Below are 72,089 nucleotides of genomic sequence, written 5' to 3'. Positions count from 1 at the left end.
AGAGATTTGAATATTGCAGATTGAGTATTGAGTAATGAAAACTGTGAATTAACGATATTCTATTGAGGATTGAGGATTGACAACTGATTGTAGAGGACTGAGGGCTGAAGATTGAGGATTCAGTATCTGGTATTCAGGATTGAGGTTTGAGGACTGAGGATTGAGGATTGAGGATTGAGGATTGAGGATTGAGAATTGAGGATTGAGGATTGAAGATTGAGCATTGAAGATTGAGGATTGAAGAATGAGGATTGAGGATTGAGGATTGAGGATTGAGGATTGAGGATTGAGGATTGAGGATGAGGGCTGAGGTTTGAGGATTGAGGATTGAGGTCTGAGGACTGAGAATTGAGGGCCGAGAATTGAGGATTGAGGATTGAGGATTTAAGATTGAGGATTGGGTATTGAGGATTGAAGAATGAGGATTGAGGATTGAGGATTGGGGATTGAGGATTGAGGATTGAAGATTGAGTATACAGGATTGGAGATTGGCGATTGAGGGTTGAGGATTGAGGATTGAGGATTGTGGATTGAGGATTGAGGATTGAAGATTGAGGATTCGGTATTGAGGATTGAAGAATGAGGATTGAGGAGTGAGGACTGAGGATTGAGGATTGCAGTTTGAGTATTGAGGATTGAAGACTGAGGATTGAGGATTGAGGATTGAGGATTGAGGATTGAGGATTGATTATTGAAGATTGAGTATTGAGGATTGAAGATTGAAGATTGAGTATTCAGGGTTGGAGATTGGCGATTGAGGGTTGAGGATTGAGGATAGAGGATTGAAGATTGAGGATTGGGGACTGAGTGTTGAGGGTTGAGTGATGAGAATTGATGATTGTGGATAGAGATTTGAAGATTTCAGGTTGAGTATTGAGTATTGAAACCTGTGAATTGAGGATATTCTATTGAGGATTGAGGACTGACAACTGATTGTTGAGGACTGAGGTCTGAAGACTGAGGATTCAGGTTTGAGGATTCAGGATTGAGGTTTGAGGACTGAGGATTGAGGATTGAGGATTGAGGATTGAGGATTGAGGATTGCGGATTGAAGATTGAGGTTTGGGTATTGAGGATTGAACATTGAGGACTGTGGATTGAGTATTGAGGATCGAGAATTGAGGACTGAGGATTGAGGACTGAAGATTGAGAATTGGGTGTTGAGGATTGAGGATTGAGGATTGAGGATTGAGGGTTGAGGATTGAAGATTGAGGATTGGGTATTGCGGATTGAACATTGAGGGTTGAAGATTGAGGGTTGGGTGTTGAGGATTGAAGAATGAGGATTGAGGATTGAGGATTGAGGAATAAGGATTGAAGATTCAGTATTGAGGATTGAAGATTGAGTATTACGGATTGAGGATTGAGGATTGAAGATTGAGTATTGAGGATTGAAGATTGAGGATTGAGGACGGGGTATTGAGGATTGAGGATTGAGTATTGAGTATTGAGGATGGAAGACTGAGGATTGGGTATTGAGGATTGAACGTTGAGGATTGAGGGTTGAGGATTGAGGATTGAGGATTGAAGATTGAAGATTGAATATTAATGATTGAAGATTGAGGATTGAGGATTGAGGGTTGTGGATTGAGGACGAGGACTGAGGGTTGAGTATTGGTGTTTGAAGTCTGAGGATTGAGGATTGAGGATTGAGGATTGAAGATTGAGGATTCGGTATTGAGGATTGAAGAATGAGGATTGAGGAGTGAGGACTGAGGATTGAGGATAGAGGATTGAGGATTGAGGTTTGAGGATTGAGGATTGAAGATTGAGTATTGAGGATTGAAGATTGAGGATTGAGGATTGAGGATTGAGGATTGAGGACTGAGTGTTGAGGGTTGCGTGATGAGAATTGATGTTTGTGGATTGAGATTTGAAGATTGAAGAATGGGGATTGAGTATTGAAAACTGTGAATTGAGGATATTCTATTGAGGATTGAGGATTGACAATTGATTGCTGAGGACTTATGGCTGAAGATTGAGGATTCAGGATTGAGGATTCGGGGTGGAGGTTTGAGGTCTGAGGATTGATGGTTGAGGATGAAGGATTGAGGATTGAGGATTGACGCTTGAGGATTGAGGATTGATGATGGAGGATTGAAGAGAGAGGACTGAGTGTTGATGATTGAGTGTTGAGAATTAATGTTTGAGGATTGAGATTTGATTATTGAATATTTTGGATTGAGTATTGAACCATGAGAATTCAGGATATTCTATTGAGTATTGAGAATTGAGGATTGACGGTTGAGTATTGAGGATTGATGGTTGAGGGTTGTGCGTTGAATATTGAGGATTGAGGATTGAGGATTGAGGATTGGGGATTGAGGATTGAAGGTTGAGTATTGATGATTGAAGATTGAGGATTGAGGATTGAGGGTTGAGGTTTGAGGACGAGGACTGACGGTTGAAGATTGAGGTTTGAGGATTGAGGATTGAGGACTGAGGACTGAGGATTGAGGATTGAGCATTGAGCATTGAGGATTGAAGATTGAGGACAGAGGATTGAGGATTGAAGATTGAGTATTGAGGATTGAAGGTTGAGGATTGAGGATTGAGGATTGAGGATTCAGGATGAGGGCTGAGGGTTGAGGATTGAGGTTTGAGGACTGAGGACTGAGGATTGAGGATTGAGAATTGAGGATTGAGGATTGAGGATTGAATATTGAGGATTGAGGATTAAGGATTGAAGGTTCAGTAATGAGGATTGAAGATAGAGAATTGAGGATTGAGGATTGAACATTGAGGACTGAGTGTTGCTGGTTGAGTGATGAGAATTGATGTTTGTGGATAGTGGTTTGAAGATTGCAGATCGAGTATTGAGTGTTGAAAGCTGTGAATTGAGGATATTCTACTGAGGATTGAGGATATACAATTGATTGTTGAGGACTGAGGGCTGAAGATTGAGGATTCAGGACTGAGGATTCGGGATTGAGGTTTGAGGACGAGGACCGACGGTTGAGGATTGAGGTTTGAGGATTGAGGATTGAGGACTGACGACTGAGAATTGAGGATTGAGGATTGAGCATTGAGGATTGAAGATTGAGGTTTGAGGATTGAGGATTGAGAATTGAGGATGAGGACTGAGGGTTGAGGATTGAGGTTTGAGGAACGAGAATTGAGGATTGAGAATTGAGGACTGAGGATTGACGATTGAGTATTGACGATTGAGTATTCAGGATTGAGGATTGATGACTGAGGATTGAGTATTGAGGATTGAGGATTGAGGATTGAGGATGATTGCTGAGGGCTGAGGATTGAGGTTTGCGGACTGAGGACTGAGGATTGAGGATTGTGAATTGAGGATTGAGGATTGAGGATTGAGGGTTGAAGATTGAGGATTGGTTACTGAGGATTGAAGAATGAGGATTGAGGGTTGAGTGTTGAGGACTGAGGATTGCAGATTGGGTATTGAAGATTGATGGTTGAAGATTGAGGATTAAGGATTGAGGATTGGGGATTGAGGATTGAGGATTGAAGGTTGAGTATTGAGGATTGAAGATTGACGTTTGAGGATTGAGGATTGAGGATTGAGAATTGAGGATTGAGGGTTGAGGATTGAGGACGAGGTCTGACGGTTGAGGATTGTGGTTTGAGGTTTGACGATTGAGGATTGAGGACTGAGGTTTGAGGATTGAGGGTTGAGGATGGATGATGAGGGCTGAGGGCTGAGGATTGAGGTCTGAGTATTGAATACTGAGATTTCCGGATATTCTATTGAGTATTGAGAATTGAGGATTTATGGATGAGTATTGAGGATTGAGGATTGAGTATTGAGGATTGAAGATTGAGGTTTGAGGATTGAGAATTGAGAATTGAGGATGGAGGATAGAGGATTGAGGATTGAGGATTGGGTATTGAGGATTGAAGAATGAGGATTGACGATTGAGGATTGGGAATTGGGGACTGAAGATTGAGTGTTGAGGATTGAAGGTTGATGATTGAGTATTGAGGATTGTGGATTGAGGATTGAGGGATGAGGATTGAAGGTTGAGTATTGAGGATTGAACATTGAGTATCGATGATTGAGGATTGAGGACTAAGGATTGAAGGTTGAGGATTGAAGGTTGAGGATTGGGGATTGAGGATTGGCGATTGAGGATTGAGGACTGAGCATTGAGAATAGAGGATTGAGGATTGAAGATTGAGTATTGAGGATTAAAGATTGAGGATTGAGGATTGAGGACTGAAGATTGAGGACTGAGTGCTGAGTGTTGAGTGATGCGAATTGATGTTTGTAGACTGAGATTTGAAGATTGAAGATTGGGGATTGAGTACTCAAAACTGTGAATTGAGGATATTCTAATGAGGACTGAGGATATACAATTGATTGTTGAGGACTGAGGGCTGAAGATTGAGGATTCAGGACTGAGGATTCGGGATTGAGGTTTGAGGACGAGGACCGACGGTTGAGGATTGAGGTTTGAGGATTGAGGATTGAGGACTGACGACTGAGGATTGAGGATTGAGGTTTGAGCATTGAGGATTGAAGATTGAGGACTGGGGATTAAGGATTGAAGATTGAGTATTAAGGATTGGGGATTGGGGATTGAGGATCTAGGATTGGAGATTGACTATTGAGGATTGAAGATTGACGATTGAGGATTGAGGATTGAGAATTGAGAATTGAGGATTGAGGTTTGAGGATTGAGGACGAGGACTGACGGTTGAGGATTGAGGTTTGAGGTTTGATGATTGAGGATTGAGGACTGAGGATTGAGGATTGAGGATTGAGGATTGAGAATTGAGGATTGAAGGTTGAGGACTGGGGATTGAGGATTGAATATTGAGGATTAAGGATTGAGGATTGGGGATTGAGGATCTAGGATTGGAGATTGATTATTCAGGATTGAAGATTGAGGATTGATGCTTGAGGATTGATAATTGTGAATTGAGGATGAGGACTGAGGCTTGAGGATTGAGGTTTGAGGAATGAGGATTGAGGATTGAGGATTGAAGATTAAGGATTGAGGATTGAGTTATGAAGATTGAGTATTCATGACTGATGATTGAGGATTGAGGATTGAGGATTGAGGATTGAGGATTGAGGATTGAGTATTGATGATTGAGGATTGAGTATTGAGGATTGAGGATTGAAGATTGAGGTTTGAGGATTGAGGACTGAGAATTGAGGATGAGGTCTGAGGGTTGAGGGTTGAGGTTTGAGGAACGAGGATTGAAGATTGAGAATTGAGGACTGAGGATTGACGATTGAGTATTGAGGATTGAGGATTGATGACTGAGGATTGACGATTGAGGATTGAGGATTGAGGACTGAAGATTGAGGATTGAGGACTGTGGACTGAGGGTTGAGGATTGAGGTTTGAGAAATGAGGATTGAGTATTGCGGATTGAGGATTAAGAATTGAGAATTGAGGGTCGAGGGTTGAAGATAGAAGATTGAGGTTTGAGGATTGTAGATTGAAGATTGAGGACAGAGTGTTGAGGGTAGAGTATTGCGAACTGATATTTTGGACGTGAGATTTGAAGATTGAAGGTTGAGGATTGTGTATAGAATACTGAGAACTGAGGATTTTCTATTGAGGGCTGAGAATTGAGGATTGAGGATTGAGGATTGAGGATTGGGGATTGAGCATTGAGGATTGAAGGTTGAGGATTAAGGATTGAAGATTGAGGACTCAGGATTGATCATTGAGTATTGTGTACTGATAGTTGAGGGTTGAGTGTTGTGAGTTGAGGATTGAGCATTGAATATTGAGAATTGAAGTTTGAGGAATGAGGATTGAGGATTGAGGATTGAGGATTGAGGACTGCGGGTTGAGGATTGAGGTTTGAGAATTGAGGATAGACAATTGAATATTGAGGATTGAGGCTCGAGGACTGAAGATTGAGGCTTGAGGATTGAGGATTGAGGATTGAGGATAGATGGTTGAGGATTGCGGAATGAGGATTGAGGATTGAGTATTGAGGGCCGAGGATTGAAGATTGAAGATTAAGGACTGAGTATTGAGGATAGAGTGTTGCGAATTGATGTTTGGGAACTGAGATTTGAAGATTGTAGATTGAGGATTGAGTATTGAAAACTGAGAATTGAGGATTTTCTATTGAGGGCTGAGAATTGAGGATTGAGGATTGAGGATTGAGGATTGATGGTTGAGGATTTCGGATTGACGATTGAGGTTTGGAGATTGAGGATTGAGGACTGACGATTGAAGATTGAGGACTGAGTACAGAAAACTGAGAATTGAGGATATTATATTGAGGATTGAAAATTGAGGACTGAGGATTGAGGATTGAGGATCAAGGGTTGAGGATTGAAGATTGATGTTTGAGGATTGGCGATTGAGGATTGAGGATTGGGGATTGAGGATTGTGGATTGATGGTTGAGGATTGAGGATTGACGATTGAGGATTGAGGATTGAGGATTGAGGATTGAGGATCGATTATTGAATATTGAGGATTGAGACTTGAGGACTGAGGATTGAGGATTGAGTATTGAGGGCCGAGGATTGAAGATTGAAGATTAAGGACTGAGTATTGAGGATAGAGTGTTGCGAATTGATGTTTGGGAACTGAGATTTGAAGATTGTAGATTGAGGATTGAGTATTGAAAACTGAGAATTGAGGATTTTCTATTGAGGGCAGAGAATTGAGGATTGGGGATTGAGGAGTGTGGATTGATGGTTGAGGATTGAGGATTGACGATTGAGGATTGAGGATTGAGGATTGAGGATTGAGGATTGAGGATCGATTATTGAATATTGAGGATTGGGACTTGAGGACTGCGGATTGAGGATTGAGGATTGAGGATTGACGGTTGTTGATTTAAGATTGAAGATTGAGGATTGAGCATTGAGGGTTAAATATTCAGGACTGTGGGTTCAGGTTCGGGTGTTAAGAATTGATGTTTGAGGTTTGAGATTTGAAGATTGAAGATTGTGGATTGAGTAATCGTAACTGAGAATTGAGGATATTCTACTGAGGACTGAGGTTTGAGGATTGAGGATTGAGGATTGGTGGTTGAGACTGTGGGTTGAGGATTGAGCGTTGACGATTGAGGATTGAATGTTGAGGATTGAGGTTTGAAGATTGAGGATTGAGGATTGATGTTGAAGATTGAGTATTGAGGATTGAGGATCGATGACTGAGGATTGAGGATTGAGGATTGAAGATTGAGTATTCAGGATTGAGGATTGAGGCTTGAGGAATGAGGATTGAGGATTGAAGATTGAGGATTGGGGATTGAGGATTGAGGATTGAGGATTGAGTATTGAGGATTGAGGATTGAGGATTGTGGATTGTGGATTGAGTGTTGAGGATTGAAGATTGAGTATTGAGGATTGAAGGTTGAGTATTCAGGATTGAAGATTGACGATTGAGCATTGAAGATTGAGGATTGATGACTGAGGATTGAGGATTGAGGATTGAGGATTGAGGATTGAAGATTGAAGATTGAGGATTGAGGACTGAAGATTGAGGATTGAGGATTGAGGATTGAGGATGGAGGATGAGGGCTGAGGGTTGAGGATTGAGGTTTGAGTATTGAATATTGAGAATTCAGGATATTCTATTGAGTATTGAGAATTGAGGATTGATGGATGAGTATTGAGGATTGAGGATTGAGTATTGAGGATTGAAGATTGAGGTTTGAGGATTGAGAATTGAGAATTGAGGATGGAGGATAGAGGATTGAGGATTGAGGATTGGGTGTTGAGGATTGAAGAATGAGGATTGACGATTGACGATTGGGAATTGAGGACTGAAGATTGAGTATTGAGGATTGAAGGTTGATGATTGAGTATTGAGGATTGTGGACTGAGGATTGAGAGTTGAGGATTGAATGTTGAGTATTGAGGATTGAACATTGAGTATCGATGATTGAGGATTGAGGACTGAGGATTGAAGGTTGAGGATTGAAGGTTGAGGATTGGGGATTGAGGATTGGCGATTGAGGATTGAGGACTGAGGATTGAGAATAGAGGATTGATTATTGAAGATTGAGTATTGAGGATTAAAGATTGAGGATTGAGGATTGAGGACTGACTATTGAGGACGGAGTGTTGAGTGTTGAGTGATGCGAATTGATGTTTGTAGACTGAGATTTGAAGATTGAAGATTGGGGATTGAGTACTGAAAACTGTGAATTGAGGATATTCTAATGAGGACTGAGGATTTACAATTGATTGTTGGGGACTGACGGCTGAAGATTGAGGATTCAGGACTGAGGATTCGGGATTGAGGTTTGAGGACGAGGACCGACGATTGAGGATTGAGGTTTGAGGATTGAGGATTGAGGACTGATGACTGAGGATTGGGGATTGAGGATTGAGTATTGAGGATTGAAGGTTGAGTATTCAGGATTGAAGATTGACGATTGAGCATTGAAGATTGAGGATTGATGACTGAGGATTGAGGATTGAGGATTGAGGATTGAGGATTGAATATTGAAGATTGAGGATTGAGGACTGAAGATCGAGGATTGAGGATTGAGGATTGAGGATGGAGGGTGAGGGCTGAGGGTTGAGGATTGAGGTTTGAGTATTGAATATTGAGAATTCAGGATATTCTATTGAGTATTGAGAATTGAGGATTGATGGATGAGTATTGAGGATTGAGGATTGAGTATTGAGGATTGAAGATTGAGGTTTGAGGATTGAGAATTGAGAATTGAGGATGGAGGATAGAGGATTGAGGATTGAGGATTGGGTGTTGAGGATTGAAGAATGAGGATTGACGATTGACGATTGGGAATTGAGGACTGAAGATTGAGTATTGAGGATTGAAGGTTGATGATTGAGTATTGAGGATTGTGGACTGAGGATTGGGAGTTGAGGATTGAATGTTGAGTATTGAGGATTGAACATTGAGTATCGATGATTGAGGATTGAGGATTGAGGACTGAGGATTGAAGGTTGAGGATTGAAGGTTGAGGATTGGGGATTGAGGATTGGCGATTCAGGATTGAGGACTGAGGATTGATTATTGAAGATTGAGTATTGAGGATTAAAGATTGAGGATTGAGGATTGAGGACTGACTATTGAGGACGGAGTGTTGAGTGTTGAGTGATGCGAATTGATGTTTGTAGACTGAGATTTGAAGATTGAAGATTGGGGATTGAGTACTGAAAACTGTGAATTGAGGATATTCTAATGAGGACTGAGGATTTACAATTGATTGTTGGGGACTGACGGCTGAAGATTGAGGATTCAGGACTGAGGATTCGGGATTGAGGTTTGAGGACGAGGACCGACGATTGAGGATTGAGGTTTGAGGATTGAGGATTGAGGACTGATGACTGAGGATTGGGGATTGAGGATTGAGCATTGAGGATTGAAGATTGAGGACTGGGGATTAAGGATTGAAGATTGAGTATTAAGGATTGGGGATTGGGGATTGAGGATCTAGGATGGGAGATTGATTATTGAGGATTTTAGATTGACGATTGAGGATTGAGGATTGAGAATTGAGAATTGAGGATTGAGGGTTGAGGATTGAGGACGAGGACTGACGGTTGAGGATTGAGGTTTGAGGTTTGATGATTGAGGATTGAGGACTGAGGATTGAGGATTGAGGATTGAGGATTGAGCATTGAGGATTGAAGATTGAGGACTGGGGATTGAGGATTGAAGATTGAGGATTTAGGATTGAGGATTGGGGATTGAGGATCTAGGATTGGAGATTGATTATTCAGGATTGAAGATTGAGGATTGAGGATTGAGGATTGATAATTGTGAATTGTGGATGAGGACTGAGGCCTGAGGATTGAGGTGTGAGGAATGAGGATTGAGGATTGAGGATTGAGGATTGAGGATTGAGGATTGAGTTATGAAGATTGAGTATTCATGACTGATGATTGAGGATTGAGGATTGAGGATTGAGGATTGAGGATTGAGGATTGAAGATTGAGTATTGATGATTGAGGATTGAGTATTGAGGATTGAGGATTGAAGATTGAGGTTTGAGGATTGAGGATTGAGAATTGAGGATGAGGACTGAGGGTTGAGGATTGAGGTTTGAGGAACGAGGATTGAAGATCGAGAATTGAGGACTGAGGATTGACGATTGAGTATTGAGGATTGAGTATTGATGACTGAGGATTGAGGATTGAGGACTGAGGATTGAGGATTGAGGATGATTGCTGAGGGCTGAGGATTGAGGTTTGCGGACTGAGGACTGAGGATTGACGATTGAGAATTCAGGACTGAGGATTGAGGGTTGAAGATTGAGGATTGGTTATTGAGGATTGAAGAATGAGGATTGAGGGTTGAGGGTTGAGGACTGAGGATTGCAGATTATGTATTGAGGATTGCGGATTGAAGATTGAGGATTAAGGATTGAGGATTGGGGATCGAGGATTGAGGATTGAAGGTTGAGTATTGAGGATTGAACATTAACGTTTGAGGATTGAGGATTGAGAATTGAGAATTGAGGATTGAGGGTTGAGGATTGAGGACGAGGACTGACGGTTGAGGATTGAGGTTTGAGGTTTGATGATTGAGGATCGAGGACTGATTTTTGAGGATTGAGGGTTGAGGATGGAGGATGAGGTCTGAGGGTTGAGGATTGAGGTCTGAGTATTGAATACTGAGAATTCAGGATATTCTGTTGAGTATTGAGAATTGAGGATTGATGGATGAGTATTGAGGATTGAGGATTGAGTATTGAGGATTGAAGATTGAGGTTTGAGGATTGAGAATTGAGAATTGAGGATGGAGGATAGAGGATTGAGGATTGAGGATTGGGTGTTGAGGATTGAAGAATGAGGATTGACGATTGAGGATTGGGAATTGAGGACTGAAGATTGAGTATTGAGGATTGAAGGTTGATGATTGAGTATTGAGGATTGTGGACTGAGGATTGAGGGTTGAGGATTGAAGGTTGAGTATTGAGGATTGAACATTGAGTATCGATGATTGAGGATTGAGGACTGAGGATTGAAGGTTGAGGATTGAAGGTTGAGGATTGGGGATTGTGGATTGGCGATTGAGGATTGAGGACTGAGGATTGAGAATAGAGGATTGATTATTGAAGATTGAGTATTGAGGATTAAAGATTGAGGATTGAGGATTGAGGACTGAATATTGAGGACGGAGTGTTGAGTGTTGAGTGATGCGAATTGATGTTTGTAGACTGAGATTTGAAGATTGAAGATTGGGGATTGAGTACTGAAAACTGTGAATTGAGGATATTCTAATGAGGACTGAGGATTTACAATTGATTGTTGAGGACTGAGGGCTGAAGATTGAGGATTCAGGACTGAGGATTCGGGATTGAGGTTTGAGGACGAGGACCGACGGTTGAGGATTGAGGTTTGAGGATTGAGGATTGAGGACTGACGACTGAGGATTGACGATTGAGGATTGAGCATTGAGGATTGAAGATTGAGGACTGGGGATTAAGGATTGAAGATTGAGTATTAAAGATTGGGGATTGGGGATTGAGGATCTAGGATTGGACATTGACTATTGAGGATTGAAGATTGACGATTGAGGATTGACGATTGAGAATTGAGAATTGAGGATTGAGGGTTGAGGATTGAGGACGAGGACTGACGGTTGAGGATTGAGGTTTGAGGTTTGATGATTGAGGATTGAGGACTGAGGATTGAGGATTGATAATTGTGAATTGTGGATGAGGACTGAGGCCTGAGGATTGAGGTGTGAGGAATGAGGATTGAGGATTGAGGATTGAGGATTGAGGATTGAGGATTCAGTTATGAAGATTGAGTATTCATGACTGATGATTGAGGATTGAGGATTGAGGATTGAGGATTGAGGATTGAGGATTGAAGATTGAGTATTGATGATTGAGGATTGAGTATTGAGGATTGAGGATTGAAGATTGAGGTTTGAGGATTGAGGATTGAGAATTGAGGATGAGGACTGAGGGTTGAGGATTGAGGTTTGAGGAACGAGGATTGAAGATCGAGAATTGAGGACTGAGGATTGACGATTGAGTATTGAGGATTGAGTATTGATGACTGAGGATTGAGGATTGAGGACTGAGGATTGAGGATTGAGGATGATTGCTGAGGGCTGAGGATTGCGGTTTGCGGACTGAGGACTGAGGATTGACGATTGAGAATTCAGGACTGAGGATTGAGGGTTGAAGATTGAGGATTGGTTATTGAGGATTGAAGAATGAGGATTGAGGGTTGAGGGTTGAGGACTGAGGATTGCAGATTATGTATTGAGGATTGCGGATTGAAGATTGAGGATTAAGGATTGAGGATTGGGGATTGAGGATTGAGGATTGAAGGTTGAGTATTGAGGATTGAACATTAACGTTTGAGGATTGAGGATTGAGAATTGAGAATTGAGGATTGAGGGTTGAGGATTGAGGACGAGGACTGACGGTTGAGGATTGAGGTTTGAGGTTTGATGATTGAGGATCGAGGACTGATTTTTGAGGATTGAGGGTTGAGGATGGAGGATGAGGTCTGAGGGTTGAGGATTGAGGTCTGAGTATTGAATACTGAGAATTCAGGATATTCTGTTGAGTATTGAGAATTGAGGATTGATGGATGAGTATTGAGGATTGAGGATTGAGTATTGAGGATTGAAGATTGAGGTTTGAGGATTGAGAATTGAGAATTGAGGATGGAGGATAGAGGATTGAGGATTGAGGATTGGGTGTTGAGGATTGAAGAATGAGGATTGACGATTGAGGATTGGGAATTGAGGACTGAAGATTGAGTATTGAGGATTGAAGGTTGATGATTGAGTATTGAGGATTGTGGACTGAGGATTGAGGGTTGAGTATTGAAGGTTGAGTATTGAGGATTGAACATTGAGTATCGATGATTGAGGATTGAGGACTGAGGATTGAAGGTTGAGGATTGAAGGTTGAGGATTGGGGATTGTGGATTGGCGATTGAGGATTGAGGACTGAGGATTGAGAATAGAGGATTGATTATTGAAGATTGAGTATTGAGGATTAAAGATTGAGGATTGAGGATTGAGGACTGAATATTGAGGACGGAGTGTTGAGTGTTGAGTGATGCGAATTGATGTTTGTAGACTGAGATTTGAAGATTGAAGATTGGGGATTGAGTACTGAAAACTGTCAATTGAGGATATTCTAATGAGGACTGAGGATTTACAATTGATTGTTGAGGACTGAGGGCTGAAGATTGAGGATTCAGGACTGAGGATTCGGGATTGAGGTTTGAGGACGAGGACCGACGGTTGAGGATTGAGGTTTGAGGCTTGAGGATTGAGGACTGACGACTGAGGATTGACGATTGAGGATTGAGCATTGAGGATTGAAGATTGAGGACTGGGGATTAAGGATTGAAGATTGAGTATTAAGGATTGGGGATTGGGGATTGAGGATCTAGGATTGGAGATTGACTATTGAGGATTGATGATTGACGATTGAGGATTGAGGATTGAGAATTGAGAATTGAGGATTGAGGGTTGAGGATTGAGGACGAGGACTGACGGTTGAGGATTGAGGTTTGAGGTTTGATGATTGAGGATTGAGGACTGAGGATTGAGGATTGAGGATTGAGGATTGATCATTGAGGATTGAAGATAGAGGACTGGGGATTGAGGATTGAAGATTGAGGATTTAGGATTGAGGATTGGGGATTGAGGATCTAGGATTGGAGATTGATTATTCAGGATTGAAGATTGAGGATTGAGGATTGAGGATTGATAATTGTGAATTGTGGATGAGGACTGAGGCCTGAGGATTGAGGTTTGAGGAATGAGGATTGAGGATTGAGGATTGAGGATTGAGGATTGAGGATTGAGTTATGAAGATTGAGTATTCATGACTGATGATTGAGGATTGAGGATTGAAGATTGAGGACTCAGGATTGAGCATTGAGTATTGTGTACTGATAGTTGAGGGTTGAGTGTTGTGAGTTGAGGATTGAGCATAGAATATTGAGAATTGAAGTTTGAGGAATGAGGATTGAGGGTTGAGGATTGAGGATTGAGGACTGCGGGTTGAGGATTGAGGTTTGAGAGTTGAGGATAGACAATTGAAAATTGAGGATTGAGGCTTGAGGACTGAGGATTGAGGCTTGAGGATTGAGGATTGAGGATTGAGGATAGATGGTTGAGGATTGCGGAATGAGGATTGAGGATTGAGTATTGAGGGCCGAGGATTGAAGATTGAAGATTGAGGACTGTGTATTGAGGGTAGAGTGTTGCGAATTGATGTTTGGGAACTGAGATTTGAAGATTGTAGATTGAGGATTGAGTATTGAAAACTGAGAATTGAGGATTTTCTATTGAGGGCTGAGAATTGAGTATTGAGGATTGAGGATTGAGGATTGATGGTTGAGGATTCAGGATTGACGACTGAGGTTTGAAGATTGAGGATTGAGGACTGACGATTGAAGATTGAGGACTGAGTACTGAAAACTGAGAATTGAGGATATTATATTGAGGATTGAAAGGTGAGGGCTGAGGATTGAGGATTGAGGATCAAGTGTTGAGGATTGAAAGTTGATGTTTGAGGAGTGGCGATTGAGGATTGAGGATTGAGGATTGGGGATTGAGGATTGAGGTTCGAAGATTGAGGATTGAGGACTGACGATTGAAGATTGAGGACTGAGTACTGAAAACTGAGAATTGAGGATATTATATTGAGGATTGAAAATTGAGGACTGAGGATTGAGGATTGAGGATCAAGGGTTGAGGATTGAAGGTTGATGTTTGAGGATTGGCGATTGAGGAATGAGGATTGGGGATTGAGGATTGTGGATTGATGGTTGAGGATTGAGGATTGACGATTGAGGATTGAGGATTGAGGATTGAGGATTGAGGATCGATTATTGAATATTGAGGATTGAGACTTGAGGACTGAGGATTGAGGATTGAGTATTGACGGCCGAGGATTGAAGATTGAATATTAAGGACTGAGTATTGAGGATAGAGTGTTGCGAATTGATGTTTGGGAACTGAGATTTGAAGATTGTAGATTGAGGATTGAGTATTGAAAACTGAGAATTGAGGATTTTCTATTGAGGGCTGAGAATTGAGGATTGAGGATTGAGGATTGAGGATTGATGGTTGAGGATTCAGGATTGACGATTGAGGTTTGAAGATTGACGATTGAGGACTGACGATTGAAGATTGAGGACTGAGTACTGAAAACTGAGAATTGAGGATATTATATTGAGGATTGAAAATTGAGGACTGAGGATTGAGGATTGAGGATCAAAGGTTGAGGATTGAAGGTTGATGTTTGAGGATTGGCGGTTGAGGATTGAGGATTGTGGATTGATGCTTGAGGATTGAGGATTGACGATTGAGGGTTGAGGATTGAGGATTGAGGATTGAGGATTGAGGATCGATTATTGAATATTGAGGATTGAGACTTGAGGACTGAGGATTGAGGATTGAGGATTGAGGATTGACGGTTGTTGATTTAAGATTGAAGATTGTGGATTGAGCATTGAGGGTTAAATATTCAGGACTGTGGGTTCAGGTTCGAGTGTTAAGAATTGATGTTTGAGGTTTGAGATTTGAAGATTGAAGATTGTGGATTGAGTAACCATAACTGAGAATTGAGGATATTCTACTGAGGACTGAGGTTTGAGGATTGAGGATTCAGGATTGGTGGTTGAGACTGTGGGTTGAGGATTGAGCGTTGAGGATTGAGGATTGAATATTGAGGATTGAGGATTGAAGATTGAGGATTGAGGATTGATGTTGAAGATTGAGTATTGAGGATTGAGGATTGATGACTGAGGATTGAGGATTGAGGATTGAAGATTGAGTATTCAGGATTGACGATTGAGGCTTGAGGATTGAGGATTGAGGATTGAAGATTGAGGATTGGGGATTGAGGATTGAGGATTGAGGATTGAGTATTGAGGATTGAGGATTGAGCATTGTGGATTGTGGATTGAGTGTTGAGGATTGAAGATTGAGTATTGAGGATTGAAGGTTGAGTATTCAGGATTGAAGATTGACGATTGAGCATTGAAGATTGAGGATTGATGACTGAGGATTGAGGATTGAGGATTGAGGATTGAGGATTGAGGATTGAAGATTGAAGATTGAGGATTGAGGATTGAAGATTGAGGATTGAGGATTGAGGATTGAGGATGGAGGATGAGGGCTGAGGGTTGAGGATTGAGGTTTGAGTATTGAATATTGAGAATTCAGGATATTCTATTGAGTATTGAGAATTGAGGATTGATGGATGAGTATTGAGGATTGAGGATTGAGTATTGAGGATTGAAGATTGAGGTTTGAGGATTGAGAATTGAGAATTGAGGATGGAGGATAGAGGATTGAGGATTGAGGATTGGGTGTTGAGGATTGAAGAATGAGGATTGACGATTGAGGATTGGGGATTGAGGACTGAAGATTGAGTATTGAGGATTGAAGGTTGATGATTGAGTATTGAGGATTGTGGACTGAGGATTGAGAGTTGAGGATTGAATGTTGAGTATTGAGGATTGAACATTGAGTAGCGATGATTGAGGATTGAGGACTGAGGATTGAAGGTTGAGGATTGAAGGTTGAGGATTGGGGATTGAGGATTGGCGATTGAGGATTGAGGACTGAGGATTGAGAATAGAGGATTGATTATTGAAGATTGAGTATTGAGGATTAAAGATTGCGGATTGAGGATTGAGGACTGAATATTGAGGACGGAGTGTTGAGTGTTGAGTGATGCGAATTGATGTTTGTAGACTGAGATTTGAAGATTGAAGATTGGGGATTGAGTACTGAAAACTGTGAATTGAGGATATTCTAATGAGGACTGAGGATTTACAATTGATTGTTGAGGACTGACGGCCGAAGATTGAGGATTCAGGACTGAGGATTCGGGATTGAGGTTTGAGGACGAGGACCGACGGTTGAGGATTGAGGTTTGAGGATTGAGGATTGAGGACTGATGACTGAGGATTGGGGATTGAGGATTGAGCATTGAGGATTGAGGACTGATGACTGAGGATTGGGGATTGAGGATTGAGCATTGAGGATTGAAGATCGAGGACTGGGGATTAAGGATTGAAGATTGAGTATTAAGGATTGGGGATTGAGGCTTGAGGATTGAGGATTGAGGATTGAAGATTGAGGATTGGGGATTGAGGATTGAGGATTGAGGATTGAGTATTGAGGATTGAGGATTGAGGATTGTGGATTGTGGATTGAGTGTTGAGGATTGAAGGTTGAGTATTGAGGATTGAAGGTTGAGCATTCAGGATTGAAGATTGACGTCTGAGTATTGAAGATTGAGGATTGATGACTGAGGATTGAGGATTGAGGATTGAGGATTGAGGATTGAGGATTGAAGATTGAAGATTGAGGATTGAGGATTGAAGATTGAGGATTGAGGTGTGAGGATTGAGGATGGAGGATGAGGGCTGAGGGTTGAGGATTGAGGTTTGAGTATTGAATACTGAGAATTCAGGATATTCTATTGAGTATTTAGAATTGAGGATTGATGGTTGAGTATTGAGGATTGAGGATTGAGTATTGAGGATTGAAGATTGAGGTTTGAGGATTGAGGATTGAGAATTGAGGATGAGGACTGAGGGTTGAGGATTGAGGTTTGAGGAACGAGAATTGAGGATTGAGAATTGAGGACTGAGGATTGGCGATTGAGTATTGACGATTGAGTATTGAGGATTGACGATTGATGACTGAGGATTGAGTATTGAGGATTGAGGATTGAGGATTGAGGATGATTGCTGAGGGCTGAGGATTGAGGTTTGCGGACTGAGGACTGAGGATTGAGGATTGTGAATTGAGGATTGAGGATTGAGGATTGAGGGTTGAAGATTGAGGATTGGTTACTGAGGATTGAAGAATGAGGATTGAGGGTTGAGTGTTGAGGACTGAGGATTGCAGATTGGGTATTGAGGATTGATGGTTGAAGATTGAGGATTAAGGATTGAGGATTGGGGATTGACTATTGAGGATTGAAGGTTGAGTATTGAGGATTGAAGATTGACGTTTGAGGATTGAGGATTGAGAATTGAGAATTGAGGATTGAGGGTTGAGGATTGAGGACGAGGTCTGACGGTTGAGGATTGTGGTTTGAGGTTTGACGATTGAGGATTGAGGACTGAGGTTTGAGGATTGAGGGTTGATGATTGAGTATTGAGGATTGTGGATTGAGGATTGAGGGATGAGGATTGAAGGTTGAGTATTGAGGATTGAACATTGAGTATCGATGATTGAGGATTGAGGACTAAGGATTGATGGTTGAGGATTGAAGGTTGAGGATTGGGGATTGAGGATTGGCGATTGAGGATTGAGGACTGAGCATTGAGAATAGAGGATTGAGGATTGAAGATTGAGTATTGAGGATTAAAGATTGAGGATTGAGGATTGAGGACTGAAGATTGAGGACTGAGTGTTGAGTGTTGAGTGATGCGAATTGATGTTTGTAGACTGAGATTTGAAGATTGAAGATTGGGGATTGAGTACTCAAAACTGTGAATTGAGGATATTCTAATGAGGACTGAGGATATACAATTGATTGTTGAGGACTGAGGGCTGAAGATTGAGGATTCAGGACTGAGGATTCGGGATTGAGGTTTGAGGACGAGGACCGACGGTTGAGGATTGAGGTTTGAGGATTGAGGATTGAGGACTGACGACTGAGGATTGAGGATTGAGGATTGAGCATTGAGGATTGAAGATTGAGGACTGGGGATTAAGGATTGAAGATTGAGTATTAAGGATTGGGGATTGGGGATTGAGGATCTAGGATTGGAGATTGACTATTGAGGATTGAAGATTGACGATTGAGGATTGAGGATTGAGAATTGAGAATTGAGGATTGAGGTTTGAGGATTGAGGACGAGGACTGACGGTTGAGGATTGAGGTTTGAGGTTTGATGATTGAGGATTGAGGACTGAGGATTGAGGATTGAGGATTGAGAATTGAGAATTGAGGATTGAAGATTGAGGACTGGGGATTGAGGATTGAAGATTGAGGATTAAGGATTGAGGATTGGGGATTGAGGACCTAGGATTGGAGATTGATTATTCAGGATTGAAGATTGAGGATTGATGCTTGAGGATTGATAATTGTGAATTGAGGATGAGGACTGAGGCTTGAGGATTGAGGTTTGAGGAATGAGGATTGAGGATTGAGGATTGAAGATTAAGGATTGAGGATTGAGTTATGAAGATTGAGTATTCATGACTGATGATTGAGGATTGAGGGTTGAGGTTTGAGGAACGAGGATTGAAGATTGAGAATTGAGGACTGAGGATTGACGATTGAGTATTGAGGATTGAGGATTGATGACTGAGGATTGACGATTGAGGATTGAGGATTGAGGACTGAAGATTGAGGATTGAGGACTGTGGACTGAGGGTTGAGGATTGAGGTTTGAGAAATGAGGATTGAGTATTGCGGATTGAGGATTAAGAATTGAGAATTGAGGGTCGAGGGTTGAAGATAGAAGATTGAGGTTTGAGGATTGTAGATTGAAGATTGAGGACAGCGTGTTGAGGGTAGAGTATTGCGAACTGATATTTGGGACGTGAGATTTGAAGATTGAAGGTTGAGGATTGTGTATAGAATACTGAGAACTGAGGATTTTCTATTGAGGGCTGAGAATTGAGGATTGAGGATTGAGGATTGAGGATTGGGGATTGAGCATTGAGGATTGAAGGTTGAGGATTAAGGATTGAAGATTGAGGACTCAGGATTGATCATTGAGTATTGTGTACTGATAGTTGAGGGTTGAGTGTTGTGAGTTGAGGATTGAGCATTGAATATTGAGAATTGATGTTTGAGGAATGAGGATTGAGGATTGAGGATTGAGGATTGGGGACTGCGGGTTGAGGATTGAGGTTTGAGAATTGAGGATAGACAATTGAATATTGAGGATTGAGGCTCGAGGACTGAGGACTGAGGCTTGAGGATTGAGGATTGAGGATTGAGGATAGATGGTTGAGGATTGCGGAATGAGGATTGAGGATTGAGTATTGAGGGCCGAGGATTGAAGATTGAAGATTAAGGACTGAGTATTGAGGATAGAGTGTTGCGAATTGATGTTTGGGAACTGAGATTTGAACATTGTAGATTGAGGATTGAGTATTGAAAACTGAGAATTGAGGATTTTCTATTGAGGGCTGAGAATTGAGGATTGAGGATTGAGGATTGAGGATTGATGGTTGAGGATTTCGGATTGACGATTGAGGTTTGGAGATTGAGGATTGAGGACTGACGATTGAAGATTGAGGACTGAGTACAGAAAACTGAGAATTGAGGATATTATATTGAGGATTGAAAATTGAGGACTGAGGATTGAGGATTGAGGATCAAGGGTTGAGGATTGAAGATTGATGTTTGAGGATTGGCGATTGAGGATTGAGGATTGGGGATTGAGGATTGTGGATTGATGGTTGAGGATTGAGGATTGACGATTGAGGATTGAGGATTGAGGATTGAGGATTGAGGATCGATTATTGAATATTGAGGATTGAGACTTGAGGACTGAGGATTGAGGATTGAGTATTGAGGGCCGAGGATTGAAGATTGAAGATTAAGGACTGAGTATTGAGGATAGAGTGTTGCGAATTGATGTTTGGGAACTGAGATTTGAAGATTGTAGATTGAGGATTGAGTATTGAAAACTGAGAATTGAGGATTTTCTATTGAGGGCAGAGAATTGAGGATTGAGGATTGAGGATTGAGGATTGATAGTTGAGGATTCAGGATTGACGATAGAGGTTTGAAGATTGAGGATTGAGGACTGACGATTGAAGATTGAGGACTGAGTACTGAAAACTGAGAATTGAGGATATTATATTGAGGATTGAAAATTCAGGACTGAGGATTGAGGTTTGAGGATTGAGGATTGAGGATTGGTGGTTGAGACTGTGGGTTGAGGATTGAGCGTTGAGGATTGAGGATTGAATATTGAGGATTGAGGTTTGAAGATTGAGGATTGAGGATTGATGTTGAAGATTGAGTATTGAGGATTGAGGATCGATGACTGAGGATTGAGGATTGAGGATTGAAGATTGAGTATTCAGGATTGAGGATTGAGGCTTGAGGAATGAGGATTGAGGATTGAAGATTGAGGATTGGGGATTGAGGATTGAGGATTGAGGATTGAGTATTGAGGATTGAGGATTGAGGATTGTGGATTGTGGATTGAGTGTTGAGGATTGAAGATTGAGTATTGAGGATTGAAGGTTGAGTATTCAGGATTGAAGATTGACGATTGAGCATTGAAGATTGAGGATTGATGACTGAGGATTGAGGATTGAGGATTGAGGATTGAGGATGGAGGATGAGGGCTGAGGGTTGAGGATTGAGGTTTGAGTATTGAATATTGAGAATTCAGGATATTCTATTGAGTATTGAGAATTGAGGATTGATGGATGAGTATTGAGGATTGAGGATTGAGGATTGAGTATTGAGGATTGAAGATTGAGGTTTGAGGATTGAGAATTGAGAATTGAGGATGGAGGATAGAGGATTGAGGATTGAGGATTGGGTGTTGAGGATTGAAGAATGAGGATTGACGATTGAGGATTGGGAATTGAGGACTGAAGATTGAGTATTGAGGATTGAAGGTTGATGATTGAGTATTGAGGATTGTGGACTGAGGATTGAGAGTTGAGGATTGAATGTTGAGTATTGAGGATTGAACATTGAGTATCGATGATTGAGGATTGAGGACTGAGGATTGAAGGTTGAGGATTGAAGGTTGAGGATTGGGGATTGAGGATTGGCGATTGAGGATTGAGGACTGAGGATTGAGAATAGAGGATTGATTATTGAAGATTGAGTATTGAGGATTGAAGATTGAGGATTAAGGATTGAGGATTGGGGATTGAGGATTGAGGATTGAAGGTTGAGTATTGAGGATTGAACATTAACGTTTGAGGATTGAGGATTGAGAATTGAGAATTGAGGATTGAGGGTTGAGGATTGAGGACGAGGAATGACGGTTGAGGATTGAGGTTTGAGGTTTGATGATTGAGGATCGAGGACTGATTTTTGAGGATTGAGGGTTGAGGATGGAGGATGAGGTCTGAGGGTTGAGGATTGAGGTCTGAGTATTGAATACTGAGAATTCAGGATATTCTGTTGAGTATTGAGAATTGAGGATTGATGGATGAGTATTGAGGATTGAGGATTGAGTATTGAGGATTGAAGATTGAGGTTTGAGGATTGAGGATTGAGGATTGAGGATTGAGGATTGAAGATTGAGAATTGATGATTGAGGATTGAGGATTGAGGATTGAGGATGGAGGATGAAGGCTGAGGGTTGAGGATTGAGGATGGAGGATGAGGGCTGAGGGTTGAGGATTGAGGTTTGAGTATTGAATACTGAGAATTCAGGATATTCTATTGAGTATTGTGAATTGAGGATTGATGGTCGAGTATTGAGGATTGAGGATTGAGTATTGAGGATTGAATATTGAGGTTTGAGGATTGAGGATTGAGAATTGAGGATGAGGACTGAGGGTTGAGGATTGAGGTTTGAGGAACGAGGATTGAGGGTTGAGAATTGAGGATTGAAAATTGAGGATTAAGGATTGAGGATTGGGGATTGAGGATCTAGGATTGGAGATTGACCATTGAGGATTGAGGATTGAGGTTTGAGGATTGAGGAACGAGGATTGAGGATTGAGGATGATGGCTGAGTGATGAGGATTGATGTTTGAGGAACGAGGATTGAGGATTGAGGATTGAGGTCTGCGGATTGACGATTGAGTACTGAAGATTGAGGATTGATGACTGAGGATTGAGGATTGAGTATTGAGGATTGAGGATTGAGGATTGAAGATTGATGATTTAGTATTGAGGATTGAAGATTGAGGATTGAGGATTCAGGATTGAGGATGGAGGATGAGGGCTGAGGGTTGAGGATTGAGGTTTGAGTATTGAATACTGAGAATTCAGGATATTCGATTGAGTATTGAGAATTGAGGATTGATGGTTGAGTATTGAGGATTGAGGATTGAGTATTGAAGATTGAAGATTGAGGTTTGAGGATTGAGGATTGAGAATTGAGGATGAGGACTGAGGGTTGAGGATTGAGGTTTGAGGAACGAGGATTGAGGATTGAGAATTGAGGACTGAGGATTGACGATTGAGTATTGACGATTGAGTATTGACGATTGAGTATTGAGTATTGAGGATTGATGACTGAGGATTGAGGATTGAGGATTGAGGACTGAGGATTGAGGATTGAGTATTGAGGATTGAAGATTGAGGATTGAGGGCTGAGGATTGAGGATGGAGGATGAGGGCTGAGGGTTGAGGATTGAGATTTGAGTATTCAATACTGAGAATTCAGGATATTCTATTGAGTATTGAGAATTGAGGGTTGATGGTTGAGTATTGAGAATTGAGGATTGAGTATTGAGGATTGAAGATTGAGGTTTGAGGATTGATTATTGAGTATTGAGGATTGAAGATTGAGGATTGAGGATTGAGAATTGAGAATTGAGGATGAGGACTGAGGGTTGAGGATTGAGGTTTGAAGAATGAGGATTGAGGGTTGAGGATTGAGGATTGAGTTATGAAGATTGAGTATTCATGACTTATGATTGAGGATTGAGGATTGAGGATTGAAGATTGAGGATTGGGGACTGAGGATTGAGGATTGAGAATTGCGAATCGAAGATTGAGTATTGAGGATTGAAGATTGAGGTTTGAGGATTGAGGATTGAGGCTGGAGGATGAGGGCTGAGGGTTGAGGATTGAGGTTTGAGTATTGAATACTGAGAATTCAGGATATTCTATTGAGTATTGAGAATTGAGGATTGATGGTTGTGTATTGAGCTCTGAGGATTGAGTATTGAGTATTGAGGTTTGAGGTTCGATGATTGAGGATTGAGGACTGAGGATTGAGGATTGAGGATTGAGGATTGAGCATTGAGGATTGAAGATTGAGGAGTGGGGATTGAGGATTGAAGATTGAGGATTAAGGATTTAGGATTGGGGATTGAGTATCTAGGATTGGAGATTGATTATTCAGGATTGAAGATTTAGGTTTGAGGATTGAGGATTGAGAATTGAGAATTGAGGATGAGGACTGAGGGTTGAGGATTGAGGTTTGAAGAATGAGGATTGAGGATTGAGGATTGAGGATTGAGGATTGAGGATTGAGGATTGAGTTATGAAGATTGAGTATTCATGACTCATGATTGAGGATTGAGGATTCAGGATTGAGGATTGAGGATTGAGGATTGAAGGTTGAGTATTGATGATTGAGGATTGAGGATTGAGGATTGAGGATTGACGATTGAGGATTGAAGATTGAGGATTGGGGATTGAGGATTGAGGATTGAGAATTGAGATGCGAAGATTGAGTATTGAGGATTGAAGATTGAGGTTTGAGGATTGAGGATTGAGGATGGAGGATGAGGGCTGAGGTTTGAGGATTGAGGTTTGAGCATTGAATACTGAGAATTCAGGATATTCTGTTGAGTATTGAGAACTGAGGGTTGATGGTTGCGTATTGAGGATTGAGGATTGAGTATTGAGTATTGAGGGTTGAAGATTGAGGATTGAGGATTGAGAATTGAGTATCGAAGATTGAGTATTGAGGATTGAAGATTGAGGTTTGAGGATTGAGGATTGAGGATGGAGGATGAGGGCTGAGGGTTGAGGATTGAGGTTTGAGGAACGTGGATTGAGGATTGAGGATTGAGGACTGCGGATTGACGATTGAGTATTGAAGATTGAGGATTGAGGATTGAGGATTGAGGATTGAGCATTGAGGATTGAGTTATGAAGATTGAGTATTCATGACTGATGATTGAGGATTGAGGATTGAGGATTGAGGATTGAGGATTGAGGATTGAAGATTGAGTATTGATGATTGAGGATTGAGGATCGAGGATTGAGGATTGAGGATTGAGGATTGAAGATTGAGGATTGGGGATTGAGGATTGAGGATTGAGAATTGAGATGCGAAGATTGAGTATTGAGGATTGAAGATTGAGGTTTGAGGATTGAGGATTGAGGATGGAGGATGAGGGCTGAGGTTTGAGGATTGAGGTTTGAGCATTGAATACTGAGAATTCAGGATATTCTGTTGAGTATTGAGAATTGAGGATTGATGGTTGCGTATTGAGGATTGAGGATTGAGTATTGAGTATTGAGGGTTGAAGATTGAGGATTGGGGATTGAGGATTGATGATTGAGAATTGAGAATCGAAGATTGAGTATTGAGGATTGAAGATTGAGGTTTGAGGATTGAGGATTGAGGATGGAGGATGAGGGCTGAGGGTTGAGTATTGAGGTTTGAGGAACGTGGATTGAGGATTGAGGATTGAGGACTGCGGATTGACGATTGAGGGTTGAAGATTAAGGATTGGGTATTGAGGATTGAAGAATGAGGATTGAGGGTTGAGGGTTGAGGTCTGAGGATTGCAGATTGGGTAGTGAGGATTGAGGATTGAAGATTGAGGATTGAGGATTGAGGATTGAGAATTGAGAATTGAGGATGAGGACTGAGGGTTGAGGATTGAGGTTTGAAGAATGAGGATTGAGGATTGAGGATTGAGGATTGAGGATTGAGCATTGAGGATTGAGATATGAAGATTGAGTATTCATGACTGATGATTGAGGATTGAGGATTGAGGATTGAGGATTGAGGATTGAGGATTGAAGATTGAGTATTGATGATTGAGGATTGAGGATTGAGGATTGAGGATTGAGGATTGAGGATTGAAGATTGAGGATTGGGGATTGAGGATTGAGGATTGAGAATTGAGAATCGAAGATTGAGTATTGAGGATTGAAGATTGAGGTTTGAGGATTGAGGATTGAGCATGGAGGATGAGGGCTGAGGGTTGAGGATTGAGGTTTGAGTATTGAATACTGAGAATTCAGGATATTCTATTGAGTATTGAGAATTGAGGATTGTTGGTTGCGTATTGAGGACTGAGGATTGCGTATTGAGTATTGAGGTTTGAGGTTCGATGATTGAGGATTGAGGACTGAGGATTGAGGATTGAGGATTGAGGATTGAGCATTGAGGATTGAAGATTGAGGACTGGGGATTGAGGATTGAAGATTGAGGATTAAGGATTGAGGATTGGGGATTGAGTATCTAGGATTGGAGATTGATTATTCAGGATTGAAGATTGAGGATTGAGGATTGAGGATTGAGAATTGAGAATTGAGGATGAGGACTGAGGGTTGAGGATTGAGGTTTGAAGAATGAGGATTGAGGATTGAGTATTGAGGATTGAGGATTGAGGATTGAGTATTGAGGATTGAGTTATGAAGATTGAGTATCCATGACTGATGATTGAGGATGGAGGATTGAGGATTGAGGATTGAGGATTGAGGATTGAAGATTGAGTATTGATGATTGAGGATTGAGGATTAAAGATTGAGGATTGAGGATTGAGGATTGAAGATTGAGGATTGGGGATTGAGGATTCAGGATTGAGAATTGCGAATCGAAGATTGAGTTTTGAGGATTGAAGATTGAGGTTTGAGGATTGAGGATTGAGCATTGAGGATGAGGGCTGAGGGTTGAGGACTGAGGTTTGAGTATTGAATACTGAGAATTCAGGATATTCTATTGAGTATTGAGAGTTGAGGATTGATGGTTGAGTATTGAGGACTGAGGGTTGAGTATTGAGGATTGAAGAGTGAGGTTTGAGGATTGAGGATTGAGAATTGAGGATGAGGACTGAGCGTTGAGGATTGAGGTTTGAGGAACGAGGATTGAGGATTGAGAATTGAAGACTGGGGATTGACGATTGAGTATCTAGGATTGAGGAACGAGGATTGAGGATTGAGAATTGAGGACTGAGGATTGACGATTGAGTATTGAGGATTGAGGATTGATGACTGAGGATTGAGGATTGAGTATTGAGGATTGGGTATTGAGAATTGAAGATTGAGTATTGAGGATTGAAGGTTGATGATTGAGGATTGAGGATTGTGGATTGTGGATTGAGGGTTGAGGATTGAAGATTGATTATTGAGGATTGAAGATTGAGTGTTCAGGATTGAAGATTGAGGATTGAGGATTGAGACTTGAGGATTGCGGATTGAGGATTGAAGATTGAGGATTGGGGATTGAGGATTGAGGATTGAGGACTGAGTATTGAGGATTGAGAATTGAGGATTGAGGATTGAAGATTGAGGATTAAGGATTGAGGATTGGGGATTGAGGTTCTAGGATTGGAGATTGACTATTGAGGATTGAGGATTGAGTATTGAGGATTAAGGAACGAGGATTGAGGATTGAGGATGATGGCTGAGGGTTGAGGATTGATGTTTGGGGAACGAGGATTGAGGACTGAGTATTGAGGACTGCGGATTGACGATTGAGTATTGAAGATTGAGGATTGATGACTGAGGATTGAGGATCGAGGATTGAGGATTGAGGATTGAAGATTGAAGATTGAAGATTGAGTATTGAGGATTGAAGATTGAGGATTGAGGATTGAGGATTGAGGATTGAGGATTGAAGATTGAGAATTCATGATTGAGGATTTAGGATTGGGGATTGAGGATGGAGGATGAAGGCTGAGGGTTGAGGATTGAGGATGGAGGATGAGGGCTGAGGGTTGAGGATTGAGGTTTGAGTATTGAATACTGAGAATTCAGGATATTCTATTGAGTATTGTGGATTGAGGATTGATGGTCGAGTATTGAGGATTGAGGATTGAAGATTGATGATTTAGTATTGAGGATTGAAGATTGAGGATTTGAGGATTCAGGATTGAGGATGGAGGATGAGGGCTGAGGGTTGAGGATTGAGGTTTGAGTATTGAATACTGAGAATTCAGGATATTCGATTGAGTATTGAGAATTGAGGATTGATGGTTGAGTATTGAGGATTGAGGATTGAGTATTGAAGATTGAAGATTGAGGTTTGAGGATTGAGGATTGAGAGTTGAGGATGAGGACTGAGGGTTGAGGATTGAGGTTTGAGGAACGAGGATTGAGGATTGAGAATTGAGGACTGAGGATTGACGATTGAGTATTGGCGATTGAGTATTGAGTATTGAGGATTGATGACTGAGGATTGAGGATTGAGGATTGAGGACTGAGGATTGAGGATTGAGTATTGAGGATTGAAGATTGAGGATTGAGGGCTGAGGATTGAGGATGGAGGATGAGGGCTGAGGGTTGAGGATTGAGATTTGAGTATTGAATACTGGGAATTCAGGATATTCTATTGAGTATTGAGAATTGAGGATTGATGGTTGAGTATTGAGAATTGAGGATTGAGTATTGAGGATTGAAGATTGAGGTTTGAGGATTGATTATTGAGTATTGAGGATTGAGGATTGAGGATTGAGGATTGAGAATTGAGAATTGAGGATGAGGACTGAGGGTTGAGGATTGAGGTTTGAAGAATGAGGATTGAGGGTTGAGGATTGAGGATTGAGTTATGAAGATTGAGTATTCATGACTTATGATTGAGGATTGAGGATTGAGGATTGAAGATTGAGGATTGGGTCTGAGGATTGAGGATTGAGAATTGCGAATCGAAGATTGAGTATTGAGGATTGAAGATTGAGGTTTGAGGATTGAGGATTGAGGCTGGAGGGTGAGGGCTGAGGGTTGAGGATTGAGGTTTGAGTATTGAATACTGAGAATTCAGGATATTCTATTGAGTATTGAGAATTGAGGATTGATGGTTGTGTATTGAGCTCTGAGGATTGAGTATTGAGTATTGAGGTTTGAGGTTCGATGATTGAGGATTGAGGACTGAGGATTGAGGATTGAGGATTGAGGATTGAGCATCGAGGATTGAAGATTGAGGAGTGGGGATTGAGGATTGAAGATTGAGGATTAAGGATTTAGGATTGGGGATTGAGTATCTAGGATTGGAGATTGATTATTCAGGATTGAAGATTTAGGATTGAGGATTGAGGATTGAGAATTGAGAATTGAGGATGAGGACTGAGTATTGAGGATTGAGGTTTGAAGAATGAGGATTGAGGATTGAGGATTGAGGATTGAGGATTGAGGATTGAGGATTGAGTTATGAAGATTGAGTATTCATGACTCATGATTGAGGATTGAGGATTCAGGATTGAGGATTGAGGATTGAGGATTGAAGATTGAGGATTGGGGATTGAGGATTGAGGATTGAGAATTGAGATGCGAAGATTGAGTATTGAGGATTGAAGATTGAGGTTTGAGGATTGAGGATTGAGGATGGAGGGTGAGGGCTGAGGTTTGAGGATTGAGGTTTGAGCATTGAATACTGAGAATTCAGGATATTCTGTTGAGTATTGAGAATTGAGGATTGATGGTTGCGTATTGAGGATTGAGGATTGAGTATTGAGTATTGAGGGTTGAAGATTGAGGATTGGGGATTGAGGATTGAGGATTGAGAATTGAGAATCGAAGATTGAGTATTGAGGATTGAAGATTGAGGTTTGAGGATTGAGGATTGAGGATGGAGGATGAGGGCTGAGGGTTGAGGATTGAGGTTTGAGGAACGTGGATTGAGGATTGAGGATTGAGGACTGCGGATTGACGATTGAGTATTGAAGATTGAGGATTGAGGATTGAGGATTGAGGATTGAGCATTGAGGATTGAGTTATGAAGATTGAGTATTCATGACTGATGATTGAGGATTGAGGATTGAGGATTGAGGATTGAGGACTGAGGATTGAAGATTGAGTATTGATGATTGAGGATTGAGGATTGAGGATTGAGGATTGAGGATTGAGGATTGAAGATTGAGGATTGGGGATTGAGGATTGAGGATTGAGAATTGAGAATCGAAGATTGAGTATTGAGGATTGAAGATTGAGTTTTGAGGATTGAGGATTGAGCATGGAGGATGAGGGCTGAGGGTTGAGGATTGAGGCTTGAGCATTGAATACTGAGAATTCAGGATATTCTGTTGAGTATTGAGAATTGAGGATTGATGGTTGCGTATTGAGGATTGAGGATTGAGTATTGAGTATTGAGGGTTGAAGATTGAGGATTGGGGATTGAGGATTGAGGATTGAGAATTGAGAATCGAAGATTGAGTATTGAGGATTGAAGATTGAGGTTTGAGGATTGAGGATTGAGGATGGAGGATGAGGGCTGAGGGTTGAGGATTGAGGTTTGAGGAACGTGGATTGAGGATTGAGGATTGAGGGCTGCGGATTGACGATTGAGTATTGAAGATTGAGGATTGAGGATTGAGGATTGAGGATTGAGCATTGAGGATTGAGTTATGAAGATTGAGTATTCATGACTGATGATTGAGGATTGAGGATTGAGGATTGAGGATTGAGGATTGATGATTGAAGATTGAGTATTGATGATTGAGGATTGAGGATTGAGGATTGAGGATTGAGGATTGAGGATTGAAGATTGAGGATTGGGGATTGAGGATTGAGGATTGAGAATTGAGAATCGAAGATTGAGTATTGAGGATTGAAGATTGAGTTTTGAGGATTGAGGATTGAGCATGGAGGATGAGGGCTGAGGGTTGAGGATTGAGGTTTGAGTATTGAATACTGAGAATTCAGGATATTCTATTGAGTATTGAGAATTGAGTATTGTTGGTTGCGTATTGAGGACTGAGGATTGAGTATTGAGTATTGAGGTTTGAGGTTCGATGATTGAGGATTGAGTACTGAGTATTGAGGATTGAGGATTGAGGATTGAACATTGAGGATTGAAGATCGAGGACTGGGGATTGAGGATTGAAGATTGAGGATTAAGGACTGAGGATTGGGGATTGAGTATCTAGGATTGGAGATTGATTATTCACGATTGAAGATTGAGGAATGGGGATTGAGGATTGAGGATTGAGAATTGAGAATCGAAGATTGAGTATTCAGGATTGAAGAATGAGGTTTGAGGATTGAGGATTGAGGATGGAAGATGAGGGCTGAGGGTTGAGGATTGAGGTTTGAGTATTGAATACTGAGAATTCAGGATATTCTATTGAGTATTGAGAATTGAGGATTGATGGCTGCGTATTGAGGATTGAGGCATGAGTATTGAGTATTGAGGGTTGAAGATTGAGGTTTGAGGATTGAGGATTGAGAATTGAGGATGAGGACTGAGGGTTGAGGATTGAGGTTTGAGGAACGAGGATTAAGGATTGAGAATTGAGGACTGACAATTGAGAATCGAAGATTGAGTATTGAGGATTGAAGATTGAGGTTTGAGGATTCAGGATTGAGGATGGAGGATGAGGGCTGAGGGTTGAGGATTGATGTTTGAGTATTGAATACTGAGAATTCAGGATATTCTATTGAGTATTGAGAACTGAGGATTGATGGTTGCGTATTGAGGACTGAGGATTGAGTATTCAGTATTGAGGTTTGAGGTTCGATGATTGAGGATTGAGGACTGAGGATTGAGGGATGAGTATTGAGGATTGAGCATTGAGGATTGAAGATTGAGGACTGGGGATTGAGGATTGAAGATTGAGGATTAAGGATTGAGGATTGGGGATTGAGTATCTAGGATTGGAGATTGATTATTCAGGATTGAAGATTGAGGATTGAGGATTGAGGATTGAGAATTGAGAATTGAGGATGAGGACTAAGGGTTGAGGATTGAGGTTTGAAGAATGAGGATTGAGGATTGAGGATTGAGGATTGAGGATTGAGTATTGAGGATTGAGTTATGAAGATTGAGTATTCATGACTGATGATTGAGGATTGAGGATTGAGGATTGACGATTGAGGATTGAAGATTGAGAATTGATGATTGAGGATTGAGGATTCAGGATTGAGGATTGAGGATTGAGGATTGAGGATTGATGATTGAGGATTGGGGATTGAGGATTGAGCATTGAGAATTGAGAATCGAAGATTGAGTATTGAGGATTGAAGATAGAGGTTTGAGGATTGAGGATTGAGGATGGAGGATGAGGGCTGAGGGTTGAGGATTGAGGTTTGAGTATTGAATACTGAGAATTCAGGATATTCTATTGAGTATTGAGAATTGAGGATTGATGGTTGCGTATTAAGGATTGAGGATTGAGTATTGAGTATTGAGAGTTGAAGATTGAGGATTGGGGATTGAGGATTGAGGATTGAGAATTGAGAATCGAAGTTTGAGTATTGGGGATTGAAGATTGAGGTTTGAGGATTGAGGATTGAGGATGGAGGATGAGGGCTGAGGGTCGAGGATTGAGGTTTGAGTATTGAATACTGAGAATTCAGGATATTCTATTGAGTATTGAGAATTGAGTATTGATGGTTGCGTTTTGAGGATTGAGGATTGAGTATTGAGTATTGAGGATTGAAGATTGAGGTTTGAGGATTGAGGATTGAGAATTGAGGATGAGGACTGAGGGTTGAGGATTGAGGTTTGAGGAACGAGGATTGAGGATTGAGAATCGAGGACTGAGGATTGAGGATTGAGGATTGAGGATTGAGGATTGAGGATGATGGCTGAGTGTTGAGGAATGAGGTTTGAGGACTGAGGATTGAGGATTGAGAATTGAGTATTGAGGAATGAAGATTGACGATTGAGTATTGAGTATTGAGGATTGAGGGCTGTGTATTGAGGTTTGAAGATTGAGGATTAAGGATTGAGGATTGGGGATTGAGGATCTAGGATTGGAGATTGATTATTCACGATTGAAGATTGAGGATTGAGGATTGAGGATTGAGAATTGAGAATTGAGGATGAGGACAGAGGGTTGAGGATTGAGGTTTGAAGAATGAGGATTGAGGATTGAGGGTTGAGGATTGAGGATTGAGGATTGAGGATTGAAGATTGAGTTATGAAGATTGAGTATTCATGACTGATGATTGAGGATTGAGGATTGAGGATTGAGGATTGAGGATTGAGGATTGAAGATTGAGTATTGATGATTGAGGATTGAGGATTGAGGATTGAGGATTGAGGATTGAGGATTGAAGATTGAGGATTGGGGATTGAGGATTGAGGATTGAGAATTGAGAATCGAAGATTGAGAATTGAGGATTGAAGATTGAGGTTTGAGGATTGAGGATTGAGGATTGAGAATTGAGGACCGGGGATTGACGATTGAGTATCTAGGATTGAGGAACGAGGATTGAGGATTGAGAATCGAGGACTGAGGATTGAGGATTGAGGATGGAGGATTGAGAATTGAGGATGAGGACTGAGCGTTGAGGATTGAGGTTTGAGGAACGAGGATTGAGGATTGAGAATTGAGGACCGGGGATTGACGATTGAGTATCTAGGATTGAGGAACGAGGATTGAGGATTGAGAATTGAGGACTGAGGATTGACGATTGAGTATTGAGCATTGAGGATTGAAGATTGAGGACTGGGGATTGAGGTTTGAAGATTGAGGATTAAGGATTGAGGATTGGGGATTGAGGATCTAGGATTGGAGATTGATTATTCAGGATTGAAGATTGAGGATTGAGGATTGAGTATTGAGAATTGAGAATTGAGGATGAGGACTGAGGGTTGAGGATTGAGGTTTGAAGAATGAGGATTGAGGATTGAAGATTGAGAATTGATGATTGAGGATTGAGGATTGAGGATTGAGGATGGAGGATGAAGGCTGAGGGTTGAGGATTGAGGATGGAGGATGAGGGCTGAGGGTTGAGGATTGAGGTTTGAGTATTGAATACTGAGAATTCAGGATATTCTTTTGAGTATTGTGAATTGAGGGTTGATGGTCGAGTATTGAGGATTGAGGATTGAGTATTGAGGATTGAAGATTGAGGATTGAGGATTGAGGATTGAGAATTGAGGATGACGACTGAGGGTTGAGGATTGAGGTTTGAGGAACGAGGATTGAGGATTGAGAATTGAGGACTGAGGATTGACGATTGAGTATTGAGTATTGAGGATTGATGACTGAGGATAGAGGATTGAGGATTGAGGATTGGGTATTGTGGATTGAAGAATGAGGATTGACGATTCAGGATTGAGGATTGAGGAATGAAGATTGAGGCTTGAGGATTGAGGATTGAGGATTGAAGATTGAGGATTGAGGATTGAGGATTGAGAATTGAGAATTGAGGATGAGGACTGAGTATTGAGGATTGAGGTTTGAAGAATGAGGATTGAGGATTGAGGATTGAGGATTGAGGATTGAGGATTGAGGATTGAGTTATGAAGATTGAGTATTCATGACTCATGATTGAGGATTGAGGATTCAGGATTGAGGATTGAGGATTGAGGATTGAAGGTTGAGTATTGATGATTGAGGATTGAGGATTGAGGATTGAGGATTGACGATTGAGGATTGAAGATTGAGGATTGGGGATTGAGGATTGAGGATTGAGAATTGAGATGCGAAGATTGAGTATTGAGGATTGAAGATTGAGGTTTGAGGCTTGAGGATTGAGGATGGAGGGTGAGGGGTGAGGTTTGAGGATTGAGGTTTGAGCATTGAATACTGAGAATTCAGGATATTCTGTTGAGTATTGAGAATTGAGGATTGATGGTTGCGTATTGAGGATTGAGGATTGAGTATTGAGTATTGAGGGTTGAAGATTGAGGATTGGGGATTGAGGATTGAGGATTGAGAATTGAGAATCGAAGATTGAGTATTGAGGATTGAAGATTGAGGTTTGAGGATTGAGGATTGAGGATGGAGGATGAGGGCTGAGGGTTGAGGATTGAGGTTTGAGGAACGTGGATTGAGGATTGAGGATTGAGGACTGCGGATTGACGATTGAGTATTGAAGATTGAGGATTGAGGATTGAGGATTGAGGATTGAGCATTGAGGATTGAGTTATGAAGATTGAGTATTCATGACTGATGATTGAGGATTGAGGATTGAGGATTGAGGATTGAGGACTGAGGATTGAAGATTGAGTATTGATGATTGAGGATTGAGGATTGAGGATTGAGGATTGAGGATTGAGGATTGAAGATTGAGGATTGGGGATTGAGGATTGAGGATTGAGAATTGAGAATCGAAGATTGAGTATTGAGGATTGAAGATTGAGTTTTGAGGATTGAGGATTGAGCATGGAGGATGAGGGCTGAGGGTTGAGGATTGAGGCTTGAGCATTGAATACTGAGAATTCAGGATATTCTGTTGAGTATTGAGAATTGAGGATTGATGGTTGCGTATTGAGGATTGAGGATTGAGTATTGAGTATTGAGGGTTGAAGATTGAGGATTGGGGATTGAGGATTGAGGATTGAGAATTGAGAATCGAAGATTGAGTATTGAGGATTGAAGATTGAGGTTTGAGGATTGAGGATTGAGGATGGAGGATGAGGGCTGAGGGTTGAGGATTGAGGTTTGAGGAACGTGGATTGAGGATTGAGGATTGAGGGCTGCGGATTGACGATTGAGTATTGAAGATTGAGGATTGAGGATTGAGGATTGAGGATTGAGCATTGAGGATTGAGTTATGAAGATTGAGTATTCATGACTGATGATTGAGGATTGAGGATTGAGGATTGAGGATTGAGGATTGATGATTGAAGATTGAGTATTGATGATTGAGGATTGAGGATTGAGGATTGAGGATTGAGGATTGAGGATTGAAGATTGAGGATTGGGGATTGAGGATTGAGGATTGAGAATTGAGAATCGAAGATTGAGTATTGAGGATTGAAGATTGAGTTTTGAGGATTGAGGATTGAGCATGGAGGATGAGGGCTGAGGGTTGAGGATTGAGGTTTGAGTATTGAATACTGAGAATTCAGGATATTCTATTGAGTATTGAGAATTGAGTATTGTTGGTTGCGTATTGAGGACTGAGGATTGAGTATTGAGTATTGAGGTTTGAGGTTCGATGATTGAGGATTGAGTACTGAGTATTGAGGATTGAGGATTGAGGATTGAGCATTGAGGATTGAAGATTGAGGACTGGGGATTGAGGATTGAAGATTGAGGATTAAGGACTGAGGATTGGGGATTGAGTATCTAGGATTGGAGATTGATTATTCACGATTGAAGATTGAGGAATGGGGATTGAGGATTGAGGATTGAGAATTGAGAATCGAAGATTGAGTATTCAGGATTGAAGATTGAGGTTTGAGGATTGAGGATTGAGGATGGAGGATGAGGGCTGAGGGTTGAGGATTGAGGTTTGAGTATTGAATACTGAGAATTCAGGATATTCTATTGAGTATTGAGAATTGAGGATTGATGGCTGCGTATTGAGGATTGAGGCATGAGTATTGAGTATTGAGGGTTGAAGATTGAGGTTTGAGGATTGAGGATTGAGAATTGAGGATGAGGACTGAGGGTTGAGGATTGAGGTTTGAGGAACGAGGATTAAGGATTGAGAATTGAGGACTGACAATTGAGAATCGAAGATTGAGTATTGAGGATTGAAGATTGAGGTTTGAGGATTCAGGATTGAGGATGGAGGATGAGGGCTGAGGGTTGAGGATTGATGTTTGAGTATTGAATACTGAGAATTCAGGATATTCTATTGAGTATTGAGAACTGAGGATTGATGGTTGCGTATTGAGGACTGAGGATTGAGTATTCAGTATTGAGGTTTGAGGTTCGATGATTGAGGATTGAGGACTGAGGATTGAGGGATGAGTATTGAGGATTGAGCATTGAGGATTGAAGATTGAGGACTGGGGATTGAGGATTGAAGATTGAGGATTAAGGATTGAGGATTGGGGATTGAGTATCTAGGATTGGAGATTGATTATTCAGGATTGAAGATTGAGGATTGAGGATTGAGGATTGAGAATTGAGAATTAGGGATGAGGACTAAGGGTTGAGGATTGAGGTTTGAAGAATGAGGATTGAGGATTGAGGATTGAGGATTGAGGATTGAGTATTGAGGATTGAGTTATGAAGATTGAGTATTCATGACTGATGATTGAGGATTGAGGATTGAGGATTGACGATTGAGGATTGAAGATTGAGAATTGATGATTGAGGATTGAGGATTGAGGATTGAGGATTGAGGATTGAGGATTGAGGATTGATGATTGAGGATTGGGGATTGAGGATTGAGCATTGAGAATTGAGAATCGAAGATTGAGTATTGAGGATTGAAGATAGAGGTTTGAGGATTGAGGATTGAGGATGGAGGATGAGGGCTGAGGGTTGAGGATTGAGGTTTGAGTATTGAATACTGAGAATTCAGGATATTCTATTGAGTATTGAGAATTGAGGATTGATGGTTGCGTATTAAGGATTGAGGATTGAGTATTGAGTATTGAGAGTTGAAGATTGAGGATTGGGGATTGAGGATTGAGGATTGAGAATTGAGAATCGAAGTTTGAGTATTGGGGATTGAAGATTGAGGTTTGAGGATTGAGGATTGAGGATGGAGGATGAGGGCTGAGGGTCGAGGATTGAGGTTTGAGTATTGAATACTGAGAATTCAGAATATTCTATTGAGTATTGAGAATTGAGTATTGATGGTTGCGTTTTGAGGATTGAGGATTGAGTATTGAGTATTGAGGATTGAAGATTGAGGTTTGAGGATTGAGGATTGAGAATTGAGGATGAGGACTGAGGGTTGAGGATTGAGGTTTGAGGAACGAGGATTGAGGATTGAGAATCGAGGACTGAGGATTGAGGATTGAGGATTGAGGATTGAGGATTGAGGATGATGGCTGAGTGTTGAGGAATGAGGTTTGAGGACTGAGGATTGAGGATTGAGAATTGAGTATTGAGGATTGAAGATTGACGATTGAGTATTGAGTATTGAGGATTGAGGGCTGTGTATTGAGGTTTGAAGATTGAGGATTAAGGATTGAGGATTGGGGATTGAGGATCTAGGATTGGAGATTGATTATTCACGATTGAAGATTGAGGATTGAGGATTGAGGATTGAGAATTGAGAATTGAGGATGAGGACAGAGGGTTGAGGATTGAGGTTTGAAGAATGAGGATTGAGGATTGAGGGTTGAGGATTGAGGATTGAGGATTGAGGATTGAAGATTGAGTTATGAAGATTGAGTATTCATGACTGATGATTGAGGATTGAGGATTGAGGATTGAGGATTGAGGATTGAGGATTGAGGATTGAGAATTGAGAATTGAGGATGAGGACAGAGGGTTGAGGATTGAGGTTTGAAGAATGAGGATTGAGGATTGAGGATTGGGGATTGAGGATTGAGGATTGAGAATTGAGAATCGAAGATTGAGTATTGAGGATTGAAGATTGAGGTTTGAGGATTGAGGATTGAGCATGGAGGATGAGGGCTGAGGGTTGAGGACTGAGGTTTGAGTATTGAATACTGAGAATTCAGGATATTCTATTGAGTATTGAGAGTTGAGGATTGATGGTTGCGTATTGAGGACTGAGGGTTGAGTATTGAGGATTGAAGAGTGAGGTTTGAGGATGGAGGATTGAGAAATGAGGATGAGGACTGAGCGTTGAGGATTGAGGTTTGAGGAACGAGGATTGAGGATTGAGAATTGAGGACCGGGGATTGACGATTGAGTATCTAGGATTGAGGAACGAGGATTGAGGATTGAGAATTGAGGACTGAGGATTGACGATTGAGTATTGAGGATTGAGGATTGATGACTGAGGATTGAGGATTGAGTATTGAGGATTGGGTATTGAGGATTGAAGATTGAGTATTGAGGATTGAAGGTTGATGATTGAGGATTGAGGATTGTGGATTGTGGATTGAGGGTTGAGGATTGAAGATTGAGTATTGGGGATTGAAGATTGAGTATTCAGGATTGAAGATTGAGGATTGAGGATTGAGACTTGAGGATTGAGGATTGAGGATTGAAGATTGAGGATTGGGGATTGAGGATTGAAGAGTGAGGTTTGAGGATTGAGGATTGAGATTTGAGGTTGAGGACTGAGGATTGAGGGTTGAGGATTGAGGACGAGGACTGACGGTTGAGGATTGAGGTTTGAGGTTTGATGATTGAGGATTGAGGACTGAGGATTGAGGATTGTCGATTGAGGATTGAGCATTGAGGATTGAAGATTGAGGACTGGGGATTGAGGTTTGAAGATTGAGGATTAAGGATTGAGGATTGGGGATTGAGGATCTAGGATTGGAGATTGATTATTCAGGATTGAAGATTGAGGATTGAGGATTGAGTATTGAGAATTGAGAATTGAGGATGAGGACTGAGGGTTGAGGATTGAGGTTTGAAGAATGAGGATTGAGGGTTGAGGATTGAGGATTGAGTATTGAGGATTGAGGATTGAGGATTGAGGTATGAAGGTTGAGTATTCATGACTGATGATTGAGGATTGAGGATTGAGGATTGAGGATTGAGGATTGAAGATTGAGAATTGATGATTGAGGATTGAGGATTGAGGATTGAGGATGGAGGATGAAGGCTGAGGGTTGAGGATTGAGGATGGAGGATGAGGGCTGAGGGTTGAGGATTGAGGTTTGAGTATTGAATACTGAGAATTCAGGATATTCTTTTGAGTATTGTGAATTGAGGGTTGATGGTCGAGTATTGAGGATTGAGGATTGAGTATTGAGGATTGAAGATTGAGGATTGAGGATTGAGGATTGAGAATTGAGGATGACGACTGAGGGTTGAGGATTGAGGTTTGAGGAACGAGGATTGAGGATTGAGAATTGAGGACTGAGGATTGACGATTGAGTATTGAGTATTGAGGATTGATGACTGAGGATAGAGGATTGAGAATTGAGGATTGGGTATTGTGGATTGAAGAATGAGGATTGACGATTCAGGATTGAGGATTGAGGAATGAAGATTGAGGCTTGAGGATTGAGGATTGAGGATTGAAGATTGAGGATTGAGGATTGAGAATTGAGGATTGAGGATTGAAAATTGAGGATTAAGGATTGAGGATTGGCGATTGAGGATCTAGGATTGGAGATTGACCATTGAGGATTGAGGATTGAGGTTTGAGGATTGAGGAACGAGGATTGAGGATTGAGGATGATGTCTGAGGGATGAGGATTGATGTTTGAGGAACGAGGATTGAGGATTGAGGATTGAGGACTGCGGATTGACGATTGAGTACTGAAGATTGAGGGTTGATGACTGACGATTGAGGATTGAGTATTGAGGATTCAGGATTGAGGATTGAAGATTGATGATTGAGTATTGAGGATTGAAGATTGAGGATTGAGGAATCAGGATTGAGGATGTAGGATGAGGGCTGAGGGTTGAGGATTGAGGTTTGAGTATTGAATAGTGAGAATTCAGGATATTCGATTGAGTATTGAGAATTGAGGATTGATGGTTGAGTATTGAGGATTGAGGATTGAGTATTGAAGATTGAAGATTGAGGTTTGAGGATTGAGGATTGAGAATTGAGGATGAGGACTGAGGGTTGAGGATTGAGGTTAGAGGAACGAGGATTGAGGATTGAGAATTGAGGACTGAGGATTGACGATTGAGTATTGACGACTGAGTATTGAGTATTGAAGATTGATGACTGAGGATTGAGGATTGAGGATTGAGGATTGAGGATTGAGGATGATGGCTGTGTGTTGAGGATTGAGGTTTGAGGACTGAGGACTGAGGATTGAGGATTGAGAATTGAGGATTGAGGATTGAGGGTTGAAGATTGAGGATTGGGTATTGAGGATTGAAGAATGAGGATTGAGGGTTGAGGGTTGAGGACTGAGGATTGCAGATTGGGTAGTGAGGATTGAGGATTGAAGATTGATGATTGAGGCTTGAGGATTGAGAATTGAGAATTGAGGATGAGGACTGAGGGTTGAGGATTGAGGTTTGAAGAATGAGGATTGAGGGTTGAGTATTGAGGATTGAGAATTGAGGATTGAGGATTGAAGATTGAGGATGAAGGATTGAGGATTGGGGATTGAGGATCTAGGATTGGAGATTGACTATTGATGATTGAGGATTGAGTATTGAGGATTGAGGAACGAGTATTGAGGATTGAGGATGATGGCTGAGGGTTGAGGATTGATGTTTGAGGAACGAGGATTCAGGATTGAGGATTGAGGACTGCGGATTGACGATTGAGTGTTGAAGATTGAGGATTGATGACTGAGGATTGAGGATTGGGGATTGAGGATTGAGGATTGAGAATTGAGAATCGAAGATTGAGTATTGAGGATTGAGAATTGAGGATTGAGGATTGAAGATTGAGGATTAAGGATTGAGGATTGGTGATTGAGGATCTAGGATTGGAGATTGACTATTGAGGATTGAGGATTGTGTATTGAGGATTGAGGAACGAGGATTGAGGATGGAGGATGAGGGCTGAGGGTTGAGGATTGAGGTTTGAGTATTGAATACTGAGAATTCAGGATATTCTATTGAGTATTGAGAATTGAGGATTGTTGGTTGCGTATTGAGGACTGAGGATTGAGTATTGAGTATTGAGGTTTGAGGTTCGATGATTGAGGATTAGGGGACTGAGGATTGAGGATTGAGGATTGAGGATTGAGCATTGAGGATTGAAGATTGAGGACTGGGGATTGAGGATTGAAGATTGAGGATTAAGGACTGAGAATTGGGGATTGAGTATCTAGGATTGGAGATTGATTATTCAGGATTGAAGATTGAGGATTGAGGATTGAGGAATGAGAATTGAGAATTGAGGATAAGGACTGAGGGTTGAGGATTGAGGTTTGAAGAATGAGGATTGAGGATTGAATATTGAGGATTGAGGATTGAGGATTGAGTATTGAGGATTGAGTTATGAAGATTGAGTATCCGTGACTAATGATTGAGGATTGAGGATTGAGGATTGAGGATTGAGGATTGAGGATTGAAGAATGAGAATTGATGATTGAGGGTTGAGGATTGAGGATTGAGGATTGGGATTGAGGATTGAGGATTGAGGATTGAAGATTGAGGATTGGGGATTGAGGATTGAGTATTGAGGATTGAGAATCGAAGATTGAGTATTGAGGATTGAAGATTGAGGTTTGAGGATTGAGGACTGAGGATGGAGGATGAGGGCTGAGGGTTGAGGATTGAGGTTTGAGCATTGAATACTGAGAATTCAGGATATTCTATTGAGTATTGAGAATTGAGGATTGATGGTAGAGTATTGAGGATTGAGGATTGAGTATTGAGGATTGAGGATTGAGGTTTGAGGATTGAGGATTGAGGTTTGAGGACTGAGGACTGAGGATTGAGGATTGAGAATTGAGGATTGAGGATTGAGGGTTGAAGATTGAGGATTGGGTATTGAGGATTGAAGAATGAGGATTGAGGGTTGAGGGTTGAGGTCTGAGGATTGCAGATTGGGTAGTGAGGATTGAGGATTGAAGATTGAGGATTGAGGATTGAGGATTGAGAATTGAGAATTGAGGATGAGGACTGAGGGTTGAGGATTGAGGTTTGAAGAATGAGGATTGAGGATTGAGGATTGAGGATTGAGGATTGAGCATTGACGATTGAGTATTGATGATTGAGGATTGAGGATTGAGGATTGAGGATTGAGGAATGAGGATTGAAGACTGAGGATTGGGGATTGAGGATTGAGGATTGAGAATTGAGAATCGAAGATTGAGTATTGAGGATTGAAGATTGAGGTTTGAGGATTGAGGATTGAGCATGGAGGATGAGGGCTGAGGGTTGAGGATTGAGGTTTGAGTATTGAATACTGAGAATTCAGGATATTCTATTGAGTATTGAGAATTGAGGATTGTTGGTTGCGTATTGAGGACTGAGGATTGCGTATTGAGTATTGAGGTTTGAGGTTCGATGATTGAGGATTGAGGACTGAGGATTGAGGATTGAGGATTGAGGATTGAGCATTGAGGATTGAAGATTGAGGACTGGGGATTGAGGATTGAAGATTGAGGATTAAGTATTAGGGATTGGGGATTGAGTATCTAGGATTGGAGATTGATTATTCAGGATTGAAGATTGAGGATTGAGGATTGAGGATTGAGAATTGAGAATTGAGGATGAGGACTGAGGGTTGAGGATTGAGGTTTGAAGAATGAGGATTGAGGATTGAGTATTGAGGATTGAGTATTGAGGATTGAGTATTGAGGATTGAGTTATGAGGATTGAGTATCCATGACTGATGATTGAGGATTGAGGATTGAGGATTGAGGATTGAGGATTGAAGAATGAGAATTGATGATTGAGGATTGAGTATTGAGTATTGAGGATTGAGGACTGTGTATTGAGGTTTGAAGATTGAGGATGAAGGATTGAGGATTGGGGATTGAGGATCTAGGATTGGAGGTTGATTATTCACGATTGAAGATTGAGGATTGAGGATTGAGGATTGAGAATTGAGAATTGAGGATGAGGACAGAGGGTTGAGGATTGAGGTTTGAAGAATGAGGATTGAGGATTGAGGATTGAGGATTGAGGATTGAGGATTGAGGATTGAAGATTGAGTTATGAAGATTGAGTATTCATGACTGATGATTGAGGATTGAGGATTGAGGATTGAGGATTCAGGATTGAGGATTGAAGATTGAGTATTGATGATTGAGGATTGAGGATTGAGGATTGAGGATTGAGGATTGAGGATTGAAGATTGAGGATTGGGGATTGAGGATTCAGGATTGAGAATTGAGAATCGAAGATTGAGTATTGAGGATTGAAGATTGAGGTTTGAGGATTGAGGATTGAGCATTGAGGATGAGGGCTGAGGGTTGAGGACTGAGGTTTGAGTATTGAATACTGAGAATTCAGGATATTCTATTGAGTATTGAGAGTTGAGGATTGATGGTTGAGTATTGAGGACTGAGGGTTGAGTATTGAGGATTGAAGAGTGAGGTTTGAGGATTGAGGATTGAGAATTGAGGATGAGGACTGAGCGTTGAGGATTGAGGTTTGAGGAACGAGGATTGAGGATTGAGAATTGAGGACTGGGGATTGACGATTGAGTATCTAGGATTGAGGAACGAGGATTGAGGATTGAGAATTGAGGACTGAGGATTGACGATTGAGTATTGAGGATTGAGGATTGATGACTGAGGATTGAGGATTGAGTATTGAGGATTGTGTATTGAGGATTGAAGATTGAGTATTGAGGATTGAAGGTTGATGATTGAGGATTGAGGGTTGTGGATTGTGGATTGAGTGTTGAGGATTGAAGATTGAGTATTGAGGATTGAAGATTGAGTATTCAGGATTGAAGATTGAGGATTGAGGATTGAGACTTGAGGATTGCGGATTGAGGATTGAAGATTGAGGATTGGGGATTGAGGATTGAGGATTGAGGATTGAGTATTGAGGATTGAGAATTAAAGATTGAGGATTGAAGATTGAGGATTAAGGATTGAGGATTGGGGATTGAGGATCTAGGATTGGAGATTGACCATTGAGGAACGAGGATTGAGGATTGAGGATGATGGCTGAGGGATGAGGATTGATGTTTGAGGAACGAGGATTGAGGATTGAGGATTGAGGACTGCGGATTGACGATTGAGTACTGAAGATTGAGGATTGATGACTGAGGATTGAGGATTGAGTATTGAGGATTGAGGATTGAGGATTGAAGATTGATGATTGAGTATTGAGGATTGAAGATTGAGGATTGAGAATTCAGGATTGAGGATGGAGGATGAGGGCTGAGGGTTGAGGATTGAGGTTTGAGTATTGAATACTGAGAATTCAGGATATTCGATTGAGTATTGAGAATTGAGGATTGATGGTTGAGTATTGAGGATTGAGGATTGAGTATTGAAGATTGAAGATTGAGGTTTGAGGATTGAGGATTGAGAATTGAGGATGAGGACTGAGGGTTGAGGATTGAGGTTTGAGGAACGAGGATTGAGGATTGAGAATTGAGGACTGAGGATTGACGATTGAGTATTGACGATTGAGTATTGAGTATTGAGGATTGATGACTGAGGATTGAGGATTGAGGATTGAGGACTGAGGATTGAGGATTGAGTATTGAGGATTGAAGATTGAGGATTGAGGACTGAGGATTGAGGATGGAGGATGAGGGCTGAGGGTTGAGGATTGAGATTTGAGTATTGAATACTGAGAATTCAGGATATTCTATTGAGTATTGAGAATTGAGGATTGATGGTTGAGTATTGAGAATTGAGGATTGAGTATTGAGGATTGAAGATTGAGGTTTGAGGATTGATTATTGAGTATTGAGGATTGAAGATTGAGGATTGAGGATTGAGGATTGAGAATTGAGGATGAGGACTGAGGGTTGAGGATTGAGGTTTGAAGAATGAGGATTGATGGTTGAGGATTGAGGATTGAGTTATGAAGATTGAGTATTCATGACTTATGATTGAGGATTGAGGATTGAGGATTGAGGACTGATGATTGAAGATTGAGTATTGATGATTGTGGATTGAGGATTGAGGATTGAGTATTGAGGATTGAGGATTGAAGATTGAGGATTGGGGACTGAGGATTGAGGATTGAGAATTGCGAATCGAAGATTGAGTATTGAGGATTGAAGATTGAGGTTTGAGGATTGAGGATTGAGGCTGGAGGATGAGGGCTGAGGGTTGAGGATTGAGGTTTGAGTATTGAATACTGAGAATTCAGGATATTCTATTGAGTATTGAGAATTGAGGATTGATGGTTGTGTATTGAGCTCTGAGGATTGAGTATTGAGTATTGCGGTTTGAGGTTCGATGATTGAGGATTGAGGACTGAGGATTGAGGATTGAGGATTGAGGATTGAGCATTGAGGATTGAAGATTGAGGAGTGGGGATTGAGGATTGAAGATTGAGGATTAAGGATTTAGGATTGGGGATTGAGTATCTAGGATTGGAGATTGATTATTCAGGATTGAAGATTTAGGATTGAGGATTGAGGATTGAGAATTGAGAATTGAGGATGAGGACTGAGGGTTGAGGATTGGGGTTTGAAGAATGAGGATTGAGGATTGAGGATTGAGGACTGAGGATTGAGGATTGAGGATTGAGTTATGAAGATTGAGTATTCATGACTCATGATTGAGGATTGAGGATTGAGGATTGAGAATTGAGGATTGAGGATTGAAGATTGAGTATTGATGATTGAGGATTGAGTATTGAGGATTGAGGATTGACGATTGAGGATTGAAGATTGAGGATTGGGGATTGAGTATTGAGGATTGAGAATTGAGAATCGAAGATTGAGTATTGAGGATTTAAGATTGAGGTTTGAGGATTGAGCATTGAGCATGGAGGATGAGGGCTGAGTGTTGAGGATTGAGGTTTGAGTATTGAATACTGTGAATTCAGGATATTCTATTGAGTATTGAGAGTTGAGGATTGATGGTTGAGTATTGAGGATTGAGGGTTGAGTATTGGGGATTGAAGAGTGAGGTTTGAGGATTGTGGATTGAGAATTGAGGATGAGGACTGAGGGTTGAGGATTGAGGTTAGAGGAACGAGGATTGAGGATTGAGAATTGAGGACTGGGGATTGACGATTGAGTATCGAGGATTGAGGAACGAGGATTGAGGATTGAGAATTGAGGACTGAGGATTGACGATTGAGTATTGAGGATTGAGGATTGATGACTGAGGATTGAGGATTGAGTATTGAAGATTGGGTATTGAGGATTGAAGAATGAGGATTGACGATTCAGGATTGAGGATTGAGGATTGAAGATTGAGTATTGAGGATTGAAGGTTGATGATTGAGGATTGAGGATTGTGGATTGTGGATTGAGGGTTGAGGATTGAAGATTGAGTATTGAGGATTGAAGATTGAGTATTCAGGGTTGAAGATTGAGGATTGAGGATTGAGGCTTGAGGATTGAGGATTGAGGATTAAAGGTTGAGGATTGGGGATTGAGGATTGAGGATTGAGGATTGAGTATTGAGGATTGAGAATTGAGGATTGAGGATTGAAGATTGAGGATTAAGGATTGAGGATTGGGGATTGAGGATCTAGGATTGGAGATTGACTATTGAGGATTGAGGATTGAGTATTGAGGATTAAGGAACGAGGATTGAGGATTGAGGATGATGGCTGAGGGTTAAGGATTGATGTTTGAGGAACGAGGATTGAGGATTGAGGATTGAGGACTGCGGATTGACGATTGAGTATTGAAGATTGAGGATTGATGACTGAGGATTGAGGATTGAGGATTGAGGATTGAGGATTGAAGATTGAAGATTGAAGATTGAGTATTGAGGATTGAAGATTGAGGATTGAGGATTGAGGATTGAGGATGGAGGATGAGGGCTGAGGGTTTATGATTGAGGTTTGAGTATTGAATACTGAGAATTCAGGATATTCTATTGAGTATTGAGAATTGAGGATTGATGGTTGAGTATTGAGGATTGAGGATTGAGTATTGAGGATTGAGGATTGAGGTTTGAGGATTGAGGATTGAGAATTGACGATGAGGACTGAGGGTTGAGGATTGAGGTTTGAGGAACGAGGATTGAGGATTGAGAATTGAGGACTGAGGATTGACGATTGAGTATTGACGATTGAGTATTGAGTATTGAAGATTGATGACTGAGGATTGAGGATTGAGGATTGAGGATTGAGGATTGAGGATGATGGCTGAGTGTTGAGGATTGAGGTTTGAGGACTGAGGACTGAGGATTGAGGATTGAGAATTGAGGATTGAGGATTGAGAGTTGAAGATTGAGGATTGGGTACTGAGGATTGAAGAATGAGGATTGAGGGTTGAGGGTTGAGGACTGAGGATTGCAGATTGGGCAGTGAGGATTGAGGATTGAAGATTGAGGATTGAGGAGTGAGGATTGAGAATTGAGAATTGAGGATGAGGACTGAGGGTTGAGGATTGAGGTTTGAGGAACGAGGATTGAGGATTGAGAATTGAGGACTGAGGATTGACGATTGAGTATTGACGATTGAGTATTGAGTATTGAGGATTGATGACTGAGCATTGAGGATTGAGGATTGAGTATTGAGGATTGAAGATTGAGGATTGAGGATTGAGAATTGAGAATTGAGGATGAGGACCGAGGGTTGAGGATTGAGGTTTGAAGAATGAGGATTGAGGGTTGAGGATTGAGGATTGAGTTATGAAGATTGAGTATTCATGACTTATGATTGAGGATTGAGGATTGAGGATTGAGGACTGATGATTGAAGATTGAGTATTGATGATTGTGGATTGAGGATTGAGGATTGAGGATTGAGGATTGAGGATTGAAGATTGAGGATTGGGGACTGAGGATTGAGGATTGAGAATTGAGATGCGAAGATTGAGTATTGAGGATTGAAGATTGAGGATTGAGGATTGAGGATTGAGGATGGAGTATGAGGGCTGAGGGTTTATGATTGAGGTTTGAGTATTGAATACTGAGAATTCAGGATATTCTATTGAGTATTGAGAATTGAGGATTGATGGTTGAGTATTGAGGATTGAGGATTGAGTATTGAGGATTGAGGATTGAGGTTTGAGGATTGAGGATTGAGAATTGAGGATGAGGACTGAGGGTTGAGGATTGAGGTTTGAGGAACGAGGATTGAGGATTGAGAATTGAGGACTGAGGATTGACGATTGAGTATTGACGATTGAGTATTGAGTATTGAAGATTGATGACTGAGGATTGAGGATTGAGGATTGAGGATTGAGGATTGAGGATGATGGCTGTGTGTTGAGGATTGAGGTTTGAGGACTGAGGACTGAGGATTGAGGATTGAGAATTGAGGATTGAGGATTGAGGGTTGAAGATTGAGGATTGGGTATTGAGGATTGAAGAATGAGGATTGAGGGTTCAGGGTTGAGGACTGAGGATTGCAGATTGGGTATTGAGGATTGAGGATTGAAGATTGAGGATTGAGGATTGAGGATTGAGGATTGAGGATTGAGAATTGACGATTGAGGATTGAAGATTGAGGATTGGGGATTGAGTATTGAGGATTGAGAATTGAGAATCGAAGATTGAGTATTGAGGATTGAAGATTGAGGTTTGAGGATTGAGCATTGAGCATGGAGGATGAGGGCTGAGTGTTGAGGATTGAGGTTTGAGTATTGAATACTGAGAATTCAGGATATTCTATTGAGTATTGAGAGTTGAGGATTGATGGTTGAGTATTGAGGATTGAGGGTTGAGTATTGGGGATTGAAGAGTGAGGTTTGAGGATTGTGGATTGAGAATTGAGGATGAGGACTGAGGGTTGAGGATTGAGGTTAGAGGAACGAGGATTGAGGATTGAGAATTGAGGACTGGGGATTGACGATTGAGTATCGAGGATTGAGGAACGAGGATTGAGGATTGAGAATTGAGGACTGAGGATTGACGATTGAGTATTGAGGATTGAGGATTGATGACTGAGGATTGAGGATTGAGCATTGAAGATTGGGTATTGAGGATTGAAGAATGAGGATTGACGATTCAGGATTGAGGATTGAGGATTGAAGATTGAGTATTGAGGATTGAAGGTTGATGATTGAGGATTGAGGATTGTGGATTGTGGATTGAGGGTTGAGGATTGAAGATTGAGTATTGAGGATTGAAGATTGAGTATTCAGGATTGAAGATTGAGGATTGAGGATTGAGGCTTGAGGATTGAGGATTGAGGATTGAGGATTGAAGGTTGAGGATTGGGGATTGAGGATTGAGGATTGAGGATTGAGTATTGAGGATTGAGAATTGAGGATTGAGGATTGAAGATTGAGGATTAAGGATTGAGGATTGGGGATTGAGGATCTAGGATTGGAGATTGACTATTGAGGATTGAGGATTGAGTATTGAGGATTAAGGAACGAGGATTGAGGATTGAGGATGATGGCTGAGGGTTAAGGATTGATGTTTGAGGAACGAGGATTGAGGATTGAGGATTGAGGACTGCGGATTGACGATTGAGTATTGAAGATTGAGGATTGATGACTGAGGATTGAGGATTGAGGATTGAGGATTGAGGATTGAATATTGAAGATTGAAGATTGAGTATTGAGGATTGAAGATTGAGGATTGAGGATTGAGGATTGAGGATGGAGGATGAGGGCTGAGGGTTTATGATTGAGGTTTGAGTATTGAATACTGAGAATTCAGGATATTCTATTGAGTATTGAGAATTGAGGATTGATGGTTGAGTATTGAGGATTGAGGATTGAGTATTGAGGATTGAGGATTGAGGTTTGAGCGTTGAGGATTGAGAATTGAGGATGAGGACTGAGGGTTGAGGTTTGAGGTTTGAGGAACGAGGATTGAGGATTGAGAATTGAGGACTGAGGATTGACGATTGAGTATTGACGATTGAGTATTGAGTATTGAAGATTGATGACTGAGGATTGAGGATTGAGGATTGAGGATTGAGGATTGAGGATGATGGCTGAGTGTTGAGGATTGAGCTTTGAGGACTGAGGACTGAGGATTGATGATTGAGAATTGAGGATTGAGGATTGAGAGTTGAAGATTGAGGATTGGGTACTGAGGATTGAAGAATGAGGATTGAGGGTTGAGGGTTGAGGACTGAGGATTGCAGATTGGGCAGTGAGGATTGAGGATTGAAGATTGAGGATTGAGGAGTGAGGATTGAGAATTGAGAATTGAGGATGAGGACTGAGGGTTGAGGATTGAGGTTTGAGGAACGAGGATTGAGGATTGAGAATTGAGGACTGAGGATTGACGATTGAGTATTGACGATTGAGTATTGAGTATTGAGGATTGATGACTGAGCATTGAGGATTGAGGATTGAGTATTGAGGATTGAAGATTGAGGATTGAGGATTGAGAATTGAGAATTGAGGATGAGGACCGAGGGTTGAGGATTGAGGTTTGAAGAATGAGGATTGAGGGTTGAGGATTGAGGATTGAGTTATGAAGATTGAGTATTCATGACTTATGATTGAGGATTGAGGATTGAGGATTGAGGACTGATGATTGAAGATTGAGTATTGATGATTGTGGATTGAGGATTGAGGATTGAGGATTGAGGATTGAGGATTGAAGATTGAGGATTGGGGACTGAGGATTGAGGATTGAGAATTGAGATGCGAAGATTGAGTATTGAGGATTGAGGATTGAGGTTTGAGGATTGAGGATTGAGAATTGAGGATGAGGACTGAGGGTTGAGGATTGAGGTTTGAGGAACGAGGATTGAGGATTGAGAATTGAGGACTGAGGATTGACGATTGAGTCTTGACGATTGAGTATTGAGTATTGAAGATTGATGACTGAGGATTGAGGATTGAGGATTGAGGATTGAGTATTGAGGATGATGGCTGAGTGTTGAGGATTGAGGTTTGAGGACTGAGGACTGAGGATTGAGGATTGAGAATTGAGGATTGAGTACTGAGGGTTGAAGATTGAGGATTGGGTATTGAGGATTGAAGAATGAGGATTGAGCGTTGAGGGTTGAGGACTGAGGATTGCAGATTGGGTAGTGAGGATTGAGGATTGAAGATTGAGGATTGAGGATTGAGGATTGAGAATTGAGAATTGAGGATGAGGACTGAGGGTTGAGGATTGAGGTTTGAAGAATGAGGATTGAGGATTGAGGATTGAGGATTGAGGACTGAGCATTGAGGATTGAGTTATGAAGATTGAGTATTCATGACTGATGATTGAGGATTGAGGATTGAGGATTGAGGATTGAGGATTGAGGATTGAAGATTGAGTATTGATGATTGAGGATTGAGGATTGAGGATTGAGGATTGAGGATTGAGGATTGAAGATTGAGGATTGGGGATTGAGGATTGAGGATTGAGAATTGAGAATCGAAGATTGAGTATTGAGGATTGAAGATTGAGGTTTGAGGATTGAGGATTGAGCATGGAGGATGAGGGCTGAGGGTTGAGGATTGAGGTTTGAGTATTGAATACTGAGAATTCAGGATATTCTATTGAGTATTGAGAATTGAGGATTGTTGGTTGCGTATTGAGGACTGAGGATTGAGTATTGAGTATTGAGGTTTGTTGTTCGATGATTGAGGATTGAGGACTGAGGATTGAGGATTGAGGATTGAGGATTGAGCATTGAGGATTGAAGATTGAGGACTGGGGATTGAGGATTGAAGATTGAGGATTAAGGATTGAGGATTGGGGATTGAGTATCTAGGATTGGAGATTGATTATTCAGGATTGAAGATTGAGGATTGAGGATTGAGGATTGAGAATTGAGAATTGAGGATGAGGACTGAGGGTTGAGGATTGAGGTTTGAAGAATGAGGATTGAGGATTGAGGATTGAGGATTGAGGATGATGGCTGTGTGTTGAGGATTGAGGTTTGAGGTCTGAGGACTGAGGATTGAGGATTGAGAATTGAGGATTGAGGATTGAGTGTTGAAGATTGAGGATTGGGTATTGAGGATTGAAGAATGAGGATTGAGGGTTGAGGGTTGAGGACTGAGGATTGCAGATTGGGTAGTGAGGATTGAGGATTGAAGATTGATGATTGAGGATTGAGGATTGAGAATTGAGAATTGAGGATGAGGACTGAGGGTTGAGGATTGAGGTTTGAAGAATGAGGATTGAGGTTTGAGGATTGAGGATTGAGGATTGAGCATTGAGGATTGAGTTATGAAGATTGAGTATTCATGACTGATGATTGAGGATTGAGGATTGAGGATTGAGGATTGAGGATTGAGGATTGAAGATTGAGGTTTGAGGATTGAGGATTGAGCATGGAGGATGAGGGCTGAGTGTTGAGGATTGAGGTTTGAGTATAGAATACTGAGAATTCAGGATATTCTATTGAGTATTGAGAGTTGCGGATTGATGGTTGAGTATTGAGGATTGAGGGTTGAGTATTGAGGATTGAGAATTGAGGATTGAGGATTGAAGATTGAGGATGAAGTATTGAGGATTGGGGATTGAGGATCTAGGATTGGAGATTGACTATTGAGGATTGAGGATTGAGTATTGAGGATTGAGGAACGAGTATTGAGGATTGAGGATGATGGCTGAGGGTTGAGGATTGATGTTTGAGGAACGAGGATTCAGGATTGAGGATTGAGGACTGCGGATTGACGATTGAGTATTGAAGATTGAGGATTGATGACTGAGGATTGAGGATTGGGGATTGAGGATTGAGGATTGAGAATTGAGAATCGAAGATTGAGTATTGAAGATTGAGAATTGAGGATTGAGGATTGAAGATTGAGGATTAAGGATTGAGGATTGGTGATTGAGGATCTAGGATTGGAGATTGACTATTGAGGATTGAGGATTGTGTATTGAGGATTGAGGAACGAGGATTGAGGATGGAGGATGAGGGCTGAGGGTTGAGGATTGAGGTTTGAGTATTGAATACTGAGAATTCAGGATATTCTATTGAGTATTGAGAATTGAGGATTGTTGGTTGCGTATTGAGGACTGAGGATTGAGTATTGAGTATTGAGGTTTGAGGTTCGATGATTGAGGATTGAGGACTGAGGATTGAGGATTGAGGATTGAGGATTGAGCATTGAGGATTGAAGATTGAGGACTGGGGATTGAGGATTGAAGATTGAGGATTAAGGATTGAGAATTGGGGATTGAGTATCTAGGATTGGAGATTGATTATTCAGGATTGAAGATTGAGGATTGAGGATTGAGGAATGAGAATTGAGAATTGAGGATAAGGACTGAGGGTTGAGGATTGAGGTTTGAAGAATGAGGATTGAGGATTGTGTATTGAGGATTGAGGATTAAGGATTGAGGATTGAGTATTGAGGATTGAGTTATGAAGATTGAGTACCCGTGACTAATGATTGAGGATTGAGGATTGAGGATTGAGGATTGAGGATTGAGGATTGAAGAATGAGAATTGATGATTGAGGGTTGAGGATTGAGGATTGAGGATTGAGGATTGAGGATTGAGGATTGAGGATTGAAGATTGAGGATTGGGGATTGAGGATTGAGTATTGAGGATTGAGAATCGAAGATTGAGTATTGAGGATTGAAGATTGAGGTTTGAGGATTGAGGACTGAGGATGGAGGATGAGGGCTGAGGATTGAGAATTGAGGATTGAGGATTGAGTGTTGAAGATTGAGGATTGGGTATTGAGGATTGAAGAATGAGGATTGAGGGTTGAGGGTTGAGGACTGAGGATTGCAGATTGGGTAGTGAGGATTGAGGATTGAAGATTGATGATTGAGGATTGAGGATTGAGAATTGAGAATTGAGGATGAGGACTGAGGGTTGAGGATTGAGGTTTGAAGAATGAGGATTGAGGTTTGAGGATTGAGGATTGAGGATTGAGCATTGAGGATTGAGTTATGAAGATTGAGTATTCATGACTGATGATTGAGGATTGAGGATTGAGGATTGAGGATTGAGGATTGAGGATTGAAGATTGAGGTTTGAGGATTGAGGATTGAGCATGGAGGATGAGGGCTGAGTGTTGAGGATTGAGGTTTGAGTATAGAATACTGAGAATTCAGGATATTCTATTGAGTATTGAGAGATGCGGATTGATGGTTGAGTATTGAGGATTGAGGGTTGAGTATTGAGGATTGAGAATTGAGGATTGAGGAATGAAGATTGAGGATGAAGGATTGAGGATTGGGGATTGAGGATCTAGGATTGGAGATTGACTATTGAGGATTGAGGATTGAGTATTGAGGATTGAGGAACGAGTATTGAGGATTGAGGATGATGGCTGAGGGTTGAGGATTGATGTTTGAGGAACGAGGATTCAGGATTGAGGATTGAGGACTGCGGATTGACGATTGAGTATTGAAGATTGAGGATTGATGACTGAGGATTGAGGATTGGGGATTGAGGATTGAGGATTGAGAATTGAGAATCGAAGATTGAGTATTGAGGATTGAGAATTGAGGATTGAGGATTGAAGATTGAGGATTAAGGATTGAGGATTGGTGATTGAGGATCTAGGATTGAAGATTGACTATTGAGGATTGAGGATTGTGTATTGAGGATTGAGGAACGAGGATTGAGGATGGAGGATGAGGGCTGAGGGTTGAGGATTGAGGTTTGAGTATTGAATACTGAGAATTCAGGATATTCTATTGAGTATTGAGAATTGAGGATTGATGGTTGCGTATTGAGGACTGAGGATTGAGTATTGAGTATTGAGGTTTGAGGTTCGATGATTGAGGATTGAGGACTGAGGATTGAGGATTGAGGATTGAGGATTGAGCATTGAGGATTGAAGATTGAGGACTGGGGATTGAGGATTGAAGATTGAGGATTAAGGATTGAGAATTGGGGATTGAGTATCTAGGATTGGAGATTGATTATTCAGGATTGAAGATTGAGGATTCAGGATTGAGGAATGAGAATTGAGAATTGAGGATAAGGACTGAGGGTTGAGGATTGAGGTTTGAAGAATGAGGATTGAGGATTGAGTATTGAGGATTGAGGATTGAGGATTGAGTATTGAGGATTGAGTTATGAAGATTGAGTACCCGTGACTAATGATTGAGGATTGAGGATTGAGGATTGAGGATTGAGGATTGAGGATTGAAGAATGAGAATTGATGATTGAGGGTTGAGGATTGAGGATTGAGGATTGAGGATTGAGGATTGAGGATTGAGGATTGAAGATTGAGGATTGGGGATTGAGGATTGAGTATTGAGGATTGAGAATCGAAGATTGAGTATTGAGGATTGAAGATTGAGGTTTGAGGATTGAGGACTGAGGATGGAGGATGAGGGCTGAGGGTTGAGGATTGAGGTTTGAGCATTGAATACTGAGAATTCAGGATATTCTATTGAGTATTGAGAATTGAGGATTGATGGTAGAGTATTGAGGATTCAGGATTGAGTATTGAGGATTGAGGATTGAGGTTTGAGGATTGAGGATTGAGGTTTGAGGACTGAGGACTGAGGATTGAGGATTGAGAATTGAGTATTGAGGATTGAGGGTTGAAGATTGAGGATTGGGTATTGAGGATTGAAGAATGAGGATTGAGGGTTGAGGGATGAGGTCTGAGGATTGCAGATTGGGTAGTGAGGATTGAGGATTGAAGATTGAGGATTGAGGATTGAGGATTGAGAATTGAGAATTGAGGATGAGGACTGAGGGTTGAGGATTGAGGTTTGAAGAATGAGGATTGAGGATTGAGGATTGAGGATTGAGGATTGAGCATTGACGATTGAGTTATGAAGATTGAGTATTCATGACTGATGATTGAAGATTGAGGATTGAGGATTGAGGATTGAGGATTGAGGATTGACGATTGAGTATTGATGATTGAGGATTGAGGATTGTGGATTGAGGATTGAGGAATGAGGATTGAAGATTGAGGATTGGGGATTGAGGATTGAGGATTGAGTATTGAGAATCGAAGATTGAGTATTGAGGATTGAAGATTGAGGTTTGAGGATTGAGGATTGAGCTTGGAGGATGAGGGCTGAGGGTTGAGGATTGAGGTTTGAGTATTGAATACTGAGAATTCAGGATATTCTATTGAGTATTGAGAATTGAGGATTGTTGGTTGCGTATTGAGGACTGAGGATTGCGTATTGAGTATTGAGGTTTGAGGTTCGATGATTGAGGATTGAGGACTGAAGATTGAGGATTGAGGATTGAGGATTGAGCATTGAGGATTGAAGATTGAGGACTGGGGATTGAGGATTGAAGATTGAGGATTAAGGATTAGGGATTGGGGTTTGAGTATCTAGGATTGGAGATTGATTATTCAGGATTGAAGATTGAGGATTGAGGATTGAGGATTGAGAATTGAGAATTGAGGATGAGGACTGAGGGTTGAGGATTGAGGTTTGAAGAATGAGGATTGAGGATTGAGTATTGAGGATTGAGGATTGAGGATTGAGTATTGAGGATTGAGTTATGAAGATTGAGTATCCATGACTGATGATTGAGGATTGAGGATTGAGGATTGAGGATTGAGGATTGAAGAATGAGAATTGATGATTGAGGATTGAGGATTGAGGATTGAGGATTGAGGATTGAGGATTGAGGATTGAGGATTGAAGATTGAGGATTGGGGATTGAGGATTGAGGATTGAGAATTGAGAATCGAAGATTGAGTATTGAGGATTGAAGATTGAGGTTTGAGGATTGAGGATTGAGGATGGAGGATGAGGGCTGAGGGTTGAGGATTGAGGTTTGAGTATTGAATACTGAGAATTCAGGATATTCTATTGAGTATTGAGAATTGAGGTTTGATGGTTGCGTATTGAGGATTGAGGATATAGTATTGAGTATTGAGGATTGAAGATTGAGGTTTGAGGATTGAGGCTTGAGAATTGAGGATGAGGACTGAGGGTTGAGGATTGAGGTTTGAGGAACGAGGATTGAGGATTGAGAATCGAGGACTGAGGATTGAGGATTGAGGATTGAGGATTGAGTATTGAGGATGATGGCTGAGTGTTGAGGATTGAGGTTTGAGGACTGAGGATTGAGGATTGAGAATTGAGTATTGAGGATTGAAGATTGACGATTGAGTATTGAGTATTGAGGATTGAGGACTGTGTATTGAGGTTTGAAGATTGAGGATTAAGGATTGAGGATTGGGGATTGAGGATCTAGGATTGGAGATTGATTATTCACGATTGAAGATTGAGGATTGAGGATTGAGGATTGAGAATTGAGAATTGAGGATGAGGACAGAGGGTTGAGGATTGAGGTTTGAAGAATGAGGATTGAGGATTGAGGATTGAGGATTGAGGATTGAGGATTGAGGATTGAAGATTGGGTTATGAAGATTGAGTATTCATGACTGATGATTGAGGATTGAGGATTGAGGATTGAGGATTCAGGATTGAGGATTGAAGATTGAGTATTGATCATTGAGGATTGAGGATTGAGGATTGAGGATTGAGGATTGAGGATTGAAGATTGAGGATTGGGGATTGAGGATTCAGGATTGAGAATTGAGAATCGAAGATTGAGTATTGAGGATTGAAGATTGAGGTTTGAGGATTGAGGATTGAGCATTGAGGATGAGGGCTGAGGGTTGAGGACTGAGGTTTGAGTATTGAATACTGAGAATTCAGGATATTCTATTGAGTATTGAGAGTTGAGGATTGATGGTTGAGTATTGAGGACTGAGGGTTGAGTATTGAGGATTGAAGAGTGAGGTTTGAGGATTGAGGATTGAGAATTGAGGATGAGGACTGAGCGTTGAGGATTGAGGTTTGAGGAACGAGGATTGAGGATTGAGAATTGAGGACTGGGGATTGACGATTGAGTATCTAGGATTGAGGAACGAGGATTGAGGATTGAGAATTGAGGACTGAGGATTGACGATTGAGTATTGAGGATTGAGGATTGATGACTGAGGATTGAGGATTGAGTATTGAGGATTGGGTATTGAGGATTGAAGATTGAGTATTGAGGATTGAAGGTTGATGATTGAGGATTGAGGATTGTAGATAGTGGATTGAGGGTTGAGGATTGAAGATTGAGTATTGAGGATTGAAGATTGAGTATTCAGGATTGAAGATTGAGGATTGAGGATTGAGACTTGAGGATTGCGGATTGAGGATTGAAGATTGAGGATTGGGGATTGAGGATTGAGGATTGAGGATTTAGTATTGAGGATTGAGAATTAAGGATTGAGGATAGAAGATTGAGGATTAAGGATTGAGGATTGGGGATTGAGGATCTAGGATTGGAGAGTGACCATTGAGGATTGAGGATTGAGGTTTGAGGATTGAGGAACGAGGATTGAGGATTGAGGATGATGGCTGAGGGATGAGGATTGATGTTTGAGGAACGAGGATTGAGGATTGAGGATTGAGGACTGCGGATTGACGATTGAGTACTGAAGATTGAGGATTGATGACTGAGGATTGAGGATTGAGTATTGAGGATTGAGGATTGAGGATTGAAGATTGATGATTGAGTATTGAGGATTGAAGATTGAGGATTGAGGATTCAGGATTGAGGATGGAGGATGAGGGCTGAGGGTTGAGGATTGAGGTTTGAGTATTGAATACTGAGAATTCAGGATATTCGATTGAGTATTGAGAATTGAGGATTGATGGTTGAGTATTGAGGATTGAGGATTGAGTATTGAAGATTGAAGATTGAGGTTTGAGGATTGAGGATTGAGAATTGAGGATGAGGACTGAGGGTTGAGGATTGAGGTTTGAGGAACGAGGATTGAGGATTGAGAATTGAGGACTGAGGATTGACGATTGAGTATTGACGATTGAGTATTGAGTATTGAGGATTGATGACTGAGGATTGAGGATTGAGGATTGAGGACTGAGGATTGAGGATTGAGTACTGAGGATTGAAGATTGAGGATTGAGGACTGAGGATTGAGGATGGAGGATGAGGGCTGAGGGTTGAGGATTGAGATTTGAGTATTGAATACTGAGAATTCAGGATATTCTATTGAGTATTGAGAATTGAGGATTGATGGTTGAGTATTGAGAATTGAGGATTGAGTATTGAGGATTGAAGATTGAGGTTTGAGGATTGATTATTGCGTATTGAGGATTGAAGGTTTAGGATTGAGGATTGAGAATTGAGAATTGAGGATGAGGACTGAGGGTTGAGGATTGAGGTTTGAAGAATGAGGATTGAGGGTTGAGGATTGAGGATTGAGTTATGAAGATTGAGTATTCATGACTTATGATTGAGGATTGAGGATTGAGGATTGAGGACTGACGATTGAAGATTGAGCATTGATGATTGTGGATTGAGGATTGAGGATTGAGTATTGAGGATTGAGGATTGAAGATTGAGGATTGGGGACTGAGGATTGAGGATTGAGAATTGCGAATCGAAGATTGAGTATTGATGATTGAAGATTGAGGTTTGAGGATTGAGGATTGAGGATGGAGGATGAGGGCTGAGGGTTGAGGATTGAGGTTTGAGTATTGAATACTGAGAATTCAGGATATTCTATTGAGTATTGAGAATTGAGGTTTGATGGTTGCGTATTGAGGATTGAGGATTTAGTATTGAGTATTGAGGATTGAAGATTGAGGTTTGAGGATTGAGGATTGAGAATTGAGGATGAGGACTGAGGGTTGAGGATTGAGGTTTGAGGAACGAGGATTGAGGATTGAGAATCGAGGACTGAGGATTGAGGATTGAGGATTGAGGATTGAGTATTGAGGATGATGGCTGAGTGTTGAGGATTGAGGTTTGAGGACTGAGGATTGAGGATTGAGAATTGAGTATTGAGGATTGAAGATTGACGATTGAGTATTGAGTATTGAGGATTGAGGACTGTGTATTGAGGTTTGAAGATTGAGGATTAAGGATTGAGGATTGGGGATTGAGGATCTAGGATTGGAGATTGATTATTCACGATTGAAGATTGAGGATTGAGGATGGAGGATTGAGAATTGAGAATTGAGGATGAGGACAGAGGGTTGAGGATTGAGGTTTGAAGAATGAGGATTGAGGATTGAGGATTGAGGATTGAGGATTGAGGATTGAGGATTGAAGATTGAGTTATGAAGATTGAGTATTCATGACTGATGATTGAGGATTGAGGATTGAGGATTGAGGATTCAGGATTGAGGATTGAAGATTGAGTATTGATGATTGAGGATTGAGGATTGAGGATTGAGGATTGAGGATTGAGGATTGAAGATTGAGGATTGGGGATTGAGGATTCAGGATTGAGAATTGAGAATCGAAGATTGAGTATTGAGGATTGAAGATTGAGGTTTGAGGATTGAGGATTGAGCATTGAGGATGAGGGCTGAGGGTTGAGGACTGAGGTTTGAGTATTGAATACTGAGAATTCAGGATATTCTATTGAGTATTGAGAGTTGAGGATTGATGGTTGAGTATTGAGGACTGAGGGTTGAGTATTGAGGATTGAAGAGTGAGGTTTGAGGATTGAGGATTGAGAATTGAGGATGAGGACTGAGCGTTGAGGATTGAGGTTTGAGGAACGAGGATTGAGGATTGAGAATTGAGGACTGGGGATTGACGATTGAGTATCTAGGATTGAGGAACGAGGATTGAGGATTGAGGATTGAGGACTGCGGATTGACGATTGAGTACTGAAGATTGAGGATTGATGACTGAGGATTGAGGATTGAGTATTGAGGATTGAGGATTGAGGATTGAAGATTGATGATTGAGTATTGAGGATTGAAGATTGAGGATTGAGGATTCAGGATTGAGGATGGAGGATGAGGGCTGAGGGCTGAGGATTGAGGTTTGAGTATTGAATACTGAGAATTCAGGATATTCGATTGAGTATTGAGAATTGAGGATTGATGGTTGAGTATTGAGGATTGAGGATTGAGTATTGAAGATTGAAGATTGAGGTTTGAGGATTGAGGATTGAGAATTGAGGATGAGGACTGAGGGTTGAGGATTGAGGTTTGAGGAACGAGGATTGAGGATTGAGAATTGAGGACTGAGGATTGACGATTGAGTATTGACGATTGAGTATTGAGTATTGAGGATTGATGACTGAGGATTGAGGATTGAGGATTGAGGACTGAGGATTGAGGATTGAGTACTGAGGATTGAAGATTGAGGATTGAGGACTGAGGATTGAGGATGGAGGATGAGGGCTGAGGGTTGAGGATTGAGATTTGAGTATTGAATACTGAGAATTCAGGATATTCTATTGAGTATTGAGAATTGAGGATTGATGGTTGAGTATTGAGAATTGAGGATTGAGTATTGAGGATTGAAGATTGAGGTTTGAGGATTGATTATTGCGTATTGAGGATTGAAGGTTGAGGATTGAGGATTGAGAATTGAGAATTGAGGATGAGGACTGAGGGTTGAGGATTGAGGTTTGAAGAATGAGGATTGAGGGTTGAGGATTGAGGATTGAGTTATGAAGATTGAGTATTCATGACTTATGATTGAGGATTGAGGATTGAGGATTGAGGACTGATGATTGAAGATTGAGCATTGATGATTGTGGATTGAGGATTGAGGATTGAGTATTGAGGATTGAGGATTGAAGATTGAGGATTGGGGACTGAGGATTGAGGATTGAGAATTGCGAATCGAAGATTGAGTATTGAGGATTGAAGATTGAGGTTTGAGGATTGAGGATTGAGGCTGGAGGATGAGGGCTGAGGGTTGAGGATTGAGGTTTGAGTATTGAATACTGAGAATTCAGGATATTCTATTGAGTATTGAGAATTGAGGATTGATGGTTGTGTATTGAGCTCTGAGGATTGAGTATTGAGTATTGCGGTTTGAGGTTCGATGATTGAGGATTGAGGACTGAGGATTGAGGATTGAGGATTGAGGATTGAGCATTGAGGATTGAAGATTGAGGAGTGGGGATTGAGGATTGAAGATTGAGGATTAAGGATTTAGGATTGGGGATTGAGTATCTAGGATTGGAGATTGATTATTCAGGATTGAAGATTTAGGATTGAGGATTGAGGATTGAGAATTGAGAATTGAGGATGAGGACTGAGGTTTGAGGATTGAGGTTTGAAGAATGAGGATTGAGGATTGAGGATTGAGGATTGAGGATTGAGGATTGAGGATTGAGTTATGAAGATTGAGTATTCATGACTCATGATTGAGGATTGAGGATTGAGGATTGAGAATTGAGGATTGAGGATTGAAGATTGAGTATTGATGATTGAGGATTGAGTATTGAGGATTGAGGATTGACGATTGAGGATTGAAGATTGAGGATTGGGGATTGAGTATTGAGGATTGAGAATTGAGAATCGAAGATTGAGTATTGAGGATTGAAGATTGAGGTTTGAGGATTGAGCATTGAGCATGGAGGATGAGGGCTGAGTGTTGAGGATTGAGGTTTGAGTATTGAATACTGAGAATTCAGGATATTCTATTGAGTATTGAGAGTTGAGGATTGATGGTTGAGTATTGAGGATTGAGGGTTGAGTATTGGGGATTGAAGAGTGAGGTTTGAGGATTGTGGATTGAGAATTGAGGATGAGGACTGAGGGTTGAGGATTGAGGTTAGAGGAACGAGGATTGAGGATTGAGAATTGAGGACTGGGGACTGACGATTGAGTATCGAGGATTGAGGAACGAGGATTGAGGATTGAGAATTGAGGACTGAGGATTGACGATTGAGTATTGAGGATTGAGGATTGATGACTGAGGATTGAGGATTGAGTATTGAAGATTGGGTATTGAGGATTGAAGAATGAGGATTGACGATTCAGGATTGAGGATTGAGGATTGAAGATTGAGTATTGAGGATTGAAGGTTGATGATTGAGGATTGAGGATTGTGGATTGTGGATTGAGGGTTGAGGATTGAAGATTGAGTATTGAGGATTGAAGATTGAGTATTCAGGGTTGAAGATTGAGGATTGAGGATTGAGGCTTGAGGATTGAGGATTGAGGATTGAAGGTTGAGGATTGGGGATTGAGGATTGAGGATTGAGGATTGAGTATTGAGGATTGAGAATTGAGGATTGAGGATTGAAGATTGAGGATTAAGGATTGAGGATTGGCGATTGAGGATCTAGGATTGGAGATTGACTATTGAGGATTGAGGATTGAGTATTGAGGATTAAGGAACGAGGATTGAGGATTGAGGATGATGGCTGAGGGTTAAGGATTGATGTTTGAGGAACGAGGATTGAGGATTGAGGATTGAGGACTGCGGATTGACGATTGAGTATTGAAGATTGAGGATTGATGACTGAGGATTGAGGATTGAGGATTGAGGATTGAGGATTGAAGATTGAAGATTGAAGATTGAGTATTGAGGATTGAAGATTGAGGATTGAGGATTGAGGATTGAGGATGGAGGATGAGGGCTGAGGGTTTATGATTGAGGTTTGAGTATTGAATACTGAGAATTCAGGATATTCTATTGAGTATTGAGAATTGAGGATTGATGGTTGAGTATTGAGGATTGAGGATTGAGTATTGAGGATTGAGGATTGAGGTTTGAGGATTGAGGATTGAGAATTGAGGATGAGGACTGAGGGTTGAGGATTGAGGTTTGAGGAACGAGGATTGAGGATTGAGAATTGAGGACTGAGGATTGACGATTGAGTATTGACGATTGAGTATTGAATATTGAAGATTGATGACTGAGGATTGAGGATTGAGGATTGAGGATTGAGGATTGAGGATGATGGCTGAGTGTTGAGGATTGAGGTTTGAGGACTGAGGACTGAGGATTGAGGATTGAGAATTGAGGATTGAGGATTGAGAGTTGAAGATTGAGGATTGGGTACTGAGGATTGAAGAATGAGGATTGAGGGTTGAGGGTTGAGGACTGAGGATTGCAGATTGGGCAGTGAGGATTGAGGATTGAAGATTGAGGATTGAGGAGTGAGGATTGAGAATTGAGAATTGAGGATGAGGACTGAGGGTTGAGGATTGAGGTTTGAGGAACGAGGATTGAGGATTGAGAATTGAGGACTGAGGATTGACGATTGAGTATTGACGATTGAGTATTGAGTATTGAGGATTGATGACTGAGCATTGAGGATTGAGGATTGAGTATTGAGGATTGAAGATTGAGGATTGAGGATTGAGAATTGAGAATTGAGGATGAGGACCGAGGGTTGAGGATTGAGGTTTGAAGAATGAGGATTGAGGGTTGAGGATTGAGGATTGAGTTATGAAGATTGAGTATTCATGACTTATGATTGAGGATTGAGGATTGAGGATTGAGGACTGATGATTGAAGATTGAGTATTGATGATTGTGGATTGAGGATTGAGGATTGAGGATTGAGGATTGAGGATTGAAGATTGAGGATTGGGGACTGAGGGTTGAGGATTGAGAATTGAGATGCGAAGATTGAGTATTGAGGATTGAAGATTGAGGTTTGAGGATTGAGGATTGAGCCTGGAGGATGAGGGCTGAGAGTTGAGGATTGAGGTTTGAGTATTGAATACTGAGAATTCAGGAAATTCTATTGAGTATTGAGAATTGAGGATTGATGGCTGTGTATTGAGCTCTGAGGATTGAGTATTGAGTATTGAGGTTTGAGGTTCGATGATTGAGGATTGAGGACTGAGGATTGAGGATTGAGGATTGAGGATTGAGCATTGAGGATTGAAGATTGAGGGTTGAGGATTGACGATTGAGGATTGAGGATTGAGTTATGAAGATTGAGTATTCATGACTCATGATTGAGGATTGAGGATTGAGAATTGAGGACTGAGGATTGACGATTGAGTATTGACGATTGAGTATTGAGTATTGAAGATTGATGACTGAGGATTGAGGATTGAGGATTGAGGATTGAGTATTGAGGATGATGGCTGAGTGTTGAGGATTGAGGTTTGAGGACTGAGGACTGAGGATTGAGGATTGAGAATTGAGGATTGAGGATTGAGGGTTGAAGATTGAGGATTGGGTATTGAGGATTGAAGAATGAGGATTGAGGGTTGAGTGTTGAGGACTGAGGATTGCAGATTGGGTAGTGAGGATTGAGGATTGAGAATTGAGAATTGAGGATGAGGACTGAGGGTTGAGGATTGAGGTTTGAAGAATGAGGATTGAGGATTGAGGATTGAGGATTGAGGATTGAGGGTTGAGCATTGAGGATTGAGTTATGAAGATTGAGTATTCATGACTGATGATTGAGGATTGAGGATTGAGGATTGAGGATTGAGGATTGAGGATTGAAGATTGAGTATTGATGATTGAGGATTGAGGATTGAGTATTGAGGATTCAGGATTGAGGATTGAAGATTGAGGATTGGGGATTGAGGATTGAGGATTGAGAATTGAGAATCGAAGATTGAGTATTGAGGATTGAAGGTTGAGGTTTGAGGATTGAGGATTGAGCATGGATGATGAGGGCTGAGGGTTGAGGATTGAGGTTTGAGTATTGAATACTGAGAATTCAGGATATTCTATTGAGTATTGAGAATTGAGTATTGTTGGTTGCGTATTGAGGACTGAGGATTGAGTATTGAGTATTGAGGTTTGAGGTTCGATGATTGAGGATTGAGGACTGAGGATTGAGGATTGAGGATTGAGGACTGAGGATTGAGGATTGAGAATTGAGGATTGAGGATTGAGGGTTGAAGATTGAGGATTGGGTATTGAGGATTGAAGAATGAGGATTGAGGGTTGAGGGTTGAGGTCTGAGGATTGCAGATTGGGTAGTGAGGATTGAGGATTGAAGATTGAGGATTGAGGATTGAGGATTGAGAATTGAGAATTGAGGATGAGGACTGAGGGTTGAGGATTGAGGTTTGAAGAATGAGGATTGAGGATTGAGGATTGAGGATTGAGGATTGAGGATTGAGCATTGAGGATTGAGTTATGAAGATTGAGTATTCATGACTGATGATTGAGGATTGAGGATTGAGGATTGAGGATTGAGGATTGAGGATTGAAGATTGAGTATTGATGATTGAGGATTGAGGATTGAGGATTGAGGATTGAGGATTGAGGATTGAAGATTGAGGATTGGGGATTGAGGATTGAGGATTGAGAATTGAGAATCGAAGATTGAGTATTGAGGATTGAAGATTGAGGTTTGAGGATTGAGGATTGAGCATGGATGATGAGGGCTGAGGGTTGAGGATTGAGGTTTGAGTATTGAATACTGAGAATTCAGGATATTCTATTGAGTATTGAGAATTGAGTATTGTTGGTTGCGTATTGAGGACTGAGGATTGAGTATTGAGTATTGAGGTTTGAGGTTCGATGATTGAGGATTGAGGACTGAGGATTGAGGATTGAGGATTGAGGATTGAGCATTGAGGATTGAAGATTGAGGACTGGGGATTGAGGATTGAAGATTGAGTATTAAGGACTGAGGATTGGAGATTGAGTATCTAGGATTGGAGATTGATTATTAAGGATTGAAGATTGAGGATTGAGGATTGAGGATTGAGAATTGAGAATTGAGGATTAGGACTGAGGATTGAGGATTGAGGTTTGAAGAATGAGGATTGAGGATTGAGTATTGAGGATTGAGGATTGAGGATTGAGTATTGAGGATTGAGTTATGAAGATTGAGTATCCATGACTGATGATTGAGGATTGAGGATTGAGGATTGAGGATTGAGGATTGAGGATTGAGGAATGAAGGTTGAGTATTCATGACTGATGATTGAGGATTGAGGATTGAGGATTGAGGATTGAGGATTGAAGATTGAGAATTGATGATTGAGGATTGAGGATTGAGGATTGAGGATTGAGTATTGAGGATTGAGGATTGAAGATTGAGGATTGGGGATTGAGGATTGAGGATTGAGAATTGAGAATCGAAGATTGAGTATTGAGGATTGAAGATTGAGGTTTGAGGATTGAGGATTGAGGATGGAGGATGAGGGCTGAGGGTTGAGGATTGAGGTTTGAGTATTGAATACTGAGAATTCAGGATATTCTATTGAGTATTGAGAATTGAGGATTGATGGTTGCGTATTGAGGATTGAGGATTGAGTATTGAGTATTGAGGGTTGAAGATTGAGGATTGGGGATTGAGGATTGAGGATTGAGAATTGAGAATCGAAGATTGAGTATTGGGGATTGAAGATTGAGGTTTGAGGATTGATGATTGAGGATGGAGGATGAGGGCTGAGGGTTGAGGATTGAGGATTGAGTATTGAATACTGAGAATTCAGGATATTCTATTGAGTATTGAGGATTGAGGATTGAGGATTCAGTTATGAAGATTGAGTATTCATGACTGATGATTGAGGACTGAGGGTTGAGGATTGAGGATTGAGGATTCAGAATTGAGAATTGAGAATGAGGACTGAGGGTTGAGGATTGAGGTTTGAAGAATGAGGATTGAGGATTGAGGATTGAGGATTGAGGATTGAGGATTCAGGATTGAGGATTGAGTTATGAAGATTGAGTATTCATGACTGATGATTGAGGATTGAGGATTGAGGATTGAGGACTGAGGATTGAAGATTGAGTATTGATGATTGTGGATTGAGGATTGAGGATTGAGGATTGAGGTTTGAGGATTGAGGATTGAGGATTAAGCATTGAGGATTGATGATTGAGGACTGGGGATTGAGGATTGAAGATTGAGGATTAAGTATTGAGGATTGGGGATTGAGTATCTAGGATTGGAGATTGATTATTCAGGATTGAAGATTGAGGATTGAGGATTGAGGATTGAGAATTGAGAATTGAGGATGAGGACTGAGGGTTGAGGATTGAGGTTTGAAGAATGAGGATTGAGGATTGAGGATTGAGGATTGAGGATTGAGGATTGAGTATTGAGGATTGAGCTATGAAGATTGAGTATTCATGACTGATGATTGAGGATTGAGGGTTGAGGATTGACGATTGAGGATTGAAGATTGAGAATTGATGATTGAGGATTGAGGATTGAGTATTGAGGATTGAGAATTGAGGATGAGGACTGAGGGTTGAGGATTGAGGTTTGAGGAACGAGGATTGAGGATTGAGAATTGAGGACTGAGGATTGAGGATTGAGGATTGAGGATTGAGGATTGAGGATGATGGCTGAGTGTTGAGGATTGAGGTTTGAGGACTGAGGACTGAGGATTGAGGATTGAGAATTGAGTATTGAGGATTGAAGATTGACGATTGAGTATTGAGTATTGAGGATTGAGGACTGTGTATTGAGGTTTGAAGATTGAGGATTAAGGATTGAGGATTGGGGATTGAGGATCTAGGATTGGAGATTGATTATTCAGGATTGAAGATTGAGGATTGAGGATTGAGGATTGAGAATTGAGAATTGAGGATGAGGACTGAGGGTTGAGGATTGAGGTTTGAAGAATGAGGATTGAGGATTGAGGATTGAGGATTGAGGATTGAGTATTGAAGATTGAGTTATGAAGATTGAGTATTCATGACTGATGATTGAGGATTGAGGATTGAGGATTGAGGATTGAGGATTGAGGATTGAAGATTGAGAATTGATGATTGAGGATTGAGGATTGAGGATTGAGGATTGAGGATTGAGGATTGAGGATTGAGTATCGAGGATTGAGGATTGAGGATTGAGTATTGAGGATTGAGTTATGAAGATTGAGTATCCATGACTGATGATTGAGGATTGAGGATTGAGGATTGAGGATTGAGGATTGAAGAATGAGAATTGATGATTGAGGATTGAGGATTGAGGATTGAGGATTGAGGATTGAGGATTGAGGATTGAGGATTGAAGATTGAGGATTGGGGATTGAGGATTGAGGATTGAGAATTGAGAATCGAAGATTGAGTATTGAGGATTGAAGATTGAGGTTTGAGGATTGAGGATTGAGGATGGAGGATGAGGGCTGAGGGTTGAGGATTGAGGTTTGAGTATTGAATACTGAGAATTCAGGATATTCTATTGAGTATTGAGAATTGAGGTTTGATGGTTGCGTATTGAGGATTGAGGATTTAGTATTGAGTATTGAGGATTGAAGATTGAGGTTTGATGATTGAGGTTTGAAGAATGAGGATTGAGGATTGAGGATTGAGGATTGAGGATTGAGGATTGAGCATTGAGGATTGAGTTATGAAGATTGAGTATTCATGACTGATGATTGAGGATTGAGGATTGAGGATTGAGGATTGAGGATTGAGGATTGAAGATTGAGTATTGATGATTGAGGATTGAGGATTGAGGATTGAGGATTGAGGATTGAGGATTGAAGATTGAGGATTGGGGATTGAGGATTGAGGATTGAGAATTGAGAATCGAAGATTGAGTATTGAGGATTGAAGATTGAGGTTTGAGGATTGAGGATTGAGCATGGATGATGAGGGCTGAGGGTTGAGGATTGAGGTTTGAGTATTGAATACTGAGAATTCAGGATATTCTATTGAGTATTGAGAATTGAGTATTGTTGGTTGCGCATTGAGGACTGAGGATTGAGTATTGAGTATTGAGGTTTGAGGTTCGATGATTGAGGATTGAGGACTGAGGATTGAGGATTGAGGATTGAGGATTGAGCATTGAGGATTGAAGATTGAGGACTGGGGATTGAGGATTGAAGATTGAGTATTAAGGACTGAGGATTGGAGATTGAGTATCTAGGATTGGAGATTGATTATTAAGGATTGAAGATTGAGGATTGAGGATTGAGGATTGAGAATTGAGAATTGAGGATTAGGACTGAGGGTTGAGGATTGAGGTTTGAAGAATGAGGATTGAGGATTGAGTATTGAGGATTGAGGATTGAGGATTGAGTATTGAGGATTGAGTTATGAAGATTGAGTATCCATGACTGATGATTGAGGATTGAGGATTGAGGATTGAGGATTGAGGATTGAGGATTGAGGAATGAAGGTTGAGTATTCATGACTGATGATTGAGGATTGAGGATTGAGGATTGAGGATTGAGGATTGAAGATTGAGAATTGATGATTGAGGATTGAGGATTGAGGATTGAGGATTGAGTATTGAGGATTGAGGATTGAAGATTGAGGATTGGGGATTGAGGATTGAGGATTGAGAATTGAGAATCGAAGATTGAGTATTGAGGATTGAAGATTGAGGTTTGAGGATTGAGGATAGAGGATGGAGGATGAGGGCTGAGGGTTGAGGATTGAGGTTTGAGTATTGAATACTGAGAATTCAGGATATTCTATTGAGTATTGAGAATTGAGGATTGATGGTTGCGTATTGAGGATTGAGGATTGAGTATTGAGTATTGAGGGTTGAAGATTGAGGATTGGGGATTGAGGATTGAGGATTGAGAATTGAGAATCGAAGATTGAGTATTGGGGATTGAAGATTGAGGTTTGAGGATTGATGATTGAGGATGGAGGATGAGGGCTGAGGGTTGAGGATTGAGGATTGAGTATTGAATACTGAGAATTCAGGATATTCTATTGAGTATTGAGGATTGAGGATTGAGGATTCAGTTATGAAGATTGAGTATTCATGACTGATGATTGAGGACTGAGGGTTGAGGATTGAGGATTGAGGATTGACGATTGAGTATTGAGTATTGAGGATTGAGGACTGTGTATTGAGGTTTGAAGATTGAGGATTAAGGATTGAGGATTGGGGATTGAGGATCTAGGATTGGAGATTGATTATTCAGGATTGAAGATTGAGGATTGAGGATTGAGGATTGAGAATTGAGAATTGAGGATGAGGACTGAGGGTTGAGGATTGAGGTTTGAAGAATGAGGATTGAGGATTGAGGATTGAGGATTGAGGATTGAGTATTGAAGATTGAGTTATGAAGATTGAGTATTCATGACTGATGATTGAGGATTGAGGATTGAGGATTGAGGATTGAGGATTGAGGATTGAAGATTGAGAATTGATGATTGAGGATTGAGGATTGAGGATTGAGGATTGAGGATTGAGGATTGAGTATCGAGGATTGAGGATTGAGGATTGAGTATTGAGGATTGAGTTATGAAGATTGAGTATCCATGACTGATGATTGAGGATTGAGGATTGAGGATTGAGGATTGAGGATTGAAGAATGAGAATTGATGATTGAGGATTGAGGATTGAGGATTGAGGATTGAGGATTGAGGATTGAGGATTGAGGATTGAAGATTGAGGATTGGGGATTGAGGATTGAGGATTGAGAATTGAGAATCGAAGATTGAGTATTGAGGATTGAAGATTGAGGTTTGAGGATTGAGGATTGAGGATGGAGGATGAGGGCTGAGGGTTGAGGATTGAGGTTTGAGTATTGAATACTGAGAATTCAGGATATTCTATTGAGTATTGAGAATTGAGGTTTGATGGTTGCGTATTGAGGATTGAGGATTTAGTATTGAGTATTGAGGATTGAAGATTGAGGTTTGAGGATTGAGGATTGAGAATTGAGGATGAGGACTGAGGGTTGAGGATTGAGGTTTGAGGAACGAGGATTGAGGATTGAGAATCGAGGACTGAGGATTGAGGATTGAGGATTGAGGATTGAGTATTGAGGATGATGGCTGAGTGTTGAGGATTGAGGTTTGAGGACTGAGGATTGAGGATTGAGAATTGAGTATTGAGGATTGAAGATTGACGATTGAGTATTGAGTATTGAGGATTGAGGACTGTGTATTGAGGTTTGAAGATTGAGGATTAAGGATTGAGGATTGGGGATTGAGGATCTAGGATTGGAGATTGATTATTCACGATTGAAGATTGAGGATTGAGGATTGAGGATTGAGAATTGAGAATTGAGGATGAGGACAGAGGGTTGAGGATTGAGGTTTGAAGAATGAGGATTGAGGATTGAGGATTGAGGATTGAGGATTGAGGATTGAGGATTGAAGATTGAGTTATGAAGATTGAGTATCCATGACTGATGATTGAGGATTGAGGATTGAGGATTCAGGATTGAGGATTGAAGATTGAGTATTGATGATTGAGGATTGAGGATTGAGGATTGAGGATTGATAATTGAGGATTGAAGATTGAGGATTGGGGATTGAGGATTCAGGATTGAGAATTGAGAATCGAAGATTGAGTATTGAGGGTTGAAGATTGAGGTTTGAGGATTGAGGATTGAGCATTGAGGATGAGGGCTGAGGGTTGAGGACTGAGGTTTGAGTATTGAATACTGAGAATTCAGGATATTCTATTGAGTATTGAGAGTTGAGGATTGATGGTTGAGTATTGAGGACTGAGGGTTGAGTATTGAGGATTGAAGAGTGAGGTTTGAGGATTGAGGATTGAGAATTGAGGATGAGGACTGAGCGTTGAGGATTGAGGTTTGAGGAACGAGGATTGAGGATTGAGAATTGAGGACTGGGGATTGACGATTGAGTATCTAGGATTGAGGAACGAGGATTGTGGATTGAGAATTGAGGACTGAGGATTGACGATTGAGTA

The sequence above is a fragment of the Calliopsis andreniformis genome, unplaced genomic scaffold, assembly GCF_051401765.1.
Source record: "Calliopsis andreniformis isolate RMS-2024a unplaced genomic scaffold, iyCalAndr_principal scaffold0086, whole genome shotgun sequence".
NCBI lineage: Eukaryota > Metazoa > Arthropoda > Insecta > Hymenoptera > Andrenidae > Calliopsis > Calliopsis andreniformis.
The sequence above is the reverse complement of the archived record's forward strand: the minus strand, read 5'-3'. Positions refer to the sequence as shown.